The sequence below is a fragment of the Triticum aestivum genome, chromosome 5B, assembly GCF_018294505.1.
Source record: "Triticum aestivum cultivar Chinese Spring chromosome 5B, IWGSC CS RefSeq v2.1, whole genome shotgun sequence".
NCBI lineage: Eukaryota > Viridiplantae > Streptophyta > Magnoliopsida > Poales > Poaceae > Triticum > Triticum aestivum.
In genome coordinates this window covers 483,741,687-483,813,775 of record NC_057807.1, presented here as the reverse complement: position 1 = coordinate 483,813,775, position 72,089 = coordinate 483,741,687, and the positions used below count along the sequence as shown (strand labels likewise).

The window sequence follows — 72,089 nt, the reverse complement described above, 5'->3', positions numbered from 1 at the left end:
TACAAACTCGCACAACACAAATCATTAAGTCGTTCATACATCACAACAACAAATAGCTAAGTTGATTTATTTCACTCTTTGGTAATATTGGCCCCAGCACCTGCTAGTTCCCAGCTAGCAACTTTGCATCAGTTATCATGATGTTCTTTGTCCTCCACCTTCTTGCCAAGCTCCAATGTCATATTGGCAGCTGCAGAGCACCTCGCATCATGTGGGGTTGGACTAGGATCGCTAGTGATGCTCATCTCAAAATCAGGGCATTTCAAACGTACTTCGCCGACATGCATTCCTGAAAAGATAGGAGAGTAACTGGTGGATAAGTGCTCAGAAAATAATGTCACACTAAATCTCACCCTGTACATTTTAAAACTGAACCAAAACTAAACCAAACCGAACCATTAATTTTTTATGGTTTATGATTTCGGTATGGTATGAACTTTTTATATCGTTTTGAATTCTAGATTTTATGGTATATACCAAAAAACCGTATGGTTTACCGAATAAACCGAAGTAAAAAAAATATGTATATTTCTTGGGGAGAACAACCATAGAGTAGTCCTTTTTTGTACATAAACTAGATTTCATGTTAAGCGCATCCAATTTTCTTGTAACGAATCATATTTCTCTTAATAAGAATGCTAAGCATGTCCATAACCATCCAATCCATGCATGCATATACAGTCGCATATAGTTATATACTCTTTGTATAAAAAAGATATGTGTTTTGAGTCATAAATTTACAAACTATTATATGTCATTTTCAAATTCGCGTCAACTTTGGTTTTATGGTATATACCGAAACCATACCAAAATAATTTGGTATATATTGAAACCGAACCGTATCTAAATTTCATACCATATTTACCAAAGTATTAATATCGTACAAACCGAAAAAACGTATAAACCGAACCATGTAAACCGAATGTACAGAGTAAACTAAATCAAACAGCAGTTCTGGTTTTTGCTAGCTGGAAACCTATTCAGTTCTTGACAAGTGGAATGCAATGCAATGAGTAGAGGTGATCTCTAATAGATCCGACAACGGCGCGACACATGTCTTTGGTAACCATGGACCGAACCGTGATGTTTAATAAACCTAACACTTGAATAGAGCACAGACAAGTGGTTTAGAGATATGACCTTTTGAAAACTCTTTAGCCCAAGGGGTGCTACACGGATTGGATTCAACAAACGCTAATCAGAAAGTACGTGGCACAAGACCCATTTCTATGAAATTCTTATTATTGTGCCTATATGGTCCAAGAACTCAATGCTTGTCCATTTGGAAAATTAAAGAGATAAGAGTAAAGGTATTTAGAGACACCATCTGCTAGTGAAGGTAGTACTGTGTATCTAGGGGCCATCCAATCGCAATCACAGCAGATATCATTAAGCTCCTGCATTGACAAGTGTCAAAGGTACAGATGGCATTTAAAATTTTAATGCATCAGTGCAGCGCGAAGTTTCTTACCATGCATTTATCGCGTTGTGCGAGTGCCTCCTTAAATTTCAATTCCATTCTATTAGTGCTCTTGGTTTTCCCATCATCGCCAGAGAAAATTAGATTGGCAACTTTCATTATATTTGAGCTAGGTTCCTTATATTTCTCCATTGTTGACAACACTTCTTTTGTCATCTTCTTTTCTGCATAAGGTTTAAACATGATGAGTAATGGAAATGTGGAACTCATACATAAATTAAAATCATGGGTGACACTGCCGCAATAGCGGCGCTATCACGAATCTGAAACGGCTGCGCTATCTGCATGGCATGGGAAATTGCCGGAGATTGCAGCATTCCTTCCTTACTCATCGTGGCCAAATCCATGCCGCAATTTCTGTTCGCCGGCGATTTTAAACTATGAACTCATATAGAAATAACTTCTTGCCAAAATATGCCACACTTCTAACAGACGATTTGTCCACAGTTTAAAGTGAGGAACACGACAGTTTAACACAGAACTTTGGGAAATATATGGCTCCCAGCAAAACATGCCCACAATGTTTGCCACAAAACAATGACAATTCTAGAAGTGATTATCAATCTAACGATGTTTAGATGTGTAAAATGGTAGAATACCAGTCTTAATTTTCTGAATGTCCATCTTAATTTTATGAATGTCCATATCACATTGAGCACTTCCATCTTGAAGTATGAATTCCTTACGAAGCTGAAACAAAGAGGGGATGAATTTACATAAGATTCTCAACTAGAACAAAATATAAGAAACACAAGCATCATTTTTTTCCTGAAACAAAAGAGAAGACATATAACATACAATAGAATCCCGTATTTTCTTAATCTCTACCACGGAATCACGAATCTGATCATTGCTATTCTCAGTGACGCCACCTTCAATGAAATTAAGAACACATAGGTTAAAAAGTTGGAGGACCAATAACCAATAATAGGGAAAACAAGCTGTCTTGCGATCGCAACCTGACTTAGGCGCTTTCATGATTTGGCGTTCCAATGCACCATCCTTCATTTCAACATCAATACGTGGTTCCTGATACAACCATTTATTCAAATGACCTAGGTCTATATTACTCACAATAATATCAAGTGCATAGGAAAAACAAAAATGAATAGTGCAACAACCTAAAATGGAGAGAGAGAGATAATAAGGCACTACTAGAATAACTCGGGACAAAACCAGATTCTAGTAGCGTAACTGAAGTATCTGTGCATGTGCTTGGCCACTGTTCATCAATCAAGGTGACTGCTAGCTAGCTAGCTTGCACGTATGTATGCTGCTGCTCTCTGGTGAATTTATCAAGCGATCAAAAGCCAACAATATTAGCCAGGACTTCCCACACACAAAAAAACAAGACTTGCCTAACTTATGGTCGCTATTTGGTCACCAAAAAAAATGTTATGATCACTATATCGTAGGTAGATGCAACCAACAGATAATTTTTAACAACTACTCAAGCAGAAAATAGTTAAACATTTCAGTTGTACATTCTTATGGTTGCATCATTTAAGAAATAGTATGACCGAGATGGCCTCTCCCATTTCTGCAAGTATATGAATAAGTATAGTTTTTTTTTGCAGGGAATGAACAAGTACAGTTTGACATAGCAAAATAAAAATTACTGCATATCGTAGTTATTAAAAAGAGAGTTACACGAACTAAGAAGGGAGGGGTTTCTGCTTGTTGTGGTTGCCTATACTGTATCCCTAGGCCCAGTTTTGTACCGTCGCCCTGACGTATGCCTGCGTGCGCCCATGCTTCTGATCGGCTCCGGCCATCCTCCGATGCGATGCGCCTTCTCTACTGCCGCATGGGGGTGAGACTAGGCTTCGCCGCTGCCACCATATCTCCATCGCCTAGCTAACATTTTCTTTATTTTTATTTCGAGGCGGGAGCAATCCCGGTACACACAAGGAAAGAGCATATGTTCTGGGTTGGGCCTCCAATGCGCATCGAGACCGACCACTACACAATTAACACAACACATCATTTTAACGACCCCCTAAACTATCACATTTTGACCCCTCAAAAGACTAGGATCCCGCTACAAATCAGATGTCAGATTTTTTTACCGTGGCAAATCGAACCTTTTATAGCGTTTTAGAAAAACTATCACATCTCATTCCTAAAAAAGGAAAAAATCTATCACATCTGGGACGCATCAATCCTAGAAAGGAAAAAATCTATCACATCTAGCGGTGGGGCGATTAGTACTACACTACTACTACAGAATCAGTTTTGGTCGATTTATTGCTTGGAAGTCGCTTGATCTTGGTGCGAGTACCAGAGGGAAAATTAACCAGATGCAATCTAGCTAGCTAGCGATCCAGCAGAATCTCACCCCGATTCGTCCAGCCATAGCTGCTTGGGTTCACGCCCGATTCGTCCCCAGCGCATGACGGCATGAGCAACGCCACCCACCATCTTCTTCGTCCTGCACCCGACGTGTCCCCACGCTTCCTACCCTCACCGCTCGCCACCCTCAACTCAACGAAGGCGGATACGACCAACTAGGGCGCAGTCAAGAAAAACCGCGGCGGCGAAATCCCCACATCTGTCCCTTCCGATCGACCCCTTACCCGTATGTGCATGCGAGATGCGCCCCCCTATACCACGATCAGATCGGATTCAGATTTACCAGGGGGCGCAACAAATAACAGCAAAGAGCTCCGTCGACGACCTATAGCTAGCAGCCAGGCAAGACGTGCTCCACTCACCTCTGGCACGGCGACGAGCTCCGGGGCCGTGCCGCGCTGCTCCTGCGCCCGCGGCGTCACTCCCTTCAACTTCGTCACCATCTTTAACTCCCTCCTCTTTTTCCGCCCCATACGATTCAGCCTCTCTTGCTAGGGTTTTTGGGGGCCAAGTGCGGCGGCTGGGTGGCTACACCTACCCTGCCGGTGGGTTTTCGGCCTTTGTACGAGGAGAGGGCGAAGCGAAAGACAGAAATGGCAGGGCTTGAATGCCTGTTTCTCTGCGAGCGCGTGATTTCCACTTTGGAAGACTACACTAGTTGTCTACCCGACGGACTAGGAATTTTTGGAAGTTTGTAAATATTGTGCATAGAAAGTTTCCATAAGTATACATTTTTTGCTTTAAAATCTTACAAATATTTATTTATGTATATATCTTTTAGTACTAGCCATTTTCCTAGTGTACAAATAATATATTTCATAGTACTCCCTCTGTCCCAAATTACTTGTCGCAAGAATGGATGTACCTAGACATTTTTTAGCTCTAAATACATACATTTCTACGACAAGTAGTTCGGGACGGAGGGAGTATAATATATATCTTTTAGGACCACCACCTTCTTCCTCCTGCACCCGACGCATCCTTGCTTCCTACTCGTCGGTGCCTCGCCGCCACCACTTGCGGAGGGTATGCTCGGACAGCCGCCACCAACAGGACGCATCAGAAGACCAACTAGGATGCATTCGAGCAAAGCTGCAGCGGCAAAATTCGGACGCCGAGGACCTCCCATAGTCGCACGATCGAGTAATCATCAAATCAAACTAGCCGCGTGAGAGCATTTCTATGTCTGATTCATCTCAGATCTATCGATCCCCTACCACAATCAGATTTAGATTGACTAGTGCAGCCCAACAACAAGAATTAACTCTGTCCGATCTATCCGCTAGAGCAGCCAAAGCCAAGCAATATGAGTGTTTGCGTAAACCACGATCAGATCTACCAACTATCCAACCAAAAAGAACTATGTGTCTGTGTGATCCAGTCACCTCCTGCACGTCGATGAGTTGCTTCTCTGTGGCCATGCCGGGCTGCTCCTGTGCCCACGGAGTCACTCCCTTCATCTCCGTTACCATCTTCGCCATGTCCGGGGGTTAAATGATTATGCCTCGATCACCAATACCTAGCTAGGGTTCTGCGGGCTCGCTGCGGCGGTTGGGTGCCTAGCTAGGTGGGTTAATTAGGATCAAGGGAACGCGCTCACTTGTGAAGGGAATGGAAGAAAGTGGAAAGAGGACAATTGGACAAAGATGGCCAGTGTTGTGCGAGCGCGTGGAAGCGAGGCACAAGCACACACGCGTTCTTTTACCATATACGGTCTATATATCATGAAGATGATTAATTCCTACCAAAATCATGTCTCATTTCTGTTTTTTTATTTTTATTTTTTTCTAATGGCAGGATGATGCACTCTTTTGCTGACCGAGACCTACTTGTTAAACAAGAAAATGAAAACAATTTGAAACTCACAACAAAAAGATAAGAGTGATCAAACAACAACAACACCTAGTAAGCAATTTGCAATACTATCGGACTCAAAGAAGGGAAGAAACAATGAAAGGCTAAACTTTTTCATTTTATTAGTACTCCCTCCGATTCATAATAAGTGTCAGCAGGTTTGAATTAAAGTTACACTTATGTTGGATCAGAGGGAGTAACAAGTAAATGTTCAGTTTGGTGAAAAGAAACATGGACTATTGCGGCAGTATCAAAAATGGATTAAAAAAGTACCCAAGACAATATTTCTTCGATGAAAGGAAGTAAAGTATATAGTAGAATCAAATGGGAAAAGAATAGTACTATAAATGGTTCAATGAAATTACCGAACCAATAAATGGTAGCGTTGAGCTTGTGTGGTTCAAGACCTCATCAGGGGAATGATTTGTAAAGCCAACATCTTGATTGGCATGTGAGATCAGCACTTGATTTGAACCTGGCAAATTATCGTCACAACCTATATCTTCTTCCATTACTACTTCTTGAGCCACTAGTTCAGTTTTCACAGGGGATTCATGTTTGTCCCTGCTAAGGGTAAGTTGGGTCCCTTCAGTAACTATCAACTTGTCATTACAACCTATTTCTTCTTCCATCAAAACTTCTTCCCTCTCTTCATTTTCTACCTGGGCTTTAAATTATGCCCCTCTAGGAACTGGTGGTAACATGTCACCACAACCTATATTGTCTTCCACAGCCATTTCTTCTACCTCTGCATTTTCTGTTGGAGCTTCAAGTTGAGCCTCTCTAGAAACATCCCCAAGTTGTTGTGAATATATTTTAGTGTACGCTGATGGAGTGGAATTTAGATCCACAGACAGATTAAGCCCCTCATCCGACTGCACAGTTATTTCGAAGGTAGGTGTCACACAATGTCCTGGTATTTCATCATATGTGACAAAAGATTAATTTATATGCAATATTTTCATTAGAATTATCTTCATATTTGCAACATGAAAGTAAGAAAGATACCTCTTGGAACTGTAGTGTGATTTGTTTCCAAGGAAGCCATATCATTTATGTTTGACATGCTGCCGCGAGTGATAATTCCAACTTTAGGAGAGACCACAATGTTGTCGGATTTCTTCTAACGAGCAGTCATCGAGGAGGTTTTCTTTCGAGTATTGCGAGAAATCTTGCTCCAGACTACCAAACTACAGTCAGAATATGTGCTTTGAATATGTTGGAACAGTAATGCCTCTTGAATTCATAAGAAATGGCATCACATACTCATTCTTTTGATCAAAGAAATGGTCAAACAGAAAAGGATAAAAAAATCTTGGATCTCGATTATAAAGCCTATAGGAATTCTGCAGTCCAAGTGGGCCTCTTCACAAAACTCTTGCACATAAAAAATGAGATGAAAGTTTTTGTCACATGATGACATCCTTGTTATATAAGGTAAAAAACAGAAGATAGGTAGTTTAACTCGCACAACCACAAATTACTTCTATGTACAGTAAACTCCTTCGAATCGCCTAATGCGCACCCCCGGTATATTGTGGGGAACATGCTAACAAATTTCCCACCACACTTAGAGGAATGTAAATAAGAAGCTTGAAACTTGGAACAATATTCACATGTGCATGCCACTCTAGTTTTTGCTAAACTTATCGTGCCCCAAATGGCCAGCATATGATTTCAAATATAGGCTTTATTGACAATGAACTACCTAAAATTAGAATGTGGATGCATCACAATTTTTTCTCACCATTAAGCGGATACTCGTATGTACTTGCATGTGTTTATACGAAATAATTATCAATAGAAATCATATGGACAATGGCAAAGTATGAAGACACCAAATGGCCATGACATATATGTTGTGTGAAAATGTCTATAAATCTACTGACATGTATTTTGTTTAAGTATTCACAAAAATTATAAGAATGCAGCAATTTTATCATTTACCATTGGAACTCGAGCAAACCAAATACCATATGGAAATAAAAGGTTAGAATAGAGAACCATCAACTTTAGCCACTACGTACATACACAACCAATCTGCTAAATCTAGGAGCACAACTCCGAAGAAACAAGATGGCAATGGCAAGACTTAACAAATGGAACTTTCTTGTGATTATCACATCCTTGAGAGTTCACTACCAAATCGAGAACACGCTGCTATAACTTCAACTCTTGCTATGGTTCCTAGCTACTATAGTTAGGATAGATTGTACGAGAGATTCTAAGACCTCTTACAAGGGATGTAGGAACTGTATATGACTTGTTAGATTTAAGACATGTATGGTTGTGGATCCCCAAATATCTGGAACCTAACATAGTGAGTTGATGGATCAAAGAGTAGAGTTAGATGTTCTTTGACTGGTGGTAGAGGGTTAGATGTGTACTAAGGTGTGGTTGTGGGAAACACTACACATGGTAGTAATGTAATAGTTTTTATTATATTGTTTCATACATACCAATATGAAGGTATTTTCAAAATTATACTAAAATCCATGGACTCACATGAATTTTATTCATTTAACTCACTTTGAAAAATCTTAGATATAGTATATGAATATACATAGAATGATAAAGTAATATATATACTACCACATGCTAGTATATAAGATATGATGGTAACTACCACCCGGTGGTAGTATATGAGACATGAGAGTAACTACCACAGGGAGGGATTATGGAGGAGATCCCAAGAGATACAAATCCCCTGACATTATTTGATAAAAGAACTGACTTGTGGCCATGTGAATCATAATTGAAAATAAAATCTTGAGAAATCAAAGGCTTCAAAACCCTACGGAGAAATAGAATCACATAGGTCCATCTTAAATCCAAACTACCCGGGGCTCAATCAAACTGCTATAAGGTAACACAACAATGAAAGACATATAATGTCCTTACATTTCAAGAGTTGTGGTGAGGCTCCAATGATGGTGGTAGGGATGAATTTGAAAGAAGTATAATATATGATGTAGTTCACTAGTCAGGTAAAAACATGTGGAAAGCCTCATAAGACAAACAAGAATGGAAACATTGAATTAACAAAAATAAATCAACCATCCAAAAAGGTGCAACAATTTGATCGATATTTCTAGTAAAATTAGTACAGATGTTGCAGTGCCAAATCGAGAACGCCGCCATACCTCAAACACTTGGTATGGCTCCAGCCAACTATAATTGGGATCAGCCGCATGGAGAGATGCCAAGTACTGATAGAAGGATTGTCGGGTGTAGAGATGGCCCGGTAGATTGGTGGAGGCTATGGTTATGGATGCCAAGATTCAAATCCTAACACACTAAGTTGAAGGATCAAAGGGTAAGTTTAGAAGTGTTATGCGCAAAGGCAAGGTTGTGGGATGAGCGGGGGTGTTATTGGGATCTCGAGCGCTGGGAGGAGACCGAGCATAGGAGAAGAAATGTCATTGGAGATGGAGAGTTGGTGGAGGATGAGAGGGAAATGACGATGGAGATGAGGAAAGGGACGGGCTAGGGTAAGTTGGGGAAATTTTTATGGGGGCGCGTTTGTTTGTTCCTTTTTAGAGAGGGAAAGCGCGTTTGTTTGTTGGAAGCACAAGAAAGTCATGTTTTAATTCCCTTCTTCTTTCTGTTTTTTCGCTGCCTTGATTAGGAATCTTTTATTGGTGCCAGCTTAGAATATATGCAGAGAGGAATAGTTTAGGGGATCTCATGATATGCACATCCCCTAGTATTATTTGATTAAGAAAACAAAAGTATGTTCACATGAATCACAATTGGAAATATAATCTCTGATCAAATTTAAAGGGAAACCGAAGGCTCGAAAAAGCTACCAGGAGAAACTAGAATCACCTAGCTCCTTAATCCAAACAACTCATTTCTCGACAAAAACTGCTACAAGGTCCCACAATAAGGAAAGGTGATGATGTGCTTCACTTCGAGAACAGCAGTCGCATTGTGGCAGCCTCCCATGAGGGTGCAAGAATAGTTACAATACTCCTTCTATTTCTTTTCTTTTTACACCGTTGTCTAAAGTTGAACTCTTCAAAGTTGGATCAAATTTATATTAATAACATTTGCAATACAAAATTAATATAATCAAATCCATCGTGGAATATATGTTCCTTCTATATGTTCAGATCATATTTATTTGATGTTGTAAATCCTGATATTTTTTAATTTAAATTTGGACGAACTTTACGAATTTAACTTTAGAGAAATCTAATATGCATAGTAAAAAAGAAAAGGAGGAAGTATATGGTGTAGTCAATGATAAGAGCCAGAAAACCTAGTGAGACAAGGAAAAATCCGTCATTAAATTAACAAAACAAACCAAAAAGGTGCTATAAACTTGGGAAAATGGAACCCACCACCCAAACAAGTTCAAATAAATGTGTCTAAAACATAGGGAAACAAAATATAAACTGACAATAATGTGTGAGTACATGACTAAAAACATGTGCAGAGCATGATTCCGCCGTCCCAAATATAAGTCGTATTAGTTGTCTTTAAGTCAATCATAAAAGTTCGGCAAAAAAAAGAGAAATACAAGCACTTACAATACCAAATAAATACACTACAAAAACAGGTGCATCTACTGATACTGATTGGGTATTGTAGGTGTTGATGTAAGTTCAAATTAAGACAAAACTAATATATATTACTCGTATTTTGGAAGGAGGGAATACAGGATGATTACATCGAGCACACATTGGTACAAAAACTAATAATTTGATGATCGTGTACATGCATTAGGTACAGATCACAACAACAGACTCAACTGTAAACAAGGCAAAGTGACTGAAGCAGATTTCAGGATTTTCACACCACCAGTGGCCGTTACTGTAACAATCTGCTCATTGGAGTTTGGTTGTTTATTCTCATTCTGCTAACATGTGAATATCAGGCACTAACATATTCACACAAGACATTGTTGGGCATGCTGTCATTGATTGATTTTTCCCGGTAAAATCAGTACAAATTTTGCTCCGCGCCAAGATCACAGGAAAGGTTTTTCATACACTGCGTCAACCCCTTCGATTGAGTTTACATCATGCTGCTAAAACTATCTTCAGCTGAATTTTCAAATGTCTAAGAAGAAAGAGTGGTCTGGTACCATGACCAGTAGTTTATCTGCAGGGGATCACATTTCTGCAGAATTGAGCAGACAGCTACTGCAATATCAGCATGTCCCGTTTCAGGATCAGAGTTCTCCATTGCTTCAATGGTTCCTTTAAGATCATCTGAAGGCTACAAACCCATGCGAAGAAGATCAAGCAGGAAGCTCAAAGCAAATACACATGTCTAGTCCTTATTCAGGACCTTGAGGCAAGCATCAGAAATGCGATTAGGAGCCACCAGCAAATTGTTATCATCCTTATATAAACCTCTGAGGTATCTCCAGGGGCTTTCATTCTAAGGGTTCACCATAATGGCCTCAACTGTGTAATCTATTTCTGAGTCGCGCATTGCCGCAAGGCCCCCAAGAATTGGTGATCGTGTTACCACAAGGTATCTCTGTTGCAACAACAAAAAAAAACATACTTCAGTATAATTATGAATATTTGGCCTTAATTCCTCATCGGTAGAAAAAGGCACTCGCAAGGAAGAAGTTGGTTACGAGGTAAAACCAAGATCAATAAAAAGTTAATAAATCAAGAACAAGAATGGAGATTGCGAGGCTGTTTTGATGAAATTAAGGCACGATGATCTATGAAACTCTACGATGGTGAAGAATCTGAAGTGAAATGTCATATCATAAACACACAAGAAAGCATCCAAAGAAGGACAAGCAAATGACCTGATTCCAAGCTGAGTTATTGAAGATATCTGTTGGAAATATGCCCTAGAGGCAATAATAAAAGTATTATTATATTTCAATGTTCATGATAAATGTCTTTTATTCATGCTATAACTGTATTATCCGGAAATCGTAATACACGTGTGAATACTTAGACCACAATATGTCCCTGGTGAGCCTCTAGTTGACCAGCTCGTTGTGATCAACAGATAGTCATGGTTTCCTGACTATGGACATTGGATGTCGTTGATAACGGGATCACATCATTAGGAGAATGATGTGATGGACAAGACCCAATCCTAAGCATAGCATAAAAGATCGTGTAGTTCGTTTTGCTAGAGCTTTGCCAGTGTCAAGTATCTCTTCCTTCGACCATGAGATCGTGTAACTCCCGGATACCGTAAGAGTGCCTTGGGTGTATCAAACGTCACAACGTAACTGGGTGACTATAAAGGTGCATTACAGGTATCTCCGAAAGTAGCTGTTGGGTTGACACGGATCGAGACTGGGATTTGTCACTCCGTATGACGGAGAGGTATCTCTGGGCCCACTCGGTAATGCATCATCATAATGAGCTCAATGTGACCAAGGTGTTGGACACGGGATCATGCATTACGGTACGAGTAAAGTGACTTGCCGGTAACGAGACTGAACAAGGTATTGGGATACCGACGATCGAGTCTCGGGCAAGTAACGTACCGATTGACAAAGGGAATTGCATACAGGGTTTGATCGAATCCTCGACATCGTGGTTCATCCGATGACAACATCGAGGAGCATGTGGGAGCCATCATGGGTATCCAGATCCCGCTGTTGGTTATTGACTGAGAGCGTCTCGGTCATGTCTGCATGTCTCCCGAACCCGTAGGGTCTACACACTTAAGGTTCGGTGACGCTAGGGTTATTAGGAAGACTAGTATGTGACTACCGAATGTTGTTCGGAGTCCCGGATGGGATCCTGGACGTCACGAGGAGATCCGGAAGGGTCCGGAGGTAAAGATTTATATATGGGAAGTTGTCAAACAGACACCGGGAAGTTTCGGGGTCATACCGGTATTGTACCGGGGCCACCGGAAGGGTTCCGGGGGTCCACCGGGAGGGGCCACCCCTCCCGGGGGGCCACATGGGCTGCGTGGGGCAGGGAGCCAGCCCCTGGTGGGCTGGCCGCACCCCCTCCCTTGGGCCCATGCGCCTAGGGTTGAGGGGGGAACCCTAGAGGGGGCGCCCCCCTTGGCTTGGGGGGCAAGCCACCCTCTCCCCTCTCCCCTAGGCCGCCGCACCCCCCCCTAGATGGGTTCTAGGGGGCCGGCCCCCTTCTCCCTTCCCCCTATAAATAGAGGGGTGAGGGGAGGGCAGCCGCACCACCCTCCAAGGCGCAGCCCTCCCCTCCCCAACACCTCTCCTCCTCCGTTGTGTGCTTGGCGAAGCCCTGTCGGAGTACTGCCTCTCCACCATCACCACGCCGTCGTGCTGCCGGTGGAGCTGTCTTCCTCAACCTCTCCTTCCCCCTTGCTGGATCAAGAAGGAGGAGACGTCTCCCGTCCCGTACGTGTGTTGAACGCGGAGGTGCTGTCCGTTCAGCACTTGGTCATCGGTGATTCGAATCACGTCGAGTACGACTACATCATCACCTTGCAAGCTTCCGCACGCGATCTACAAGTGGTATGTAGATGCAAACTCTCTCCCTTGACTCGTTGCTTAGATGAACTCATAGATGGATCTTGGTGAAACCGTAGGAAAATTTTTAATTTTCTGCAACGTTCCCCAACAGTGGCATCATGAGCTAGGTCTATGCGTAGTTCTCTTTGCACGAGTAGAACACAATTTTGTTGTGGGCGTGGATTTTGTCATCTTACTTGCCTCTACTAGTCTTTTCTTGCTCAACGGTATTGTGGGATGAAGCGGCCCGGACCAACCTTACACGTACGCTTACGTGAGACCGGTTCCACCGACTGACATGCACTAGTTGCATAAGGTGGCTGGCGGGTGTCTGTCTCTCCCACTTTAGTTGGAGCGGAATCGATGAACAGGGCCCTTATGAAGGGTAAATAGAAGTTGACAAAATCACGTTGTGGTGATTCGTAGGTAAGAAAACGTTCTTGCTAGAACCCAATTGCAGCCACGTAAAAGATGCAACAACAATTAGAGGACGTCTAACTTGTTTTTGCAGCGATTGATCATGTGATGTGATATGGCCAGAAGTTGTGATGAATGATGAATTGTGATGTATGAGATCATGTTCTTTGTAATAGGATTCACGACTTGCATGTCGATGAGTATGACAACCGGCAGGAGCCATAGGAGTTGTCTTTATTTTTTGTATGACCTGCGTGTCATTGAATAACGCCATGTAAACTACTTTACTTTATTGCTAAACGTTAGTCATAGAAGTAGAAGTAGTCGTTGGCGTGACAACTTCATGAAGACACGATGATGGAGATCATGATGATGGAGATCATGGTGTCAAGCCGGTGACAAGATGATCATGGAGCCCCGAAGATGAAGATCAATGGAGCTATATGATATTGGCCATATCATGTCACAACTATATAATTGCATGTGATGTTTATTATGTATTATGCATCTTGTTTACTTAGGACGACGGTAGTAAATAAGATGATCCCTTATAAAATTTCAAGAAGTGTTCTCCCCTAACTGTGCACCGTTGCTACAGTTCGTCGCTTCTAAGCACCACGTGATGATCGGGTGTGATGGATTCTTACGTTCACATACAACGGGTGTAAGACAGTTTTACACAGCGAAAACACTTAGGGTTAACTTGACGAGCCTAGCATGTGCAGACATGGCCTCGGAACACGGAGACCGAAAGGTCGAACACGAATCGTATGGAAGATACGATCAACATGAGAATGTTCACCGACGATGACTAGTCCGTCTCACGTGATGATCGGACACGGGCTAGTCGACTCGGATCGTGTAACACTTAGATGACTAGAGGGATGTCTAATCTAAGTGGGAGTTCATAATTTGATTAGAACTTTATTATCATGAACTTAGTCTAAAACCTTTGCAAATATGTCTTGTAGATCAATGGCCAACGCTAATGTCAACATGAACTTCAACGCGTTCCTAGAGAAAACCAAGCTGAAAGATGATGGCAGCAACTATACGGACTGGGTCCGGAACCTGAGGATCATCCTCATAGCTGCCAGGAAACAATATGTCCTAGAAGGACCGCTAGGTGACGCTCCCGTCCCAGAGAACCAAGACATTATGAATGCTTGGCAGTCTCGTGCTGATGATTACTCCCTCGTTCAGTGCGGCATGCTTTACAGCTTAGAACCGGGGCTCCAAAAGCGTTTTGAGCACCACGGAGCATATGAGATGTTCGAAGAGCTGAAACTAGTTTTTCAAGCTCATGCCCGGGTCGAGAGATATGATGTCTCCGACAAGTTCTACAGTTGTAAGATGGAGGAAAACAGTTCTGTCAGTGAGCACATCCTGAAGATGTCTGGGTTGCACAACCGTATGACCCAGCTGAACATTAACCTCCCAGATGAGGCGGTCATTGACAGAATCCTCCAGTCGCTCCCACCAAGCTACAAGAGCTTTGTGATGAACTACAACATGCAGGGGATGGAAAAGACCATTCCTGAAGTGTTCTCGATGCTGAAGTCAGCAGAGGCTGAAATCAAGAAAGAACATCAAGTGTTGATGGTCAATAAGACCACTAAGTTCAAGAAGGGCAAGGGTAAGAAGAACTTCAAGAAGGACGGCAAAGATGTTGCCGCGCCTGGTAAGCCAGTTACCGGGAAGAAGTCAAAGAATGGACCCAAGCCTGAGACTGAGTGCTTTTATTGCAAGGGGAAGGGTCACTGGAAGCGGAACTGCCCCAAATACTTAGCGGATAAGAAGGCCGGCAACACCAAAGGTATATTTGATATACATGTGATTGATGTGTACCTTACCAGTACTCGTAGTAACTCCTGGGTATTTGATACCGGTGCCGTTGCTCATATTTGTAACTCACAGCAGGAGCTGCGGAATAAACGGAGACTGGCGAAGGACGAGGTGACGATGCGCGTCGGGAATGGTTCCAGAGTCGATGTGATCGCCGTCGGCACGCTGCCTCTACATTTACCTACGGGATTAGTTTTGAACCTTAATAATTGTTATTTAGTGCCAAGTTTGAGCATGAACATTGTATCTGGATCTCGTTTAATACGAGATGGCTACTCATTTAAGTCTGAGAATAATGGTTGTTCGATTTATATGAGAGATATGTTTTATGGTCATGCTCCGATGGTCAATGGTTTATTCTTAATGAATCTCGAGCGTAATATTACACATGTTCATAGTGTAGATGCCAAAAGATTTAAAGTTGATAACGATAGTCCCACATACTTGTGGCACTGCCGCCTTGGTCACATTGGTGTCAAGCGCATGAAGAAGCTCCATGCCGATGGACTTTTAGAGTCTCTTGATTATGAATCGTTTGACACGTGCGAACCATGCCTTTTGGGCAAAATGACCAAGACTCCGTTCTCCGGAACAATGGAGCGAGCAACCAACTTGTTGGAAATCATACATACCGATGTGTGCGGTCCAATGAGCGTTGAGGCTCGCGGAGGATATCGTTATGTTCTCACTCTCACAGATGACTTGAGTAGATATGGGTATGTCTACTTAATGAAACACAAGTCTGAGACCTTTGAAAAGTTCAAGGAATTTCAGAATGAGGTAGAGAATCAACGTGACCGAAAGATAAAATTCTTACGATCAGATCGTGGAGGAGAATACTTAAGTCACGAATTTGGTACACACTTAAGGAAATGTGGAATCGTTTCACAGCTCACGCCGCCTGGAACACCTCAGCGAAACGGTGTGTCCGAACGTCGTAATCGCACCCTATTGGATATGGTGCGGTCTATGATGTCTCTTACCGATTTACCGCTATCATTTTGGGGATACGCTCTAGAGACAGCTACATTCACTTTAAATAGGGCACCGTCTAAATCCGTTGAGACGACACCGTATGAATTATGGTTTGGAAAGAAACCTAAGCTGTCGTTTCTAAAAGTTTGGGGATGCGATGCTTATGTCAAGAAACTTCAACCTGAAAAGCTCGAACCCAAGTCGGAAAAATGCGTATTCATAGGATACCCTAAGGAAACTGTCGGGTATACCTTCTACTTAAGATCCGAAGGCAAGATCTTTGTTGCCAAGAACGGATGCTTTCTGGAAAAAGAGTTTCTCTCGAAAGAAGTAAGTGGGAGGAAAGTAGAACTCGATGAAGTACTACCTCTTGAGCGGGAAAGTGGCGCAGCGCAGGAAACCGTTCCTGTGATGCCCACACCAACTGAAGAGGAAAACAATGATGATGATCAAGGTACTTCGGATCAAGTTACTGCTGAACTTCGTAGGTCCACAAGGACACGTTCCGCACCAGAGTGGTACGGCAACCCTGTCCTGGAAATCATGTTGTTAGACAACAATGAACCTTCGAACTATGAAGAAGCGATGGCGGGCCCGGATTCCAACAAATGGCTTGAAGCCATGAAATCCGAGATAGAATCCATGTATGAAAACAAAGTATGGACTTTGACAGACTTGCCCGATGATCGGCGAGCGATAGAAAACAAATGGATCTTTAAGAAGAAGACGGACGCGGATGGTAATGTTACAATCTATAAGGCTCGACTTGTCGCTAAGGGTTATCGACAAGTTCAAGGGATTGACTACGACGAGACTTTCTCTCCCGTAGCGAAGCTGAAGTCCGTCCGAATCATGTTAGCAATTGCCGCATACTATGATTATGAGATATGGCAAATGGACGTCAAAACGGCATTCCTTAACGGGCATCTTAAGGAAGAACTGTATATGATGCAGCCGGAAGGTTTTGTCGATCCTCGGAACGCTAACAAAGTATGCAAGCTCCAGCGATCCATTTATGGACTGGTGCAAGCATCTCGGAGTTGGAACATTCGCTTTGATGAGATGATCAAAGCGTTTGGGTTTATGCAGACTTATGGAGAAGCCTGCGTTTACAAGAAAGTGAGTGGGAGCTCTGTAGCATTTCTCATATTATATGTAGATGACATACTCTTGATGGGAAATAATATAGAATTTCTGGACAGCATTAAGGCCTACTTGAATAAGTGTTTTTCAATGAAGGACCTTGGAGAAGCTGCTTATATATTAGGCATCAAGATCTATAGAGATAGATCGAGACGCCTCATAGGTCTTTCACAAAGCACATACCTTGATAAGATTTTGAAGAGGTTCAAAATGGATCAGTCCAAGAAGGGGTTCTTGCCTATGTTACAAGGTGTGAGATTGAGCTCGGCTCAGTCACCGACCACGGCAAAAGATAAAGAAGAGATGAGTGTCATCCCCTATGCTTCAGCCATAGGATCTATTATGTATGCCATGCTGTGTACCAGACCCGATGTAAACCTTGCCGTAAGTTTGGTAGCAAGATACCAAAGTAATCCCGGCAAGGAACACTGGACAGCGGTCAAGAATATCCTGAAGTACCTGAAAAGGACGAAGGACATGTTTCTCGTTTATGGAAGAGACGAAGAGCTCGTCGTAAAGGGTTACGTCGACGCTAGCTTCGACTCAGATCTGGATGACTCTAAGTCACAAACCGGATACGTGTATATGTTGAATGGTGGAGCAGTAAGCTGGTGCAGCTGCAAGCAGAGCGTCGTGGCGGGATCTACGTGTGAAGCGGAGTACATGGCAGCCTCGGAGGCAGCGCATGAAGCGATTTGGGTGAAGGAGTTCATCACCGACCTAGGAGTCATACCCAATGCGTCGGGGCCGATCAAACTCTTCTGTGACAACACTGGAGCTATTGCCCTCGCCAAGGAGCCCAGGTTTCACAAGAAGACCAGGCACATCAAGCGTCGTTTCAACTCCATCCGTGAAAATGTTCAAGATGGAGACATAGAGATTTGCAAAGTGCACACGGATCTGAATGTCGCAGATCCGCTGACTAAACCTCTCTCGCGTGCAAAACATGATCAACACCAGAACTCTATGGGTGTTCGATTCATCACAATGTAACTAGATTGGTGACTCTAGTGCAAGTGGGAGACTGTTGGAAATATGCCCTAGAGGCAATAATAAAAGTATTATTATATTTCAATGTTCATGATAAATGTCTTTTATTCATGCTATAACTGTATTATCCGGAAATCGTAATACACGTGTGAATACTTAGACCACAATATGTCCCTGGTGAGCCTCTAGTTGACCAGCTCGTTGTGATCAACAGATAGTCATGGTTTCCTGACTATGGACATTGGATGTCGTTGATAACGGGATCACATCATTAGGAGAATGATGTGATGGACAAGACCCAATCCTAAGCATAGCATAAAAGATCGTGTAGTTCGTTTTGCTAGAGCTTTGCCAGTGTCAAGTATCTCTTCCTTCGACCATGAGATCGTGTAACTCCCGGATACCGTAAGAGTGCCTTGGGTGTATCAAACGTCACAACGTAACTGGGTGACTATAAAGGTGCATTACAGGTATCTCCGAAAGTAGCTGTTGGGTTGACACGGATCGAGACTGGGATTTGTCACTCCGTATGACGGAGAGGTATCTCTGGGCCCACTCGGTAATGCATCATCATAATGAGCTCAATGTGACCAAGGTGTTGGACACGGGATCATGCATTACGGTACGAGTAAAGTGACTTGCCGGTAACGAGACTGAACAAGGTATTGGGATACCGACGATCGAGTCTCGGGCAAGTAACGTACCGATTGACAAAGGGATTGCATACAGGGTTTGATCGAATCCTCGACCTCGTGGTTCGTATCCGATGACAACATCGAGGCGCATGTGGAGCCATCATGGTATCCAGATCCCCCTGTTGGTTATTACTGAGAGGTCTCGGTCATGTCTGCGATGTCTCCCGACCCGTAGGTCTACAACCTTAAGTCCGTGGACGCTAGGTTATTAGGAAAGACTAGTATGTGACTTAGGTCCGAATTTGTTTCGAGTCCCGGAGGGATCTCTACTCTCACATTAGATCCGAAGGATCCGGAGGTTAAAATTTTAGTTCAGGGAAGATGTCCAAACAGACACCGAAAGTTCGGGGGGGTCATTACCGTTATTGGTTACCGGGTCCACCGGAAGGTTCCGGGTGAAGGAAATATGCCCTAGAGGCAATAATAAAGTTATTATTTATTTCCTTATTTCATGATAAATGTTTATTATTCATGCTAGAATTGTATTAACCGGAAACATAATACATGTGTGAATACATAGACAAACAATAGTGTCACTAGTATGCCTCTACTTGACTAGCTCGTTAATCAAAGATGGTTATGTTTCCTAACCATGAACATGAGTTGTTCATTTGATTACGGGTCACATCATTAGTGAATGATCTGATTGACATGACCCATTCCGTTAGCTAGCACCTGATCGTTTAGTATATTGCTATTGCTTTCTTCATGACTTATACATGTTCCTATGACTATGAGATTATGCAACTCCCGTTTACCGGAGGAATACTTTGGGTGCTACCAAACGTCACAACATAACTGGGTGATTATAAAGAGTACTACAGGTGTCTCCAAGGTAGATGTTGGGTTGGCGTATTTCGAGATTATGTTTTGTCACTCCGATTGTCAGAGAGGTTTCTCTGGGCCCTCTCAGTAATACACATCACTTAAGCCTTGCAAGCATTGTAACTAATGAGCTAGTTATGAAATGATGTATTACGGAACGAGTAAAGAGACTTGCCGGTAACGAGATTGAACTAGGTATTGGATACCGACGATCGAATCTCGGGCAAGTAACATACCGATGACAAAGGGAACAAAGTATGTTGTTATGCGGTTTGACCGATAAAGATCTTCGTAGAATATGTAGGAGCCAATATGGGCATCCAGGTTCCTCTATTGGTTATTGACCAAGAATAGTTCTAGGTCATGTCTACATAGTTCTCGAACCCATAGGGTCCGCACGCTTAAGGTTTCGATGACAGTTATATTATGAGTTTATGAGTTTTGATGTACCGAAGGAGTTCGGAGTCCCGGATGAGATCGGGGACATGACGAGGAGTCTCGAAATGGTTGAGACGTAAAGATCAATATATTGGACGACTATATTCGGAGTTCGGAAAGGTTCCGAGTGATTCGGGTATTTTTTTGGAGTACCAGAGAGTTACGGGAATTCGCCGGGGAGTATTTGGGCCTTATTGGGCCATACGGGAATAGAGGAGAGAGGCCAAAAGGAAGGAGGCCTGCGCCCCCCCTTTGGTCCGAATTGGACAAGGGGCGCAGCCCCCCTTTCCTTCTTCCTCTCCCCCTCTTTCCCCTTCTCCTACTCCAACAAGGGAGGTGGAATCCTATTAGGACTAGGGAGTCCTAGTAGACTCCACACTTGGCTCCTCCCCCCCCTTGCTCCTTTATATACGGGGCAGGAGGGCACCCCATGACACACAAGTTATCTACGGATCGTTCCTTAGCCGTGTGCGGTGCCCCTCCACCATATTCCACGTCGGTCATATCGTTGCGGAGTTTAGGCGAAGCCCTGCGCCGGTAGAACATCATCATCGTCACCACGCCGTCGTGCTGACGGAACTCATCCCGAAGCTTTGCTGGATCGGAGCCCGGGGATCGTCATCGAGCTGAACGTGTGCTGAACTTGGAGGTGCCGTACGTTCGGTGCTTGGATCGGTCGGATCGTGAAGACGTACGACTACATCAACCGTGTTGTTCTAACGCTTCCGCTTACGGTCTACAAGGGTATGTAGACAACACTCTCCCCTCTCGTTGCTATGCATCACCATGATCTTGCGTGTGCGTAGGAAAATTTTGAAATTACTACGAAACCCAACAGTGGCATCCGAGCCTAGGTTATTGATGTTGATGTTATATGCACGAGTAGAACACAAGTAAGTTGTGGACGATACAAGTCATACTGCCTACCAGCATGTCATACTTTGGTTCGGCGGTATTGTTGGACGAGACGACCCGGACCAACCTTACGCGTACGCTTACGCGAGACCGGTTCCCTCGACGTGCTTTGCACAGAGATGGCTTGCGGGCGACTGCCTCTCCAACTTTAGTTGAACCGAGTATGGCTACCCCGGTCCTTGAGAAGTTAAAACGGAGTCTATTTGACAAACTATCGTTGTGGTTTTGATGCGTAGGTGAGATTGGTTCTTACTTAAGCCCGTAGCAGCCACGTAAAACATGCAACAACAAAGTAGAGGACGTCTAACTTGTTTTTGCAGGGCATGTTGTGATGTGATATGGTCAAGGCATGATGCTGAATTTTATTGTATGAGATGATCATGTTTTGTAACCGAGTTATCGGCAACTGGCTGAGCCATATGGTTGTCGCTTTATTGTATGCAATGCAATCGCGATGTAATGCTTACTTTATTACTAAACGGTAGTGATAGTCGTGGAAGCATAAGATTGGCGAGACGACAACGATGCTACGATGGAGATCAAGGTGTCGCGCCGGTGACGATGGTGATCATGACGTGCTTCGGAGATGGAGATCACAAGCACAAGATGATGATGGCCATATCATATCACTTATATTGATTGCATGTGATGTTTATCTTTTATGCATCTTATCTTGCTTTGATTGACGGTAGCATTATAAGATGATCTCTCACTAAATTATCAAGAAGTGTTCTCCTGAGTATGCACCGTTGCCAAAGTTCGTCGTGCCCAGACACCACGTGATGATCGGTGTGATAAGCTCTACGTCCATCTACAACGGTGCAAGCCAGTTTTTGCACACGCAGAATACTCAGGTTAAACTTGACGAGCCTAGCATATGCAGATATGGCCTCGGAACACGGAGACCGAAAGGTCGAGCGTGAATCATATAGTAGATATGATCAACATAACGATGTTCACCACTGAAAACTACTCCATCTCACGTGATGATCGGTCATGGTTTAGTTGATTTGGATCACGTGATCACTTAGAGGATTAGAGGGATGTCTATCTAAGTGGGAGTTCTTTAGTAATATGATTAATTGAACTTTAATTTATCATGAACTTAGTCCTGATAGTATTAGCATATCTATGTTGTAGATCAATAGCTCGCGTTGTTGCTTTCATATGTTTATTCTGATATGTTCCTAGAGAAAATTGTGTTGAAAGATGTTAGTAGCAAAGATGCGGATTGGATCCGTGATCTGAGGTTTATCCTCATTGCTGCACTTTGTTAATTATGTTTACTATATGTTGCTTCTCTTTGCTAACTCTTTCTCTTCGAGTTGCTTACGTATATCATGTTGCATATTATCGATGAATTTGGCTGATGACGATGCAACTCTGTTAGGGATATAGATCGATGACCAAGGAGTGCTATGCTGTGTACATAGGGAGGGTTCTGGGAGTGTACGACGAGTGGCTAGAGTGTCAGGTCAAAGTCGACCTCTTCCCAGGCAGCAACCACAAAGGGTTTCAAAGTAGAATCCAAGTGGAAGCTAGTTACTTGAGGTTCATGCTACCCATTTTCCTAATGTACAAATAATATATTTTCATAGTACTCCCTCTGTCACAAATTACTTCTCGCAAGAATGGATGTATCTAGACATATTTTTAGCTCTAGATACATCCATTTCTAGACAAGTAATTCGGGACGGAGGGAGTATAATATATATCTTTTAGGACCACCACCTTCTTCCTCCTGCACCCGACGCATCCTTTCTTCCTACTCGTCAGTGCATCGCCGCCACCACTTGCGGAGGGTATGCCTGGACAGCCGCCACCAATAGGACGCATCAGAAGACCAACTAGGATGCACTCGAGCAAAGTTGCGGCGGCAAAATTCGGACGCCGAGGACCTCCCATAGTCGCACGATCGAGTAATCATCAAATCAAACTAGCCGCGTGAGAGCATTTCTATGTCTGATTCATCTCAGATCTATCGATCCCCTACCACGATCAGATTTAGATTGACTAGTGCAGCCCAACAATAAGAATTAACTCCGTCCGATCTATCCACTAGAGCAGCCAAAACCAAGCAATATGAGTGTCTGCGTAAACCACGATCAGATCTACCAACTATCCAACCAAAAAGAACTACGTGTATGCGTGATCCACTCACCTCCTGCATGACGATGAGTTGCTTCTCTGTGGCCGTGCCGGGCTGCTCCTGTGCCCACGGAGTCACTCCCTTCATCTTTGTTACCATCTTCACCATGTCCGGGGGTTAAATGATTATGCCTCGATCGCCAATACCTAGCTAGGGTTCTGGGGGCTTGCTACGGCGGTTGGGTGCCTAGCTAGGTGGGTTAATTAGGGTCAAGGGAACACGCTCACTTGTGAAGGGAATGGAAGAAAGTGGAAAGAGGACAATTGGACAAAGATGGCCAGTGTTGTGCGAGCGCGTGGAAGCGAGGCACAAGCACACACGCGTTCTTTTACCATATACAGTCTATATATCATGAAAATGATTAATTCCTACCAAAATCATATCTCATTTCTATTTTTTCTTTTTGTTTTTTTCTAATGGTAGGATGATGCACTCTTTTGCTGACCGAGACCTACTTGTTAAACAAGAAAAATGAAAACAATTTGAAACTAACAACAAAAAGATAAGAGTGATCAAACAACAATAACACCTAGTAAGCAATTCACAATACTATCGGACTCAAAGAAGGGAAGAAACAATGAAAGGCTAAACTTTTTCATTTTATTAGTACTCCCTCTGATTCATAATAAGTGTCAGCAGGTTTGAATTAAAGCTACACTTATGTTGGATCAAAGGGAGTAACAAGTAAATATTTAGTTTGGTGAAAAGAAACATGCAGTGTTGCGGCAGTATCAAAAATGGATCAAAAAAAGTACCCAAGACGATATTTCTTCGATGAAAGGAAGTAAAGTATATAGTAGAATCAAATGGAAAAAATAGTACTATAAATGGTTCAATGAAATTACCGAACCAATAGATGGTAGCATTGAGCTTGTGTGGTTCAAGACCTCATTAGGAGAATGATTTGTAAAGCCAGCATCTTGATTGGCATGTGAGATCAGCACTTGATTTCAACCTGGCAAATTATCGTCACAACCTATATCTTCTTCCATTACTACTTCTTGAGCGACTAGTTCAGTTTTCATAGGGGATTCATGTTTGTCCCTGCTAAGGGTAAGTTGGGTCCCTTCAGTAACTATCAACTTGTCAGCACAACCTATTTCTTCTTCCATCGAAACTTCTTTCCTCTCTTCATTTTCTACCTGGGCTTTAAATTCTTCCCCTCTAGGAACTGGTGGTAACATGTCGCCACAACCTATATTGTCTTCCACAGCCATTTCTTCTACCTCTGCATTTTCTGTTGGAGCTTCAAGTTGAGCCTCTCTAGAAACATCCCCAAGTTGTTGTGAATATATTTTAGTGTACTCTGATTGAGTGGAGTTTAGATCCACAGAAAGATTAAGCCCCTCATCCGACTGCACGGTTATTTCGAAGGTAGGTGTCACACAATGTCCTGGTATTTCATCATATGTGACAAAAGATTAATTTATATGCAATATTTTCATTAGAATTATCTTCATAGTTGCAACATGAAAGTAAGAAAGATACCTCTTGGAACTGTAGTGTGATTTGTTTCCAAGGAAGCCATATCATTTACGTTTGACATTCTGCCGCGAGTGATAATTCCAACTTTAGGAGAGACCACAATGTTGTCGGATTTCTTCTGACGAGCAGTCATCGAGGAGGTTTTCTTCCGAATATTGCGAGAAATCTTGCTCCAGACTACCAAACTATAGTCAGAATATGTGCTTTGAATATGTTGGAACAGTAATGCCTCTTGAATTCATAAGAAATGGCATCACATACTCATTCTTTTGATTCAAAGAAATGGTCAAACGGAAAAGGATAAAAAAATCTTGGATCTCGATTATAAAGCCTATAGGAATTCTGCAGTCCAAGTGGGCCTCTTCACAAAACTCTTGCACATAAAAAATGAGATGAAAGTTTTTGTCACATGATGACATCCTTGTTATATAAGGTAAAAACACAAGATAGGTAGTTTAACTCGCACAACCACAAATTACTTCTATGTACAGTAAACTCCTTCGAATCGCCTAATGCGCACCCCCGGTATATTGTGGGGAACATGCTAACAAATTTTCCACCACACTTAGAGGAATGTAAATAAGAAGCTTGAAACTTGGAACAATATTCACATGTGCACGCCACTCTAGTTTTTGCTAAACTTGTCCTGGCCCAAATGGCCAGCATATGTCTTCAAATATAGGATGTATTAACAACGAACTACCTAAAATTAGAATGTGGATGCATCACAATTTTTTCTTACCATTAAGCGGATACTGGTATGTACTTGCATGTGTTTATACGAAATAATTATCAATAGAAATCATATGGACAATGGCAAAGTATGAAGACACCAAATGGCCATGACATATATGTTGTGTGAAAACGTCTATAAATCTACTGACATGTATTTTGTTTAAGTATTCACGAAAATTATAAGAATGCAGCAATTTTATCATTTACCATTGGAACTTGAGCAAACCAAATACCATATGGAAATAAAAGGTTAGAATAGAGAACCATCAACTTTAGCCACTACGTACATACACAACCAATCTGCTAAATCTAGGAGCACAACTCCGAAGAAACAAGATGACAATGGCAAGACTTAACAAATGGAACTTTCTTGTGATTATCACATCCTTGAGAGTTCACTACCAAATCGAGAACACACTGCTATAACTTCAACTCTTGCTATGGTTCCTAGCTACTATAGTCAGGATAGATTGTACGAGACACTCTAAGACCTTTTACAAGGGATGTAGGAACTGTATATGACTTGTTAGATTGAAGACATGTATGGTTGTGGATCCCCAAATATCTAGAACCTAACATAGTGAGTTGATGGATCCAAGAGTAGAGTTAGATGTTCTTTGACTCGTGGTAGAGGGTTAGATGTGTACTAAGGTGTGGTTGCGGGAAACACTACACATGGTAGTAATGAAATAGTTTTTATTAAATTGTTTTATACATACCGATATGAAGGTATTTTCAAAATTATACTAAAATCCATGGACTCACATGCATTTTATTCATTTAACTCACTTTGCAAAATCTTAGATATAGTATAAGAATATACATAGAATGATAAAGTAATATATATACTACGACATGCTAGTATATAAGATATGATGGTAACTACCACCCGGTGGTAGTAATAAGATATGATATGGGGGGCGCGTTTGTTATTTCCTTTTTAGAGGGAAAGCGCGTTTGTTTGTTGGAAGCACAAGAAAGTCATGTTTTACTTCCCTTCTTCGTTCTGTTTTTTCGCTGCCTTGATTAGGAATCTTTTATTGGTGCCAGCTTAGAATATATGTAGAGAGGAATAGTTTAGGGGACCTCATGATATGCACATCCCCTAGTATTATTTGATTAAGAAAACAAAAGTATGTTCACATGAATCACAATTGGATATATAATCTCTGATTAAATTTAAAGGGAAACCGAAGGCTCGAAAAAGCTACCAGGAGAAACTAGAATCACCTAGCTCCTTAATCCAAACAACTCATTTCTCGACAAAAACTGCTACAAGGTCCCACAATAAGGAAAGGTGATGATGTGCTTCACTTCGAGAAGAGCAGTGGCACTGGCAGCCTCCCATGAGGGTGCAAGAACAGTTACAATACTCCCTCTATTTCTTTTCTTTTTACACCGTTGTCTAAAGTTGAACTCTTCAAAGTTGGATCAAATTTATATTAATAACATTTGCAATACAAAATTAATATAATCAAATCCATCATGGAATATATGTTCCTTCCTATATGTTCAGATCATATTTATTTGATGTTGTAAATCCTGATATTTTTTATTTTAAATTTGGAAGAACTTTACGAATTTAACTTTAGAGAAATCTAATATGCATAGTAAAAAAGAAAAGGAGGAAGTATATGGTGTAGTCAATGATAAGAGCCAGAAAACCTAGTGAGACAAGGAAAAATTCGTCATTGAATTAACAAAAAAAACAAAAAGGTGCTATAAACTTGGGAAAATGGAACCCACCACCCAAACAAGTTCCAATAAATGTGTCTAAAACATAGGGAAACAAAATATAAACTGACAATAATGTGTGAGTACATGAGTGAAAACATGTGCAGAGCATGATTCCGCCGTCCCAAATATAAGTCGTATTAGTTGTCTTTAAGTCAATCATAAAAGTTCGGCAAAAAAAGAGGAATACCAGCATTTACAATACCAAATAAATACACCACAAAAACAGGTGCATCTACTGATATTGATTGGGTATTGTAGGTGTTCATGTAAGTTCAAATTAAGACAAAACTAATATATATGACTCGTATTTTGGAAGGAGGGAATACAGGATGATTACATCGAGCACACATTGGTACAAAAACTAATAATTTTATGATCGTGTACATGCATTAGGTACAGATCACAACAACAGACTCAACTGTAAACAAGGCAAAGTGACTGAAGCAGATTTCAGGATTTTCACACCACCAGTGGCCGTTACTGTAACAATCTGCTCATTGGAGTTTGGTTGTTTATTATCATTCTGCTAACATGTGAATATCAGGCAGTAACATATTCACACAAGACATTGTTGGGCATGCTGTCATTGATTGATTTTTCCCGGTAAAATCAGTACAAATTTTGCTCCGCGCCAAGATCACAGGAAAGGTTTTTCATACACTGCGTCAACCCCTTCGATTGAGTTTACATCATGCTGCTAAAACTATCTTCAGCTGAATTTTCAAATGTCTAAGAAGAAAGAGTGGTCTGGTACCATGACCAGTAGTTTATCCGCAGGGGATCACATTTCTGCAGGACTGAGCAGACAACTACTGCAATATCAGCATGTCCCGTTTCAGGATCAGAGTTCTCCATTGCTTCGATGGTTCCTTTAAGATCATTTGAAGGCTGCAAACCCATGCGAAGAAGATCAAGCAGGAAGCTCAAAGCAAATACGGCATGTCCAATCCTTATCAGGACTTTGTGGCAAGCATAGAAATGCGATTATCAGCCACCAGCAATTGTTATCATCCTTATATAAACCTCTGAGGTATCTCCAGGGGCTTTCATTCTGAGGGTTCACCATAATGGCCTCAACTGTGTAATCTACTTCTGAGTCGCGCATTGCCGCAAGGCCCCTAAGAATTGGTGATCGTGTTACCACAAGGTATCTCCGTTGCAACAACAAAAAAACATACTTCAGTATAATTATGAATATTTGGCCTTAATTCCTCATCAGTAGAAAAAGGCACTCGCACGGAAGAAGTTGGTTTACGAGGTAAAACCAAGATCAATAAAAAGTTAATAAATCAAGGACAAGAATGGAGATTGCAATACTGTTTGATGAAATTAATGCACGATGATCCATGAAACTCTACCCGATGGTGAAGAATCTGAAGTGAAATGGCATATCGAAAACACACAAGAAAGCATCCAAAGAAGGACAAGCAAATGACCTGATTCCAAGCTGAGTTATGGAAGACATCTTCCTCAAGAAGCTGGTTGCAGTACTGCAGTTCACTCTCCATCCACCCAATGCTTGAAGAACCCACTGCATCAATTATAGCAAATCAATTACATTATTATACCCAATATTCTCCTGGTACTAAAATTGCTTAGTACAACAGCCAAGCGAGAAGTAACAAGCTTAAAGGATACAAACATCCAACTTGTACTGAACATCAAAAGGAGATACTGCATACCTGCCTATGGGACCAAGCATGGTAGTTTTTAGCATCCATAGCAAGTATCTTCCTTGTAAAGTCATGTTCACTATTTGCAGCATCTGGTCCTATTTTCTCATTAAGCCATCTCTTGTGATGCCTGAGGGGAAAATATACCTGGAGGGTTAGTTGGAATTTTCACCACAGAGAAGGAAAAGAGTCAGTTTGAATTATGAAAGGATAAAAATATAAGCAAGTGGTAACTCATGCAGAACTCCACAACCGCCAAATTGGAGATTAGTTTCTTGTCAAACGCTATGGCTGCCGCTATAGCTGCTGGGAGAGGCCGTCGCGAAATCGTTTCTCCCGCGATTTTAATCTATGATTACAATTAATAATTCACATACTTATATTTTTTCGGATAGTTAACATACTCATATGGTCATCATTGTTAAGGTGGTTTGTCTATAGTGCTCCTGGTCGGCCATTTCACCACTAATATAGTAATATGGTTATACTTTATTAAATAAACAATAGGAAATTTTCTGGCCACCTTAGAGAGCTCCCACAGGCAGTGGGAATAACATATTTGGATAGATATAACAATATTGGTGTACTTCACTGTTAACGAGAAAGGATGCAAAACCTCGGAAGTTCATTTCAGAGCTTGGGCTGTATTGAGCTTGTTTGTCTTTTTATTTGAAAAGATCAAAATTCACAATTTGGACTTCCAATTTTTTCTAAAAATAACTCCACATGTTTATATCGATATATTCTACATGTATGCAAAGTTTAATGGTGATATATGTTAACATGTGAACTACCAAAAAACAAATTCATAACTTCGATAGCTATGAATAGTACATACATTGTTCTTTATTGAAAATTCACAAATTTTCCATTTTGTGTGGCTCAAATGTTAACGTATTTCATCATGAAACGTTTTACACTTGTAGAATGCATTCATATGAATATATGTATAGAAATCTATGACTTTTTCAGACTTTGAACTATGGTTTTTAATATTTAGAAAAATTCAAGCTCCAAAATGCCTCACTCGCAAAACCTAGCAAGTAAACAGGAATACAATTTCTAAATTAGAACAATAAGCAACGTTCCAAAAAGGTGCTATAATTTTGGGAAAATGCAACCCAATCATATGCACATAATTGAAATTCCACCCAAAAGCAAGTTTGAATGAGTTCCCAAAACAAAGAAAAATTCAATAAAATAATGGTAAAAATAATTCGTTTGAGCACATGGTTGGCACACATGTGCCACAATGCAATACAGTACAAACTCGCACAACACAAATCATTAAGTCGTTCATACATCACAACAACAAATAGCTAAGTTGATTTATTTCACTCTTTGGTAATATTGGCCCCAGCACCTGCTAGTTCCCAGCTAGCAACTTTGCATCAGTTATCATGATGTTCTTTGTCCTCCACCTTCTTGCCAAGCTCCAATGTCATATTGGCAGCTGCAGAGCACCTCGCATCATGTGGGGTTGGACTAGGATCGCTAGTGATGCTCATCTCAAAATCAGGGCATTTCAAACGTACTTCGCCGACATGCATTCCTGAAAAGATAGGAGAGTAACTGGTGGATAAGTGCTCAGAAAATAATGTCACACTAAATCTCACCCTGTACATTTTAAAACTGAACCAAAACTAAACCAAACCGAACCATTAATTTTTTATGGTTTATGATTTCGGTATGGTATGAACTTTTTATATCGTTTTGAATTCTAGATTTTATGGTATATACCAAAAAACCGTATGGTTTTACCGAATAAACCGAAGTAAAAAAAAATATGTATATTTCTTGGGGAGAACAACCATAGAGTAGTCCTTTTTTGTACATAAACTAGATTCATGTTAAGCGCATCCAATTTTCTTGTAACGAATCATATTTCTCTTAATAAGAATGCTAAGCATGTCCATAACCATCCAATCCATGCATGCATATACAGTCGCATATAGTTATATACTCTTTGTATAAAAAAGATATGTGTTTTGAGTCATAAATTTACAAACTATTATATGTCATTTTCAAATTCGCGTCAACTTTGGTTTTATGGTATATACCGAAACCATACCAAAATAATTTGGTATATATTGAACCGAACCGTATCTAAATTTCATACCATATTTACCAAAGTATTAATATCGTACAAACCGAAAAAACGTATAAACCGAACCATGTAAACCGAATGTACAGAGTAAACTAAATCAAACAGCAGTTCTGGTTTTTGCTAGCTGGAAACCTATTCAGTTCTTGACAAGTGGAATGCAATGAAATGAGTAGAGGTGATCTCTAATAGATCCGACAACGGCGCGACACATGTCTTTGGTAACCATGGACCGAACCGTGATGTTTAATAAACCTAACACTTGAATAGAGCACAGACAAGTGGTTTAGAGATATGACCTTTTGAAAACTCTTTAGCCCAAGGGGTGCTACACGGATTGGATTCAACAAACGCTAATCAGAAAGTACGTGGCACAAGACCCATTTCTATGAAATTCTTATTATTGTGCCTATATGGTCCAAGAACTCAATGCTTGTCCATTTGGAAAATTAAAGAGATAAGAGTAAAGGTATTTAGAGACACCATCTGCTAGTGAAGGTAGTACTGTGTATCTAGGGGCCATCCAATCGCAATCACAGCAGATATCATTAAGCTCCTGCATTGACAAGTGTCAAAGGTACAGATGGCATTTAAAATTTTAATGCATCAGTGCAGCGCGAAGTTTCTTACCATGCATTTATCGCGTTGTGCGAGTGCCTCCTTAAATTTCAATTCCATTCTATTAGTGCTCTTGGTTTCCCATCATCGCCAGAGAAAATTAGATTGGCAACTTTCATTATATTTGAGCTAGGTTCCTTATATTTCTCCATTGTTGACAACACTTCTTTTGTCATCTTCTTTTCTGCATAAGGTTTAAACATGATGAGTAATGGAAATGTGGAACTCATACATAAATTAAAATCATGGGTGACACTGCCGCAATAGCGGCGCTATCACGAATCTGAAACGGCTGCGCTATCTGCATGGCATGGGAAATTGCCGGAGATTGCAACATTCCTTCCTTACTCATCGTGGCCAAATCCATGCCGCAATTTCTGTTCGCCGGCGATTTTAAACTATGAACTCATATAGAAATAACTTCTTGCCAAAATATGCCACACTTCTAACAGACGATTTGTCCACAGTTTAAAGTGAGGAACACGACAGTTTAACACAGAACTTTGGGAAATATATGGCTCCCAGCAAAACATGCCCACAATGTTTGCCACAAAACAATGACAATTCTAGAAGTGATTATCAATCTAACGATGTTTAGATGTGTAAAATGGTAGAATACCAGTCTTAATTTTCTGAATGTCCATCTTAATTTTATGAATGTCCATATCACATTGAGCACTTCCATCTTGAAGTATGAATTCCTTACGAAGCTGAAACAAAGAGGGGATGAATTTACATAAGATTCTCAACTAGAACAAAATATAAGAAACACAAGCATCATTTTTTTCCTGAAACAAAAGAGAAGACATATAACATACAATAGAATCCCGTATTTTCTTAATCTCTACCACGGAATCACGAATCTGATCATTGCTATTCTCAGTGACGCCACCTTCAATGAAATTAAGAACACATAGGTTAAAAAGTTGGAGGACCAATAACCAATAATAGGGAAAACAAGCTGTCTTGCGATCGCAACCTGACTTAGGCGCTTTCATGATTTGGCGTTCCAATGCACCATCCTTCATTTCAACATCAATACGTGGTTCCTGATACAACCATTTATTCAAATGACCTAGGTCTATATTACTCACAATAATATCAAGTGCATAGGAAAAACAAAAATGAATAGTGCAACAACCTAAAATGGAGAGAGAGAGATAATAAGGCACTACTAGAATAACTCGGGACAAAACCAGATTCTAGTAGCGTAACTGAAGTATCTGTGCATGTGCTTGGCCACTGTTCATCAATCAAGGTGACTGCTAGCTAGCTAGCTTGCACGTATGTATGCTGCTGCTCTCTGGTGAATTTATCAAGCGATCAAAAGCCAACAATATTAGCCAGGACTTCCCACACACAAAAAAACAAGACTTGCCTAACTTATGGTCGCTATTTGGTCACCAAAAAAAATGTTATGATCACTATATCGTAGGTAGATGCAACCAACAGATAATTTTTAACAACTACTCAAGCAGAAAATAGTTAAACATTTCAGTTGTACATTCTTATGGTTGCATCATTTAAGAAATAGTATGACCGAGATGGCCTCTCCCATTTCTGCAAGTATATGAATAAGTATAGTTTTTTTTTGCAGGGAATGAACAAGTACAGTTTGACATAGCAAAATAAAAATTACTGCATATCGTAGTTATTAAAAAGAGAGTTACACGAACTAAGAAGGGAGGGGTTTCTGCTTGTTGTGGTTGCCTATACTGTATCCCTAGGCCCAGTTTTGTACCGTCGCCCTGACGTATGCCTGCGTGCGCCCATGCTTCTGATCGGCTCCGGCCATCCTCCGATGCGATGCGCCTTCTCTACTGCCGCATGGGGGTGAGACTAGGCTTCGCCGCTGCCACCATATCTCCATCGCCTAGCTAACATTTTCTTTATTTTTATTTCGAGGCGGGAGCAATCCCGGTACACACAAGGAAAGAGCATATGTTCTGGGTTGGGCCTCCAATGCGCATCGAGACCGACCACTACACAATTAACACAACACATCATTTTAACGACCCCCTAAACTATCACATTTTGACCCCTCAAAAGACTAGGATCCCGCTACAAATCAGATGTCAGATTTTTTTACCGTGGCAAATCGAACCTTTTATAGCGTTTTAGAAAAAACTATCACATCTCATTCCTAAAAAAGGAAAAAATCTATCACATCTGGGACGCATCAATCCTAGAAAGGAAAAAATCTATCACATCTAGCGGTGGGGCGATTAGTACTACACTACTACTACAGAATCAGTTTTGGTCGATTTATTGCTTGGAAGTCGCTTGATCTTGGTGCGAGTACCAGAGGGAAAATTAACCAGATGCAATCTAGCTAGCTAGCGATCCAGCAGAATCTCACCCCGATTCGTCCAGCCATAGCTGCTTGGGTTCACGCCCGATTCGTCCCAGCGCATGACGGCATGAGCAACGCCACCCACCATCTTCTTCGTCCTGCACCCGACGTGTCCCCACGCTTCCTACCCTCACCGCTCGCCACCCTCAACTCAACGAAGGCGGATACGACCAACTAGGGCGCAGTCAAGAAAAACCGCGGCGGCGAAATCCCCACATCTGTCCCTTCCGATCGACCCCTTACCCGTATGTGCATGCGAGATGCGCCCCCCTATACCACGATCAGATCGGATTCAGATTTACCAGGGGGCGCAACAAATAACAGCAAAGAGCTCCGTCGACGACCTATAGCTAGCAGCCAGGCAAGACGTGCTCCACTCACCTCTGGCACGGCGACGAGCTCCGGGGCCGTGCCGCGCTGCTCCTGCGCCCGCGGCGTCACTCCCTTCAACTTCGTCACCATCTTTAACTCCCTCCTCTTTTTCCGCCCCATACGATTCAGCCTCTCTTGCTAGGGTTTTTGGGGGCCAAGTGCGGCGGCTGGGTGGCTACACCTACCCTGCCGGTGGGTTTTCGGCCTTTGTACGAGGAGAGGGCGAAGCGAAAGACAGAAATGGCAGGGCTTGAATGCCTGTTTCTCTGCGAGCGCGTGATTTCCACTTTGGAAGACTACACTAGTTGTCTACCCGACGGACTAGGAATTTTTGGAAGTTTGTAAATATTGTGCATAGAAAGTTTCCATAAGTATACATTTTTTTGCTTTAAAATCTTACAAATATTTATTTATGTATATATCTTTTAGTACTAGCCATTTTCTAGTGTACAAATAATATATTTCATAGTACTCCCTCTGTCCCAAATTACTTGTCGCAAGAATGGATGTACCTAGACATTTTTTAGCTCTAAATACATACATTTCTACGACAAGTAGTTCGGGACGGAGGGAGTATAATATATATCTTTTAGGACCACCACCTTCTTCCTCCTGCACCCGACGCATCCTTGCTTCCTACTCGTCGGTGCCTCGCCGCCACCACTTGCGGAGGGTATGCTCGGACAGCCGCCACCAACAGGACGCATCAGAAGACCAACTAGGATGCATTCGAGCAAAGCTGCAGCGGCAAAATTCGGACGCCGAGGACCTCCCATAGTCGCACGATCGAGTAATCATCAAATCAAACTAGCCGCGTGAGAGCATTTCTATGTCTGATTCATCTCAGATCTATCGATCCCCTACCACGATCAGATTTAGATTGACTAGTGCAGCCCAACAACAAGAATTAACTCTGTCCGATCTATCCGCTAGAGCAGCCAAAGCCAAGCAATATGAGTGTTTGCGTAAACCACGATCAGATCTACCAACTATCCAACCAAAAAGAACTATGTGTGTGTGTGATCCAGTCACCTCCTGCACGTCGATGAGTTGCTTCTCTGTGGCCATGCCGGGCTGCTCCTGTGCCCACGGAGTCACTCCCTTCATCTCCGTTACCATCTTCGCCATGTCCGGGGGTTAAATGATTATGCCTCGATCACCAATACCTAGCTAGGGTTCTGCGGGCTCGCTGCGGCGGTTGGGTGCCTAGCTAGGTGGGTTAATTAGGATCAAGGGAACGCGCTCACTTGTGAAGGGAATGGAAGAAAGTGGAAAGAGGACAATTGGACAAAGATGGCCAGTGTTGTGCGAGCGCGTGGAAGCGAGGCACAAGCACACACGCGTTCTTTTACCATATACGGTCTATATATCATGAAGATGATTAATTCCTACCAAAATCATGTCTCATTTCTGTTTTTTTATTTTTATTTTTTTCTAATGGCAGGATGATGCACTCTTTTGCTGACCGAGACCTACTTGTTAAACAAGAAAATGAAAACAATTTGAAACTCACAACAAAAAGATAAGAGTGATCAAACAACAACAACACCTAGTAAGCAATTTGCAATACTATCGGACTCAAAGAAGGGAAGAAACAATGAAAGGCTAAACTTTTTCATTTTATTAGTACTCCCTCCGATTCATAATAAGTGTCAGCGGGTTTGAATTAAAGTTACACTTATGTTGGATCAGAGGAGTAACAAGTAAATGTTCAGTTTGGTGAAAAGAAACATGGACTATTGCGGCAGTATCAAAAATGGATTAAAAAAGTACCCAAGACAATATTTCTTCGATGAAAGGAAGTAAAGTATATAGTAGAATCAAATGGGAAAAGAATAGTACTATAAATGGTTCAATGAAATTACCGAACCAATAAATGGTAGCGTTGAGCTTGTGTGGTTCAAGACCTCATCAGGGGAATGATTTGTAAAGCCAACATCTTGATTGGCATGTGAGATCAGCACTTGATTTGAACCTGGCAAATTATCGTCACAACCTATATCTTCTTCCATTACTACTTCTTGAGCCACTAGTTCAGTTTTCACAGGGGATTCATGTTTGTCCCTGCTAAGGGTAAGTTGGGTCCCTTCAGTAACTATCAACTTGTCATTACAACCTATTTCTTCTTCCATCAAAACTTCTTCCCTCTCTTCATTTTCTACCTGGGCTTTAAATTATGCCCCTCTAGGAACTGGTGGTAACATGTCACCACAACCTATATTGTCTTCCACAGCCATTTCTTCTACCTCTGCATTTTCTGTTGGAGCTTCAAGTTGAGCCTCTCTAGAAACATCCCCAAGTTGTTGTGAATATATTTTAGTGTACGCTGATGGAGTGGAATTTAGATCCACAGAAAGATTAAGCCCCTCATCCGACTGCACAGTTATTTCGAAGGTAGGTGTCACACAATGTCCTGGTATTTCATCATATGTGACAAAAGATTAATTTATATGCAATATTTTCATTAGAATTATCTTCATATTTGCAACATGAAAGTAAGAAAGATACCTCTTGGAACTGTAGTGTGATTTGTTTCCAAGGAAGCCATATCATTTATGTTTGACATGCTGCCGCGAGTGATAATTCCAACTTTAGGAGAGACCACAATGTTGTCGGATTTCTTCTAACGAGCAGTCATCGAGGAGGTTTTCTTTCGAGTATTGCGAGAAATCTTGCTCCAGACTACCAAACTACAGTCAGAATATGTGCTTTGAATATGTTGGAACAGTAATGCCTCTTGAATTCATAAGAAATGGCATCACATACTCATTCTTTTGATCAAAGAAATGGTCAAACAGAAAAGGATAAAAAAATCTTGGATCTCGATTATAAAGCCTATAGGAATTCTGCAGTCCAAGTGGGCCTCTTCACAAAACTCTTGCACATAAAAAATGAGATGAAAGTTTTTGTCACATGATGACATCCTTGTTATATAAGGTAAAAAACAGAAGATAGGTAGTTTAACTCGCACAACCACAAATTACTTCTATGTACAGTAAACTCCTTCGAATCGCCTAATGCGCACCCCGGTATATTGTGGGGAACATGCTAACAAATTTCCCACCACACTTAGAGGAATGTAAATAAGAAGCTTGAAACTTGGAACAATATTCACATGTGCATGCCACTCTAGTTTTTGCTAAACTTATCGTGCCCCAAATGGCCAGCATATGATTTCAAATATAGGCTTTATTGACAATGAACTACCTAAAATTAGAATGTGGATGCATCACAATTTTTTCTCACCATTAAGCGGATACTCGTATGTACTTGCATGTGTTTATACGAAATAATTATCAATAGAAATCATATGGACAATGGCAAAGTATGAAGACACCAAATGGCCATGACATATATGTTGTGTGAAAATGTCTATAAATCTACTGACATGTATTTTGTTTAAGTATTCACAAAAATTATAAGAATGCAGCAATTTTATCATTTACCATTGGAACTCGAGCAAACCAAATACCATATGGAAATAAAAGGTTAGAATAGAGAACCATCAACTTTAGCCACTACGTACATACACAACCAATCTGCTAAATCTAGGAGCACAACTCCGAAGAAACAAGATGGCAATGGCAAGACTTAACAAATGGAACTTTCTTGTGATTATCACATCCTTGAGAGTTCACTACCAAATCGAGAACACGCTGCTATAACTTCAACTCTTGCTATGGTTCCTAGCTACTATAGTTAGGATAGATTGTACGAGAGATTCTAAGACCTCTTACAAGGGATGTAGGAACTGTATATGACTTGTTAGATTTAAGACATGTATGGTTGTGGATCCCCAAATATCTGGAACCTAACATAGTGAGTTGATGGATCAAAGAGTAGAGTTAGATGTTCTTTGACTGGTGGTAGAGGGTTAGATGTGTACTAAGGTGTGGTTGTGGGAAACACTACACATGGTAGTAATGTAATAGTTTTTATTATATTGTTTCATACATACCAATATGAAGGTATTTTCAAAATTATACTAAAATCCATGGACTCACATGAATTTTATTCATTTAACTCACTTTGAAAAATCTTAGATATAGTATATGAATATACATAGAATGATAAAGTAATATATATACTACCACATGCTAGTATATAAGATATGATGGTAACTACCACCCGGTGGTAGTATATGAGACATGAGAGTAACTACCACAGGGAGGGATTATGGAGGAGATCCCAAGAGATACAAATCCCCTGACATTATTTGATAAAAGAACTGACTTGTGGCCATGTGAATCATAATTGAAAATAAAATCTTGAGAAATCAAAGGCTTCAAAACCCTACGGAGAAATAGAATCACATAGGTCCATCTTAAATCCAAACTACCCGGGGCTCAATCAAACTGCTATAAGGTAACACAACAATGAAAGACATATAATGTCCTTACATTTCAAGAGTTGTGGTGAGGCTCCAATGATGGTGGTAGGGATGAATTTGAAAGAAGTATAATATATGATGTAGTTCACTAGTCAGGTAAAAACATGTGGAAAGCCTCATAAGACAAACAAGAATGGAAACATTGAATTAACAAAAATAAATCAACCATCCAAAAAGGTGCAACAATTTGATCGATATTTCTAGTAAAATTAGTACAGATGTTGCAGTGCCAAATCGAGAACGCCGCCATACCTCAAACACTTGGTATGGCTCCAGCCAACTATAATTGGGATCAGCCGCATGGAGAGATGCCAAGTACTGATAGAAGGATTGTCGGGTGTAGAGATGGCCCGGTAGATTGGTGGAGGCTATGGTTATGGATGCCAAGATTCAAATCCTAACACACTAAGTTGAAGGATCAAAGGGTAAGTTTAGAAGTGTTATGCGCAAAGGCAAGGTTGTGGGATGAGCGGGGGTGTTATTGGGATCTCGAGCGCTGGGAGGAGACCGAGCATAGGAGAAGAAATGTCATTGGAGATGGAGAGTTGGTGGAGGATGAGAGGGAAATGACGATGGAGATGAGGAAAGGGACGGGCTAGGGTAAGTTGGGGAAATTTTTATGGGGGCGCGTTTGTTTGTTCCTTTTTAGAGAGGGAAAGCGCGTTTGTTTGTTGGAAGCACAAGAAAGTCATGTTTTAATTCCCTTCTTCTTTCTGTTTTTTCGCTGCCTTGATTAGGAATCTTTTATTGGTGCCAGCTTAGAATATATGCAGAGAGGAATAGTTTAGGGGATCTCATGATATGCACATCCCCTAGTATTATTTGATTAAGAAAACAAAAGTATGTTCACATGAATCACAATTGGAAATATAATCTCTGATCAAATTTAAAGGGAAACCGAAGGCTCGAAAAAGCTACCAGGAGAAACTAGAATCACCTAGCTCCTTAATCCAAACAACTCATTTCTCGACAAAAACTGCTACAAGGTCCCACAATAAGGAAAGGTGATGATGTGCTTCACTTCGAGAACAGCAGTCGCATTGTGGCAGCCTCCCATGAGGGTGCAAGAATAGTTACAATACTCCTTCTATTTCTTTTCTTTTTACACCGTTGTCTAAAGTTGAACTCTTCAAAGTTGGATCAAATTTATATTAATAACATTTGCAATACAAAATTAATATAATCAAATCCATCGTGGAATATATGTTCCTTCTATATGTTCAGATCATATTTATTTGATGTTGTAAATCCTGATATTTTTTAATTTAAATTTGGACGAACTTTACGAATTTAACTTTAGAGAAATCTAATATGCATAGTAAAAAAGAAAAGGAGGAAGTATATGGTGTAGTCAATGATAAGAGCCAGAAAACCTAGTGAGACAAGGAAAAATCCGTCATTAAATTAACAAAACAAACCAAAAAGGTGCTATAAACTTGGGAAAATGGAACCCACCACCCAAACAAGTTCAAATAAATGTGTCTAAAACATAGGGAAACAAAATATAAACTGACAATAATGTGTGAGTACATGACTAAAAACATGTGCAGAGCATGATTCCGCCGTCCCAAATATAAGTCGTATTAGTTGTCTTTAAGTCAATCATAAAAGTTCGGCAAAAAAAAGAGAAATACAAGCACTTACAATACCAAATAAATACACTACAAAAACAGGTGCATCTACTGATACTGATTGGGTATTGTAGGTGTTGATGTAAGTTCAAATTAAGACAAAACTAATATATATTACTCGTATTTTGGAAGGAGGGAATACAGGATGATTACATCGAGCACACATTGGTACAAAAACTAATAATTTGATGATCGTGTACATGCATTAGGTACAGATCACAACAACAGACTCAACTGTAAACAAGGCAAAGTGACTGAAGCAGATTTCAGGATTTTCACACCACCAGTGGCCGTTACTGTAACAATCTGCTCATTGGAGTTTGGTTGTTTATTCTCATTCTGCTAACATGTGAATATCAGGCACTAACATATTCACACAAGACATTGTTGGGCATGCTGTCATTGATTGATTTTTCCCGGTAAAATCAGTACAAATTTTGCTCCGCGCCAAGATCACAGGAAAGGTTTTTCATACACTGCGTCAACCCCTTCGATTGAGTTTACATCATGCTGCTAAAACTATCTTCAGCTGAATTTTCAAATGTCTAAGAAGAAAGAGTGGTCTGGTACCATGACCAGTAGTTTATCTGCAGGGGATCACATTTCTGCAGAATTGAGCAGACAGCTACTGCAATATCAGCATGTCCCGTTTCAGGATCAGAGTTCTCCATTGCTTCAATGGTTCCTTTAAGATCATCTGAAGGCTACAAACCCATGCGAAGAAGATCAAGCAGGAAGCTCAAAGCAAATACACATGTCTAGTCCTTATTCAGGACCTTGAGGCAAGCATCAGAAATGCGATTAGGAGCCACCAGCAAATTGTTATCATCCTTATATAAACCTCTGAGGTATCTCCAGGGGCTTTCATTCTAAGGGTTCACCATAATGGCCTCAACTGTGTAATCTATTTCTGAGTCGCGCATTGCCGCAAGGCCCCCAAGAATTGGTGATCGTGTTACCACAAGGTATCTCTGTTGCAACAACAAAAAAAACATACTTCAGTATAATTATGAATATTTGGCCTTAATTCCTCATCGGTAGAAAAAGGCACTCGCAAGGAAGAAGTTGGTTACGAGGTAAAACCAAGATCAATAAAAAGTTAATAAATCAAGAACAAGAATGGAGATTGCGAGGCTGTTTTGATGAAATTAAGGCACGATGATCCATGAAACTCTACGATGGTGAAGAATCTGAAGTGAAATGTCATATCATAAACACACAAGAAAGCATCCAAAGAAGGACAAGCAAATGACCTGATTCCAAGCTGAGTTATTGAAGATATCTGTTGGAAATATGCCCTAGAGGCAATAATAAAAGTATTATTATATTTCAATGTTCATGATAAATGTCTTTTATTCATGCTATAATTGTATTATCCGGAAATCGTAATACACGTGTGAATACTTAGACCACAATATGTCCCTGGTGAGCCTCTAGTTGACCAGCTCGTTGTGATCAACAGATAGTCATGGTTTCCTGACTATGGACATTGGATGTCATTGATAACGGGATCACATCATTAGGAGAATGATGTGATGGACAAGACCCAATCCTAAGCATAGCATAAAAGATCGTGTAGTTCGTTTTGCTAGAGCTTTGCCAGTGTCAAGTATCTCTTCCTTCGACCATGAGATCGTGTAACTCCCGGATACCGTAAGAGTGCCTTGGGTGTATCAAACGTCACAACGTAACTGGGTGACTATAAAGGTGCATTACAGGTATCTCCGAAAGTAGTTGTTGGGTTGACACGGATCGAGACTGGGATTTGTCACTCCGTATGACGGAGAGGTATCTCTGGGCCCACTCGGTAATGCATCATCATAATGAGCTCAATGTGACCAAGGTGTTGGACACGGGATCATGCATTACGGTACGAGTAAAGTGACTTGCCGATAACGAGACTGAACAAGGTATTGGGATACCGACGATCGAGTCTCCGGCAAGTAACGTACCGATTGACAAAGGGGATTGCATACAGGGTTTGATCGAATCCTCGACATCGTGGTTCATCCGATGACAACATCGAGGAGCATGTGGGAGCCATCATGGGTATCCAGATCCCGCTGTTGGTTATTGACTGAGAGCGTCTCGGTCATGTCTGCATGTCTCCCGAACCCGTAGGGTCTACACACTTAAGGTTCGGTGACGCTAGGGTTATTAGGAAGACTAGTATGTGACTACCGAATGTTGTTCGGAGTCCCGGATGGGATCCTGGACGTCACGAGGAGATCCGGAAGGATCCGGAGGTAAAGATTTATATATGGGAAGTTGTCAAACAGACACCGGGAAGTTTCGGGGTCATACCGGTATTGTACCGGGGCCACCGGAAGGGTTCCGGGGGTCCACCGGGAGGGGCCACCCCTCCCGGGGGGGGCCACATGGGCTGCGTGGGGCAGGGAGCCAGCCCCTGGTGGGCTGGCCGCACCCCCTCCCTTGGGCCCATGCGCCTAGGGTTGAGGGGGGGAACCCTAGAGGGGGCGCCCCCTTGGCTTGGGGGGCAAGCCACCCTCTCCCCTCTCCCCTAGGCCGCCGCACCCCCCCTAGATGGGTTCTAGGGGGCCGGCCCCCTCTCCCTTCCCCCTATAAATAGAGGGGTGAGGGGAGGGCAGCCGTACCACCCTCCAAGGCGCAGCCCTCCCCTCCCCAATACCTCTCCTCCTCCGTTGTGTGCTTGGCGAAGCCCTGTCGGAGTACTGCCTCTCCACCATCACCACGTCGTCGTGCTGCCGGTGGAGCTGTCTTCATCAACCTCTCCTTCCCCCTTGCTGGATCAAGAAGGAGGAGACGTCTCCCGTCCCGTACGTGTGTTGAACGCGGAGGTGCTGTCTGTTCAGCACTTGGTCATCGGTGATTCGAATCACGTCGAGTACGACTACATCATCACCTTGCAAGCTTCCGCACGCGATCTACAAGTGGTATGTAGATGCAAACTCTCTCCCTTGACTCGTTGATTAGATGAACTCATAGATGGATCTTGGTGAAACCGTAGGAAAATTTTTAGTTTTCTACAACGTTCCCCAACAGTGGCATCATGAGCTAGGTCTATGCGTAGTTCTCTTTGCACGAGTAGAACACAATTTTGTTGTGGGCGTGGATTTTGTCATCTTACTTGCCTCTACTAGTCTTTTCTTGCTCAACGGTATTGTGGGATGAAGCGGCCCGGACCAACCTTACACGTACGCTTACGTGAGACCGGTTCCACCGACTAACATGCACTAGTTGCATAAGGTGGCTGGCGGGTGTCTGTCTCTCCCACTTTAGTTGGAGCGGAATCGATGAACAGGGCCCTTATGAAGGGTAAATAGAAGTTGACAAAATCACGTTGTGGTGATTCGTAGGTAAGAAAACGTTCTTGCTAGAACCCAATTGCAGCCACGTAAAAGATGCAACAACAATTAGAGGACGTCTAACTTGTTTTTGCAGCGATTGATCATGTGATGTGATATGGCCAGAAGTTGTGATGAATGATGAATTGTGATGTATGAGATCATGTTCTTTGTAATAGGATTCACGACTTGCATGTCGAGGAGTATGACAACCGGCAGGAGCCATAGGAGTTGTCTTTATTTTTTGTATGACCTGCGTGTCATTGAATAACGCCATGTAAACTACTTTACTTTATTGCTAAACGTTAGTCATAGAAGTAGAAGTAGTCGTTGGCGTGACAACTTCATGAAGACACGATGATGGAGATCATGATGATGGAGATCATGGTGTCAAGCCGGTGACAAGATGATCATGGAGCCCCGAAGATGAAGATCAATGGAGCTATATGATATTGGCCATATCATGTCACAACTATATAATTGCATGTGATGTTTATTGTGTATTATGCATCTTGTTTACTTAGGACGACGGTAGTAAATAAGATGATCCCTTATAAAATTTCAAGAAGTGTTCTCCCCTAACTGTGCACCATTGCTACAGTTCGTCGCTTCTAAGCACCACGTGATGATCGGGTGTGATGGATTCTTACGTTCACATACAACGGGTGTAAGACAGTTTTACACAGCAAAAACACTTAGGGTTCACTTGACGAGCCTAGCATGTGCAGACATGGCCTCGGAACACGGAGACCGAAAGGTCGAACACGAATCGTATGGAAGATACGATCAACATGAGAATGTTCACCGACGATGACTAGTCCGTCTCACGTGATGATCGGACACGGGCTAGTCGACTCGGATCGTGTAACACTTAGATGACTAGAGGGATGTCTAATCTAAGTGGGAGTTCATAATTTGATTAGAACTTTATTATCATGAACTTAGTCTAAAACCTTTGCAAATATGTCTTGTAGATCAATGGCCAACGCTAATGTCAACATGAACTTCAACGCGTTCCTAGAGAAAACCAAGCTGAAAGATGATGGCAGCAACTATACGGACTGGGTCCGGAACCTGAGGATCATCCTCATAGCTTCCAGGAAACAATATGTCCTAGAAGGACCGCTAGGTGACGCTCCCGTCCCAGAGAACCAAGACATTATGAATGCTTGGCAGTCTCGTGCTGATGATTACTCCCTCGTTCAGTGCGGCATGCTTTACAGCTTAGAACCGGGGTTCCAAAAGCGTTTTGAACACCACGGAGCATATGAGATGTTCGAAGAGCTGAAACTAGTTTTTCAAGCTCATGCCCGGGTCGAGAGATATGACGTCTCCGACAAGTTCTACAGTTGTAAGATGGAGGAAAACAGTTCTGTCAGTGAGCACATCCTGAAGATGTCTGGGTTGCACAGCCGTATGACCCAGCTGAACATTAACCTCCCAGATGAGGCGGTCATTGACAGAATCCTCCAGTCGCTCCCACCAAGCTACAAGAGCTTTGTGATGAACTACAACATGCAGGGGATGGAAAAGACCATTCCTGAAGTGTTCTCGATGCTGAAGTCAGCAGAGGTTGAAATCAAGAAAGAACATCAAGTGTTGATGGTCAATAAGACCACTAAGTTCAAGAAGGGCAAGGGTAAGAAGAACTTCAAGAAGGACGGCAAAGATGTTGCCGCGCCTGGTAAGCCAGTTACCGGGAAGAAGTCAAAGAATGGACCCAAGCCTGAGACTGAGTGCTTTTATTGCAAGGGGAAGGGTCACTAGAAGCGGAACTGCCCCAAATACTTAGCGGATAAGAAGGCCGGCAACACCAAAGGTATATTTGATATACATGTGATTGATGTGTACATTACCAGTACTCGTAGTAACTCCTGGGTATTTGATACCGGTGTCGTTGCTCATATTTGTAACTCACAACAGGAGCTGCGGAATAAACGGAGACTGGCGAAGGACGAGGTGACGATGCGCGTCGGGAATGGTTCCAGAGTCGATGTGATCGCCGTCGGCACGCTGCCTCTACATTTACCTACGGGATTAGTTTTGAACCTTAATAATTGTTATTTAGTGCCAAGTTTGAGCATGAACATTGTATCTGGATCTCGTTTAATACGAGATGGCTACTCATTTAAGTCTGAGAATAATGGTTGTTCGATTTATATGAGAGATATGTTTTATGGTCATGCTCCGATGGTCAATGGTTTATTCTTAATGAATCTCGAGCGTAATATTACACATGTTCATAGTGTAGATGCCAAAAGATTTAAAGTTGATAACGATAGTCCCACATACTTGTGGCACTGCCGCCTTGGTCACATTGGTGTCAAGCGCATGAAGAAGCTCCATGCCGATGGACTTTTAGAGTCTCTTGATTATGAATCGTTTGACACGTGCGAACCATGCCTTTTGGGCAAAATGACCAAGACTCTGTTCTCCGGAACAATCGAGCGAGCAACCAACTTGTTGGAAATTATACATACCGATGTGTGCGGTCCAATGAGCGTTGAGGCTCGCGGAGGATATCGTTATGTTCTCACTCTCACAGATGACTTGAGTAGATATGGGTATGTCTACTTAATGAAACACAAGTCTGAGACCTTTGAAAAGTTCAAGGATTTCAGAATGAGGTAGAGAATCAACGTGACCGAAAGATAAAATTCTTATGATCAGATCGTGGAGGAGAATACTTAAGTCACGAATTTGGTACACACTTAAGGAAATGTGGAATCGTTTCACAGCTCACGCCGCCTGGAACACCTCAGCGAAACGGTGTGTCCGAACGTCGTAATCGCACCCTATTGGATATGGTGCGGTCTATGATGTCTCATACCGATTTACCGCTATCATTTTGGGGATACGCTCTAGAGACAGCTACATTCACTTTAAATAGGGCACCGTCTAAATCCGTTGAGACGACACCGTATGAATTATGGTTTGGAAAGAAACCTAAGCTGTCGTTTCTAAAAGTTTTGGGGATGCGATGCTTATGTCAAGAAACTTCAACCTGAAAAGCTCGAACCCAAGTCGAAAAAATGCGTATTCATAGGATACCCTAAGGAAACTGTCGGGTATACCTTCTACTTAAGATCCGAAGGCAAGATCTTTGTTGCCAAGAACGGATGCTTTCTGGAAAAAGAGTTTCTCTCGAAAGAAGTAAGTGGGAGGAAAGTAGAACTCGATGAAGTACTACCTCTTGAGCGGGAAAGTGGCGCAGCGCAGGAAACCGTTCCTGTGATGCCCACACCGACTGAAGAGGAAAACAATGATGATGATCAAGGTACTTCGGATCAAGTTACTGCTGAACTTCGTAGGTCCACAAGGACACGTTCCGCACCAGAGTGGTACGGCAACCCTGTCCTGGAAATCATGTTGTTAGACAACAATGAACCTTTGAACTATGAAGAAGCGATGGCGGGCCCGGATTCCAACAAATGGCTTGAAGCCATGAAATCCGAGATAGAATCCATGTATGAAAACAAAGTATGGACTTTGACAAACTTGCCCGATGATCGGCGAGCGATAGAAAACAAATGGATCTTTAAGAAGAAGACGGACGCGGATGGTAATGTTACAATCTATAAGGCTCGACTTGTCGCTCAGGGTTATCGACAAGTTCAAGGGATTGACTACGACGAGACTTTCTCTCCCGTAGCGAAGCTGAAGTCCGTCCGAATCATGTTAGCAATTGCCGCATACTATGATTATGAGATATGGCAAATGGACGTCAAAACGGCATTCCTTAATGGGAATCTTAAGGAAGAACTGTATATGATGCAGCTGGAAGGTTTTGTCGATCCTCGGAACGCTAACAAAGTATGCAAGCTCCAGCGATCCATTTATGGACTGGTGCAAGCATCTCGGAGTTGGAACATTCGCTTTGATGAGATGATCAAAGCGTTTGGGTTTATGCAGACTTATGGAGAAGCCTGCGTTTACAAGAAAGTGAGTGGGAGCTCTGTAGCATTTCTCATATTATATGTAGATGACATACTCTTGATGGGAAATAATATAGAATTTCTGGACAGCATTAAGGCCTACTTGAATAAGTGTTTTTCAATGAAGGACCTTGGAGAAGCTGCTTATATATTAGGCATCAAGATCTATAGAGATAGATCGAGACGCCTCATAGGTCTTTCACAAAGCACATACCTTGATAAGATTTTGAAGAGGTTCAAAATGGATCAATCCAAGAAGGGGTTCTTGCCTATGTTACAAGGTGTGAGATTGAGCTCGGCTCAGTCACCGACCACGGCAAAAGATAAAGAAGAGATGAGTGTCATCCCCTATGCTTCAGCCATAGGATCTATTATGTATGCCATGCTGTGTACCAGACCCGATGTAAACCTTGCCGTAAGTTTGGTAGCAAGATACCAAAGTAATCCCGGCAAGGAACACTGGACAGCGGTCAAGAATATCCTGAAGTACCTGAAAAGGACGAAGGACATGTTTCTCGTTTACGGAAGAGACGAAGAGCTCATCGTAAAGGGTTACGTCGACGCTAGCTTCGACTCAGATCTGGATGACTCTAAGTCACAAACCGGATACGTGTATATGTTGAATGGTGGAGCAGTAAGCTGGTGCAGCTGCAAGCAGAGCGTCGTGGCGGGATCTACGTGTGAAGCGGAGTACATGGCAGCCTCGGAGGCAGCGCATGAAGCGATCTGGGTGAAGGAGTTCATCACCGACCTAGGAGTCATACCCAATGCGTCGGGGCCGATCAAACTCTTCTGTGACAACACTGGAGCTATTGCCCTCGCCAAGGAGCCCAGGTTTCACAAGAAGACCAGGCACATCAAGCGTCGTTTCAACTCTATCCGTGAAAATGTTCAAGATGGAGATATAGAGATTTGCAAAGTGCACACGGATCTGAATGTCGCAGATCCGCTGACTAAACCTCTCTCGCGTGCAAAACATGATCAACACCAGAACTCTATGGGTGTTCGATTCATCACAATGTAACTAGATTGGTGACTCTAGTGCAAGTGGGAGACTGTTGGAAATATGCCCTAGAGGCAATAATAAAAGTATTATTATATTTCAATGTTCATGATAAATGTCTTTTATTCATGCTATAACTGTATTATCCGGAAATCGTAATACACGTGTGAATACTTAGACCACAATATGTCCCTGGTGAGCCTCTAGTTGACCAGCTCGTTGTGATCAACAGATAGTCATGGTTTCCTGACTATGGACATTGGATGTCATTGATAACGGGATCACATCATTAGGAGAATGATGTGATGGACAAGACCCAATCCTAAGCATAGCATAAAAGATCGTGTAGTTCATTTTGCTAGAGCTTTGCTAGTGTCAAGTATCTCTTCCTTCGACCATGAGATCGTGTAACTCCCGGATACCGTAAGAGTGCCTTGGGTGTATCAAACGTCACAACGTAACTGGGTGACTATAAAGGTGCATTACAGGTATCTCCGAAAGTAGCTGTTGGGTTGACACGGATCGAGACTGGGATTTGTCACTCCGTATGACGGAGAGGTATCTCTGGGCCCACTCGGTAATGCATCATCATAATGAGCTCAATGTGACCAAGGTGTTGGACACGGGATCATGCATTACGGTACGAGTAAAGTGACTTGCCGGTAACGAGACTGAACAAGGTATTGGGATACCGACGATCGAGTCTCGGGCAAGTAACGTACCGATTGACAAAGGGGATTGCATACAGGGTTTGATCGAATCCTCGACATCGTGGTTCATCCGATGACAACATCGAGGAGCATGTGGGAGCCATCATGGGTATCCAGATCCCGCTATTGGTTATTGACTGAGAGCGTCTCGGTCATGTCTGCATGTCTCCCGAACCCGTAGGGTCTACACACTTAAGGTTCGGTGACGCTAGGGTTATTAGGAAGACTAGTATGTGACTACCGAATGTTGTTCGGAGTCCCGGATGGGATCCTGGACGTCACGAGGAGATCCGGAAGGATCCGGAGGTAAAGATTTATATATGGGAAGTTGTCAAACAGACACCGGGAAGTTTCGGGGTCATACCGGTATTGTACCGGGGCCACCGGAAGGGTTCCGGGGTGAAGGAAATATGCCCTAGAGGCAATAATAAAGTTATTATTTATTTCCTTATTTCATGATAAATGTTTATTATTCATGCTAGAATTGTATTAACCGGAAACATAATACATGTGTGAATACATAGACAAACAAAGTGTCACTAGTATGCCTCTACTTGACTAGCTCGTTAATCAAAGATGGTTATGTTTCCTAACCATGAACAATGAGTTGTTATTTGATTAACGAGGTCACATCATTAGTTGAATGATCTGATTGACATGACCCATTCCATTAGCTTAGCACCTGATCGTTTAGTATGTTGCTATTGCTTTCTTCATGACTTATACATGTTCCTATGACTATGAGATTATGCAACTCCCGTTTACCGGAGGAATACTTTGGGTACTACCAAACGTCACAACGTAACTGGGTGATTATAAAGGAGTACTACAGGTGTCTCCAATGGTCGATGTTGGGTTGGCGTATTTCGAGATTAGGATTTGTCACTCCAATTGTTGGAGAGGTATCTCTGGGCCCTCTCGGTAATACACATCACATAAGCCTTGCAAGCATTACAACTAATATGTTAGTTGTGAGATGATGTATTACGGAACGAGTAAAGAGACTTGCCGGTAACGAGATTGAACTAGGTATTGGATACCGACGATCGAATCTCGGGCAAGTAACATACCGATGACAAAGGGAACAACGTATGTTGTTATGCGGTCTGACCGATAAAGATCTTCGTAGAATATGTAGGAGCCAATATGGGCATCCAGGTCCCGCTATTGGTTATTGACCAGAGACGTGTCTCGGTCATGTCTACATTGTTCTCGAACCCGTAGGGTCCGCACGCTTAAGGTTACGATGACAGTTATATTATGAGTTTATGCATTTTGATGTACCGAAGGTTGTTCGGAGTCCCGGATGTGATCACGGACATGACGAGGAGTCTCGAAATGGTCGAGACGTAAAGATTGATATATTGGAAGCCTATGTTTGGACATCGGAAGTGTTCCGGGTGAAATCGGGATTTTACCGGGTTACCGGGAGGTTACCGGAACCCCCCGGGAGCCATATGGGCCTTCATGGGCCTTAGTGGAAAGGAGAAAGGGGCAGCCCAAGGGGGCTGCGCGCCTCCCCCCTTCCCCTAGTCCTATTAGGACTAGGAGAGGTGGCCGGCCACCCTTCTCCTCTTTCCCCCTTTGGGGATTCCTAGTTGGAATAGGATTGGAGGGGAGTCCTACTCCCGGTAGGAGTAGGACTCCTCCTGCGCCACCTCCTCCTGGCCGGCGCCTCCTCCCCCCCTTGGCTCCTTTATATACTGAGGCAGGGGCACCTCTAAACACACAAGTTGACACAAGTTGATCCACGTGATCGATTCCTTAGCCGTGTGCGGTGCCCCCTGCCACCATATTCCTCGATAATACTGTAGCGGAGTTTAGGCGAAGCCCTGCTGCTGTAGTTCATCAAGATCGTCACCACGCCGTCGTGCTGACGGAACTCTTCCCCGACACTTTGCTGGATCGGAGTCCGGGGATCGTCATCGAGCTGAACGTGTGCTCGAACTCGGAGGTGCCGTAGTTTCGGTGCTTGATCGGTTGGATCGTGAAGACGTACGACTACTTCCTCTACGTCGTGTCATCGCTTCCGCAGTCGGTCTGCGTAGGGTACGTAGGCAATACTCTTCCCCTCGTTGCTATGCATCACATGATCTTGCGTGTGCGTAGGAAAATTTTTGAAATTACTACGAAACCCAACAGTGGCATCCGAGCCTAGGTTATTGATGTTGATGTTATATGCACGAGTAGAACACAAGTAAGTTGTGGACGATACAAGTCATACTGCCTACCAGCATGTCATACTTTGGTTCGGCGGTATTGTTGGATGAGACGACCCGGACCAACCTTACGCGTACGCTTACGCGAGACCGGTTCCCTCGACGTGCTTTGCACAGAGATGGCTTGCGGGCGACTGCCTCTCCAACTTTAGTTGAACCGAGTATGGCTACGCCCGGTCCTTGAGAAGGTTAAAACGGAGTCTATTTGACAAACTATCGTTGTGGTTTTGATGCGTAGGTGAGATTGGTTCTTACTTAAGCCCGTAGCAGCCACGTAAAACATGCAACAACAAAGTAGAGGACGTCTAACTTGTTTTTGCAGGGCATGTTGTGATGTGATATGGTCAAGGCATGATGCTGAATTTTATTGTATGAGATGATCATGTTTTGTAACCGAGTTATCGGCAACTGGCTGGAGCCATATGGTTGTCGCTTTATTGTATGCAATGCAATCGCGATGTAATGCTTTACTTTATTACTAAACGGTAGTGATAGTCGTGGAAGCATAAGATTGGCGAGACGACAACGATGCTACGATGGAGATCAAGGTGTCGCGCCGGTGACGATGGTGATCATGACGGTGCTTCGGAGATGGAGATCACAAGCACAAGATGATGATGGCCATATCATATCACTTATATTGATTGCATGTGATGTTTATCTTTTTATGCATCTTATCTTGCTTTGATTGACGGTAGCATTATAAGATGATCTCTCACTAAATTATCAAGAAGTGTTCTCCCTGAGTATGCACCGTTGCCAAAGTTCGTCGTGCCCAGACACCACGTGATGATCGGGTGTGATAAGCTCTACGTCCATCTACAACGGGTGCAAGCCAGTTTTTGCACACGCAGAATACTCAGGTTAAACTTGACGAGCCTAGCATATGCAGATATGGCCTCGGAACACGGAGACCGAAAGGTCGAGCGTGAATCATATAGTAGATATGATCAACATAACGATGTTCACCACTGAAAACTACTCCATCTCACGTGATGATCGGTCATGGTTTAGTTGATTTGGATCACGTGATCACTTAGAGGATTAGAGGGATGTCTATCTAAGTGGGAGTTCTTTAGTAATATGATTAATTGAACTTTAATTTATCATGAACTTAGTCCTGATAGTATTAGCATATCTATGTTGTAGATCAATAGCTCGCGTTGTTGCTTTCATATGTTTATTCTGATATGTTCCTAGAGAAAATTGTGTTGAAAGATGTTAGTAGCAAAGATGCGGATTGGATCCGTGATCTGAGGTTTATCCTCATTGCTGCACAGAAGAATTATGTCCTTGATGCACCGCTAGGTGACGGACCTATTGCAGGAGCAAATGCAAACGTTATGAACGTTTGGCTAGCTCAATATGATGACTACTGGATAGTTATGTGCACCATGCTTTATGGCTTAGAATCGGGACTTCAAAGATGTTTTGAACATCATGGACCATATGAGATGTTCCAGTATTTGAAGTTAGTATTTCAAGCAAATACCCGAGTTGAGAGATATGAAATCTCCAACAAGTTCTATAGCTAAAAGATAGCGGAGAATCGCTCAACTAGTGAGCATGTGCTCAGATTGTCTGAGTACTTCAATCGCTTGAATCAAGTGGGAGTTAATCTTCCAGATAAGATAGTGATTGACAGAATTCTCAAGTCACCATCACTATGTTACTGAACTTCGTGATGAACTATAGTATGCAAGGGATGACGAAAATGATTCCTGAGCTCTTCGTGATATTGAAATCAACGAAGGTAAAAATCAAGAAAGAGCATCAAGTGTTGATGATTGAAAAGACCACTAGTTTCAAGAAAAGGGCAGAGGGAAGAAGGGGAACTTCAAGAAGAACAGCAAGCAAGTTGCTGCTCAAAGTGAAGAAGCCCAAGTCTGGTCCTAAGCCTGAGACTAAGTGTTTCTACTGCAAAGGGACTGGTCACTGGAAGCGGAACTACCCCAAGTGATTGGCAGATAATAAGGATGGCAAAATGAACATAAGTATATTTGATATACATGTTATTGATGTGTACTTTACTAGTGTTTATAGCAACCCCTCAGTATTTGATACTAGTTCAGTTGCTAAGATTAGTAAACTCGAAACGGGAGTTGCAGAATAAACAAAGACTAGTTGAAGGGGAAGTGACGATGAGTGTTGGAAGTAGTTCCAAGATTGATATGATCATCGCGCACTCCCTATACTTTCGGGATTAGTGTTGAAACTAAATAAGTGTTATTTGGTGTTGGCGTTGAACATGAATATGATTTGATCATGTTTATTGCAATACGGTAATTCATTTAAGTAAGAGAATAAAATGTTGTTCTGTTTACATGAATAAAACCTTATATGGTTACACACACAATGAAAAAGGTTCATTGGATCTCGATCGTAGTGATACACATATTCATAATATTGAAACCAAAAGATGCAAAGTTAATAATGATAGTGCAACTTATTTGTGGCACAGCCGTTTGGGTCATATCGGTGTAAAGCGCATGAAGATACTCCATAAAGATGGATTTTCGGAATCACTTGATTATGAATCACTTGATGCTTGCGAACCATGCCTCATGGGCAAGATGACTAAGACTCCGTTCTCCGGAGCGAGCAACTGACTTATTGGAAATAATACATACTGATGTATGCGGTCCGATGAGTGTTAAGGCTCACGGCAAGTATCGTTATTTTCTGAACTTCATAGATGATTTGAGCAGATATGGGTATATCTACTTGATGAAACATAAGTCTGAAACATTTGAAAAGTTCAAAGAATTTCAGAGTGAAGTGGAAAATCATCGTGACAAGAAAATAAAGTTTCTACGATCTGATCGCGGAGACAAATATTTGAGTTACGAGTTTGGTCTTCAATTAAAACAATGTGGAATAGTTTCACAAACTCACGCCACCTGGAACACCACAATGTAATGGTGTGTCCGAACGTCATAACCGTACTTTATTAGATATGGTGCGATCTATGATGTCTCTTACCGATCTACCACTATCATTTTGGGGTTATGCATTAAAGACAGATGCATTCACGTTAAAAGGGCACCATCTAAATCCGTTGAGACGACACTATATGAACTATGGTTTAGCAAGAAACCCAAGTTGTCGTTTCTTAAAGATTGGGGCTGCGATGCTTATGTGGAAAAGTTTCATCCTGATAAGCTCGAACCCAAATCGGAGAAGTGCGTCTTCATAGAATACCCAAAGGAAATTGTTGGGTACACCTTCTATCACAGATCTGGAGGCAAGATATTCGTTGCTAAAATGGATCCTTTCCAGAGAAGGAGTTTCTCTCGAAAGAAGTGAGTGGGAGGAGAGTAGAACTTGATGAGGTAATTATACCTTCTCCCTTATTGGAAAGTAGTTCATCACAGAAATCAGTTCCAGTGATTCCTACACCAATAAGTTAGGAAGTTAATGATGATGATCATCAAACTTCAGATCAAGTTACTACCAAACCTCGTAGGTCTTCCAGAGTAAGATCCGCACCAGAGTGGTACGGTAATCATGTTCTGGAAGTCATGTTACTAGACCATGATGAACCTACGAACTATGAGGAAGCAATGATGAGCCCAGATTCCACGAAATGGCTTGAGGCCATGAAATCTGAGATATGATCCATGTATGAGAACAAAGTGTTGACTTTGATTGACTTGCCCGATGATCGGTGAGTCATTAAGAATAAATGGATCTTTAAGAAGAAGACTGACGCTGATGGTAATGTTACTGTCTACAAAGCTCGACTTGTCGCAAAAGGTTTTTGACAAGTTCAAGGGATTGACTACGATGAGACATTCTCACCCGTAGCGATGCTTAAGTCCGTCCGAATCATGTTAGCAATTGCCGCATTTTATGATTATGAAATTTGGTAGATGGATGTCAAAACTGCATTCCTGAATAGATTTCTGGAAGAAGAGTTGTATATGATGCAACTAGAAGGTTTTGTCAATCCTAAAGGTGCTAACAAAATGTGCAAGCTCCAGCGATCCATCTATGGACTGGTGCAAGCATCTCGGAGTTGGAATATACGCTTTGATAAGTTGATCAAAGCATATAGTTTTATATGGACTTACGGTGAAGCCTGTATTTACAAGAAAGTGAGTGGGAGCACTACAACATTTCTGATAAGTATATGTGAATGACATATTGTTGATCGGAAATAATGTAGAATTATTCTGCAAAGCATGAAAGGATACTTGAATAAAAGTTTTTCAAAGAAAGACCTTGGTGAAGCTGCTTACACATTGAGCATCAAGATCTATATAGATAGATGAAGACGCTTGATAAGATTTTTTCAATGAATACATACCTTGATAAATTTTTGAAATAGTTCAAAATGGAACAGTCAAAGAAGGAGTTCTTGCCTGTGTTGCAAGGTGTTAAGTTGAGTAAGACTCAAAGCCCGACCACGGCAGAAAATAGAAAGAGAATGAAAGTCATTCCCTATGCCTCAGTCATAGGTTCTATAAAGTATGCCATGCTGTATACCAGATCTATTGTATGCCATACCACTGAGTTTGGCAAGGGAGTACAATAGTGATCTAGGAGAAGATCACTGGAGAGCGGTCAAAATTGTCCTTAGTGGAATAAGGATATGTTTCTCGATTATGGAAAAAGGTTCGTCGTAAAGGGTTACGCCGATGCAAGTTTGACACTGATCCAGATGACTCTAAGTCTCAATCTGGATACATATTGAAAGTAGGAGCAATTAGCTAGAGTAGCTCCGCACAGAGCATTATAGACATAGAATATTTGCAAAATACATACGGCTCTGAATGTGACAGACCCGTTGACTAAGCTTCTCTCACGAGCAAAACATGATCACACCTTAGTACTCTTTGGATGTTAATCACATAGCGATGTGAACTAGATTATTGACTCTAGTAAACCCTTTGGGTGTTGGTCACATGATGATGTGAACTATGGGTGTTAATCATATACAGATATGAATATTGGTGTTAAATCACATGACAATGTGAACTAGATTATTGACTCTAGTGCAAGTGGGAGACTGAAGGAAATATGCCCTAGAGGCAATAATAAAGTTATTATTTATTTCCTTATTTCATGATAAATGTTTATTATTCATGCTAGAATTGTATTAACCGGAAACATAATACATGTGTGAATACATAGACAAACAAAGTGTCACTAGTATGCCTCTACTTGACTAGCTCGTTAATCAAAGATGGTTATGTTTCCTAACCATGAACAATGAGTTGTTATTTGATTAACGAGGTCACATCATTAGTTGAATGATCTGATTGACATGACCCATTCCATTAGCTTAGCACCTGATCGTTTAGTATGTTGCTATTGCTTTCTTCATGACTTATACATGTTCCTATGACTATGAGATTATGCAACTCCCGTTTACCGGAGGAACACTTTGGGTACTACCAAACGTCACAACGTAACTGGGTGATTATAAAGGAGCATTACAGGTGTCTCCAAAGGTAGATGTTGGGTTGGCGTATTTCGAGATTAGGATTTGTCACTCCGATTGTCGGAGAGGTATCTCAGGGCCCTCTCGGTAATGCACATCACATAAGCCTTGCAAGCACTGCAACTAATATGTTAGTTGTGAGATGATGTATTACGGAACGAGTAAAGAGACTTGCCGGTAACGAGATTGAACTAGGTATTGGATACCGACGATCGAATCTCGGGCAAGTAACATACCGATGACAAAGGGAACAATGTATGTTGTTATGCGGTCTGACCGATAAAGATCTTCGTAGAATATGTAGGAGCCAATATGGGCATCCAGGTCCCGCTATTGGTTATTGACCAGAGACGTGTCTCGGTCATGTCTACATTGTTCTCGAACCCGTAGGGTCCGCACGCTTAAGGTTACGATGACAGTTATATTATGAGTTTATGCATTTTGATGTACCGAAGGTTGTTCGGAGTCCCGGATGTGATCACGGACATGACGAGGAGTCTCGAAATGGTCGAGACGTAAAGATTGATATATTGGAAGCCTATGTTTGGACATCGGAAGTGTTCCGGGTGAAATCGGGATTTTACCGGGTTACCGGGAGGTTACCGGAACCCCCCGGGAGCCATATGGGCCTTCATGGGCCTTAGTGGAAAGGAGAAAGGGGCAGCCCAAGGGGGCTGCGCGCCTCCCCCCTTCCCCTAGTCCTATTAGGACTAGGAGAGGTGGCCGGCCACCCTTCTCCTCTTTCCCCCTTTGGGGATTCCTAGTTGGAATAGGATTGGAGGGGAGTCCTACTCCCGGTAGGAGTAGGACTCCTCCTGCGCCACCTCCTCCTGGCCGGCGCCTCCTCCCCCCCTTGGCTCCTTTATATACTGAGGCAGGGGCACCTCTAAACACACAAGTTGACACAAGTTGATCCACATGATCGATTCCTTAGCCGTGTGCGGTGCCCCCTGCCACCATATTCCTCGATAATACTGTAGCGGAGTTTAGGCGAAGCCCTGCTGCTGTAGTTCATCAAGATCGTCACCACGCCGTCGTGCTGACGGAACTCTTCCCCGACACTTTGCTGGATCGGAGTCCGGGGATCGTCATCGAGCTGAACGTGTGCTCGAACTCGGAGGTGCCGTAGTTTCGGTGCTTGATCGGTTGGATCGTGAAGACGTACGACTACTTCCTCTACGTCGTGTCATCGCTTCCGCAGTCGGTCTGCGTAGGGTACGTAGGCAATACTCTTCCCCTCGTTGCTATGCATCACATGATCTTGCGTGTGCGTAGGAAAATTTTTGAAATTACTACGAAACCCAACACGGGGGTCCACCGGGAGGGGCCACCCCTCCCGGGGGGGCCACATGGGCTGCGTGGGGCAGGGAGCCAGCCCCTGGTGGGCTGGCCGCACCCCCTCCCTTGGGCCCATGCGCCTAGGGTTGAGGGGGGGAACCCTAGAGGGGGCGCCCCCTTGGCTTGGGGGGCAAGCCACCCTCTCCCCTCTCCCCTAGGCCGCCGCACCCCCCCTAGATGGGTTCTAGGGGGCCGGCCCCCTTCTCCCTTCCCCCTATAAATAGAGGGGTGAGGGGAGGGCAGCCGTACCACCCTCCAAGGCGCAGCCCTCCCCTCCCCAACACCTCTCCTCCTCCGTTGTGTGCTTGGCGAAGCCCTGTCGGAGTACTGCCTCTCCACCATCACCACGCCGTCGTGCTGCCGGTGGAGCTGTCTTCCTCAACCTCTCCTTCCCCCTTGCTGGATCAAGAAGGAGGAGACGTCTCCCGTCCCGTACGTGTGTTGAACGCGGAGGTGCTGTCCGTTCAGCACTTGGTCATCGGTGATTCGAATCACGTCGAGTACGACTACATCATCACCTTGCAAGCTTCCGCACGCGATCTACAAGTGGTATGTAGATGCAAACTCTCTCCCTTGACTCGTTGCTTAGATGAACTCATAGATGGATCTTGGTGAAACCGTAGGAAAATTTTTAATTTTCTGCAACGTTCCCCAACAATATCTTCCTCAAGAAGCTGGTTGCAGTACTGCAGTTCACTCTCCCATCCACCCAATGCTTGAAGAACCCACTGCAGCAATTATAGCAAATCAATTACATTATTATAACCAATATTCTCTTGGTACTACAATTTCCTAGTACAACAGCCAAGCGAGAAGTAATAAGCTTAAAGGATACAAACATCCAACTTGTACTGAACATCAAAAGGAGATACTGCATACCTGCCTATGGGACCAAGCATGGTAGTTTTTAGCATCCATAGCAAGTATCTTCCTTGTAAAGTCATGTTCACTATTTGCAGCATCTGGTCCTATTTTCTCAGCAAGCCATCTCTTGTGATGCCTGAGGGGAAAATATACCTGGAGGGTTAGTTGGAATTTCACCACAGAGAAGGAAAAGAGTCAGTTTGAATTATGAAAGGATAAAAATATAAGCAAGTGGTAACTCATGCAGAACTCCACAACCGCCAAATTGGAGATTAGTTTCTTGTCAAACGCTATGGCTGCCACTATAGCTGCTGGGAGAGGCCGTCGCGAAATCGTTTCTCCCGCGATTTTAATCTATGATTACAATTAATAATTCACATACTTATATTTTTTTAGGATAGTTCACATACTCATATGGTCATCATCGTTAAGGTGGTTTGTCTATAGTGCTCCTGCTCGGCCATTTCACCACTAATATAGTAATATGGTTATACTCTATTAAATAAACAATAGGAAATTTTCTGGCCCACCTTAGAGAGCTCCCACAGCCAGTGGGAATAACATATTTGGATAGATATAACAAATATTGGTGTACTTCACTGTTAACGAGAAAGGATGCAAAACCTCGGAAGTTCATTTCAGAGCTGGGGCTGTATTGAGCTTGTTTGTCTTTTTATTTGAAAAGATCAAAATTCACAATTTGGACTTCCAATTTTTTTAAAATAACTCCACATGTTTATATTGGTATAGTCTACGTGTATGCAAAGTTTAATGGTGATATATGTTAACATGTGAACTACCAAAAACCAAATTCATAACTTTGATAGCTATGAACAGTACATACATTGTTCATTATTGAAAATTCACAAATTTTCCATTTTGTGTGGCTCAAATGTTAACGTATTTCATCATGAAACGTTTTACACTTGTAGAATGCATTCATATGAATATATGTATAAAAATCTATGACTTTTTCAGACTTTGAACTATGGTTTTTAATATTTAGAAAAATTCAAGCTCCAAAATGCCTCACTCGCAAAACCTAGCAAGTAAACAGGAATACAATTTCTAAATTAGAACAATAAGCAACCTTCCAAAAAGGTGCTATAATTTTGGGAAAATGCAACCCAATCATATGCACATAATTGAATTTCCGCCCAAAAGCAAGTTTGAATGAGTTCCCAAAACAAAGAAAAATTCAATAAAATAATGGTAAAAATAATTCGTTTGAGCACATGGTTGGCACACATGTGCCACAATGCAATACAGTACAAACTCGCACAACACAAATCATTAAGTCGTTCATACATCACAACAACAAATAGCTAAGTTGATTTATTTCACTCTTTGGTAATATTGGCCCCAGCCTGCTAGTTCCCAGCTAGCAACTTTGCATCAGTTAGCATGATGTTCTTTGTCCTCCACCTTCTTGCCAAGCTCCAATATCATATTGGCAGCTGCAGAGCACCTCGCATCATGTGGGGTTGGACAAGGATCGCTAGTGATGCTCAACTCAAAATCAGGGCATTTCAAACGCACTTCGCCGACGTGCATTCCTGAAAAGATAGGAGAGTAACTGGTGGATAAGTGCTCAGAAAACAATGTGACACTAAATCTCACCCTGTGCATTTTAAAACCGAACCGAAAGTAAACCAAACCGAACCATTTTTTATGGTTTATGATTTCGGTATGGTATGAACTTTTTATATCGTTTTGAATTCTGGTTTTTATGGTATATACCAAAAAACCGTATGGTTTACCGAATAAACCGAAGTAAAAAAAATATGTATATTTCTTGGGGAGAACAACCATAGAGTAGTCCTTTTTTGTACATAAACTAGATTTCATGTTAAGCGCATCCAATTTTCTTGTAACGAATCATATTTCTCTTAATAAGAATGCTATGCATGTCCATAACCATCCAAACCATGCATGCATATACAGTCGCATATAGTTATATACTCTTTGTATAAAAAAGATATGTGTTTTGAGTCACAAATTTGCAAACTATTATATGTCATTTTCAAATTCGCGTCAACTTTGGTTTTATGGTATATACCGAAACCATACCAAAATAATTTGGTATATATTGAAACCGAACCGTATCTAAATTTCATACCATATTTACCAAAGTATTAATAATGTACAAACCGAAAAAAACGTATAAACCGAACCCTGTAAACCGAACGTACAGAGTGAACTAAATCAAACAGCAGTTCTAGTTTTTGCTAGCTGGAAACCTATTCAGTTCTTGACAAGTGGAATGCAATGAAATGAGTAGAGGTGATCTCTAATAGATCCGACAACGGCGCGACACATGTCTTTGGTAACCATGGACCGAACTGTGATGTTTAATAAACCTAACACTTGAATAGAGCATAGACAAGTGGTTTATAGATATGACCTTTTGAAAACTCTTTAGCCCAAGGGGTGCTATACGGATTGGATTCAACAAACGCTAATCAGAAAGTACGTGGCACAAGACCAATTTCAATGAAATTCTTATTATTGTGCCTATATGGTCCAAGAACTCAATGCGTGTCCATTTGGAAAATTAAAGAGATAAGAGTAAAGGTATTTAGAGATACCATCTGCTAGTGAAGGTAGTACTGTGTATCTAGGGGCCATCCAATCGCAATCACAGCAGATATCATTAAGCTCCTGCATTGACAAGTGTCAAAGGTACAGATGGCATTTAAAATTTTAATGCATCAGTTCAGCGCGAAGTTTCTTACCATGCATTTATCGCGTTGTGCGAGTGCCTCCTTAAATTTCAATTCCATTCTCTTAGTGCTCTTGGTTTTCCCATCATCGCCAGAGAAAGTTAGATTGGCAACTTTCATTATATTTGAGCTAGGTTCCTTATATTTCTCCATTGTTGACAACACTTCTTTTGTCATCTTCTTTTCTGCATAAGGTTTAAACATGGTGAGTAATGGAAATGTTGAACTCATACATAGATTAAAATCATGGACGACGCTGCCGCAATAGCGGCGCTATCACGAATCTGAAACGGCTGCGCGATCTGCATGGCATGGGAAATTGCCGGAGAATGCGGCATTCCTTCCTTACTCATCGTGGCCAAATACCTGCCGCAATTTCTGCTCGCCGACGATTTTAAACTATGAACTCATATAGAAATAACTTCTTGCCAAAATATGCCACACTTCTAACAGACGATTTGTCCACAGTTTAAAGTGAGGAATATGACAGTTTAACACAGAACTTTGGGAAATATATGGCTCCCAGCAAAACATGCCCACAATGTTTGCCACAAAACAGTGACAATTCTAGAAGTGATTATCAATCTAACGATGTTTAGATGTGTAAAATGGTAGAATACCAGTCTTAATTTTCTGAATGTCCATCTTAATTTTATGAATGTCCATATCACATTGAGCACTTCCATCTTGAAGTATGAATTCCTTACGAAGCTGAAACAAAGAGGGGATGAATTTACATAAGATTCTCAACTAGAACAAAATATAAGAAAAACAAGCATCATTTTTTTTCCTGAAACAAAAGAGAAGACATATAACATACAATAGAATCCCGTATTTTCTTAATCTCTACCACGGAATCACGAATCTGATCATTGCTATTCTCAGCCACGCCACCTTCAATGAAATTAAGAACACATATGTTAGAAAGTTGGAGGACCAATAACCAATAATAGGGAAAACAAGCTGTCTTGCAATCGCAACCTGACTTAGGCGCTCCCATGATTTGGCGTTCCAATGCACCATCCTTCATTTCAACATCAACACGTGGTGCCTGATACAACAACCATTTATTCAAATGACCTAGGTCTATGTTACTCACAATAATATCAAGTGCATAGGAAAAACAAAAATGAATAGTGCAACAACCTAAAATGGAGAGAGAGAGAGATAATAAGGCACTACTAGAATAACTCGGGACAAAACCAGATTCTAGTAGCGTAACTGAAGTATCTGTGCATGTGCTTGGCCACTGTTCATCAATCTAGGTGACTGCTAGCTAGCTAGCTTGCACGTATGTATGTTGCTGCTCTCTGGTGAATTGATCAAGCCATCAAAAGCCAACAATATTAGCCAGGACTTCCCACACTCAAAAAAACAAGACTTGCCTAACTTATGGTCGCTATTTGGTCACCAAAAAAAATGCTATGATCGCTATATCGTAGGTAGATGCAACCAACAGATAATTTTTAACAACTACTCAAGCAGAAAATAGTTAAACATTTCAGTTGTACATTCTTATGCTTGCATCATTTAAGAAATAGTATGGCCGAGATGGCCTCTCCTATTTCTGCAAGTATATGAATAAGTATAGTTTTTTTTTCAGGGAATGAACAAGTACAGTTTGACATAGCAAAATAAAAATTACTGCATATCGTAGTTATTAAAAAGACAGTTACACGAACTAAGAAGGGAGGGGTTTGTGCTTGTTGTGGTTGCCTATACTGTATCCCTAGGCCCTGTTTTGTACCGTCGCCCTGACGTATGCCTGCGTGCGCCCATGCTTCTCATCGGCTCCGGCCATCCTCCGATGCGATGCGCCTTCTCTACTGCCGCATGGGGGTGAGACTAGGCTTCGCCGCTGCCACCATCTCCATCGCCTAGCTAACATTTTTTTTATTTTCATTTTGAAGCGGGAGCAATCCCCATGCACACAAGAAAAGAGCATATGTTCTGGGTTGGGCCTTCAATGCGCATCAAGACCGACCACTACACAATTAACACAACACATCATTTTAACGACCCCCTAAACTATCACATTTTGACCCCTCAAAAGACTAGGATCCCACTACAAATCAGATGTCAGATTTTTTACCGTGGCAAATCGAACCTTTTATAGCGTTTTGGAAAAACTATCACATCTCATTCCTAAAAAAGGAAAAAATCTATCACATCTGGGACGCATCAATCCTAGAAAGGAAAAAATCTATCACATCTAGCGGTGGGGCGATTAGTACTACACTACTACTACAGAATCAGTTTTGGTCGATTTGTTGCTTGGAAGTCGCTTGATCTTGGTGCGAGTACCAGAGGGAAAATTAACCAGATGCAAGCTAGCTAGCTAGCGATCGAGCAGAATCTTACCCCGATTCGTCCAGCCATAGCTGCTTGGGTTCACGCCCGATTCGTCCCCAGCGCATGACGGCATGAGCAACGCCACCCACCATCTTCTTCGTCCTGCACCCGACGTGTCCCCACGCTTCCTACACTTACCGCTCGCCACCCTCAACTCAACGAAGGCGGATACGACCAACTAGGGCGCAGTCAAGAAAAACCGCGGCGGCGAAATCCCCACATCTGTCCCTTCCGATCGATCCCTTACCCGTATGTGCATGCGAGATGCGCCTCCCTATACCACGATCAGATCGGATTCAGATTTACCAGGGGGCGCAACAAATAACAGCAAAGAGCTCCGTCGACGACCTATAGCTAGCAGCCAGGCAAGACGTGCTCCACTCACCTCCGGCACGGCGACGAGCTCCGGGGCCGTGCCGCGCTGCTCCTGCGCCCGCGGCGTCACTCCCTTCAACTTCGTCACCATCTTTAACTCCCTCCTCTTTTTCCGCCCCATACGATTCAGCCTCTCTTGCTAAGGTTTTTGGGGGCCAAGTGCGGCGGCTGGGTGGCTACACCTACCCTGCCGGTGGGTTTTCGGCCTTTGTACGAGGAGAGGGGGAAGCGAAAGACAGAAATGGCAGGGCTTGAATGCCTGTTTCTCTGCGAGCGCGTGATTTCCACTTTGGAAGACTACACTAGTTGTCTACCCGACGGACTAGGAATTTTTGGAAGTTTGTAAATATTGTGCATAGAAAGTTTTTATAAGTATATATGTTTTGCTTTAAAATCTTATATATATATATATATATATATATATATATATATATATATCTTTTAGTACTACCCATTTTCCTAGTGTACAAATAATATATTTTCATAGTACTCCCTCTGTCCCAAATTACTTGTCACAAGAATGGATGTATCTAGACATATTTTTAGCTCTAGATACATCCATTTCTACGACAAGTAATTCGGGACGGAGGAAGTATATTATACTCCCTCCGTCCGAAAATACTTGTCATCAAAATGGATAAAAAGAGATGTATCTAGAACTAAAATATGTCTAGATACATTATTCATTTTGATGACAAGTATTTCCGGACGGAGGGAGTATATCTTTTAGGCCCACCACCTTCTTCCTCCTGCACCCGGCCCATCCTTGCTTTCTACTCGTCGGTGCCTCGCCGCCACCACTTGCGGAGGGTATGCCCGGACAGCCGCCACCAACAGGACGCGTCAGAAGACCAACTAGGATGCACTCGAGCTAAGCTGCGGCACCAAAATTCGGACGCCGAGGACCTCCCATAGTTGCACAATCAAGTAATAATCAAATCAAACTAGTCGTGTGTGAGCATTTCTATGTCTGATTCATCTCAGATCTATCGATCCCCTACCACGATCAGATTTAGATTGACTAGTGCAGCCCAACAACAAGAATTAACTCTGTCCGATCTATCCGCTAGAGCAGCCAAAGCCAAGCAATATGAGTGTCTGCGTAAACCACCATCAGATCTACCAACTATCCAACCAGAAAGAACTACGTGTATGCGTGATCCACTCACCTCCTGCACGACGATGAGTTGCTCTTCTGTGGCCGTGTCGGGCTGCTCCTGTGCCCACGGAGTCACCCCCTTCATCTCCGATACCATCTTCGTCATGTCCGGGGGTTAAATGATTATGCCTCGATCGCCAATACCTAGCTAGGGTTCTGCGGGCTCGCTATGGTGGTTGGGTGCCTAGCTAGGTGGGTTAATTAGGGTCAAGGGAACGCGCTCACTTGTGAAGGGAATGGAAGAAAGTGGAAAGAGGACAATTTGACAAAGATGGCCAGTGTTGTGCGAGCGTGTGGAAGCGAGGCACAAGCACATGCGCATTCTTTTACCATATACGGTCTATATATCATGAAGATGATTAATTCCTACCAAAATCATGTCTCATTTCTGTTTTTCTTTTTCTTTTCTTCTAATGGCAGGATGATGCACTCTTTTGCTGACCGAGACCTACTTGTTAAACAAGAAAAATGAAAACAATTTGAAACTCACAACAAAAAGATAAGAGTGATCAACTGACAACAACACCTAGTAAGCAAATCGCAATACTATCGGACTCAAAGAAGGGAAAAACAATGAAAGGCTGAACTTTTTCATTTTATTAGTACTCCCTCCGATTCATAATAAGTGTCAGCGGGTTTGAATTAAAGTTACACTTATGTTGGATAAGAGGGAGTAACAAGTAAATGTTTAGTTTGGTGAAAAGAAACATGCACTGTTGCGGCAGTATCAAAAATGGATTAAAAAAAGTACCCAAGACGATATTTCTTTGATGAAAGGAAGTAAAGTATATAGTAGAATCAAATGGAAAAAATAGTATTATAAATGGTTCAATGAAATTACCGAACCAATAGATGGTAGCGTTGAGCTTGTGTGGTTCAAGACCTCGTCAAGGGAATGATTTGTAAAGCCAGCATCTTGATTGGCATGTGAGATCAGCACTTGGTTTGAACCTGGCAAATTATCATCGCAACCTATATCTTCTTGCATTACTACTTCTTGAGCCACTAGTTCAGTTTTCACAGGTGATTCATGTTTGTCCCTGCTAAGTGTAAGTTGGGTCCCTTCAGTAACTATCAACTTGTCAGCACAACCTATTTCTTCTTCCATCAAAACTTCTTCCCTCTCTTCATTTTCTACCTGGGCTTTAAATTCTGCCCCTCTAGAAACTGGTGGTAACATGTCACCACAACCTATATTGTCTTCCACAGCCATATCTTCTACCTCTGCATTTTCTGTTGGAGCTTCAAGTTGAGCCTCTCTAGAAACATCCCCAAGTTGTTGTGAATATATTTTAGTGTACTCTGATGGAGTGGAATTTAGATCCACAGAAAGATTAAGCCCCTCGTCCGACTGCACGGTTATTTCGAAGGTAGGTGTCACACAATGTCCTGATATTTCATCATATGTGACAAAAGATTAATTTATATGCAATATTTTCATTAGAATTATCTTCATAGTTGCAACATGATAGTAAGCAAGATACCTCTTGGAACCGTAGTGTGATTTGTTTCCAAGGAAGCCATATCATTTACGTTTGACATTCTGCCGCGAGTGATAATTCCAACTTTAGGAGAAACCACAATGTTGTCAGATTTCTTCTGACGAGCAGTCATCGAGGAGGTTTTCTTCCGAATATTGCGAGAAATCCTGCTCCAGACTACCAAACTACAGTCAGAATATGTGCTTTGAATATGTTGGAACAGTAATGCCTCTTGAATTCATAAGAAATGGGATCACATACTCACTCTTTTTATTCAAAGAAATGGTCAAACAGAAAAGGATAAAAAAAGCTTGGATCTTGATTATAAAGCCTATAGGAATTCTACAGTCCAAGTGGGCCTCTTCAGAAAACTCTTGAACATAAAAAATGAGATGAAAGTTTTTGTCACATGATGACATCCTTATTATATAAGGTAAAAAACACAAGATAGGTAGTTTAACTCACACAACCACAAATTACTTCTATGTACAGTAAACTCCTTCGAATCTCCTAATGCTCACCCCCGGTATATTGTGGGGAACATGCTAACAAATTTCCCACCACACTTAGAGGAATGTAAATAAGAAGCTTGAAACTTGGAACAATATTCACATGTGCATGCCACTCTAGTTTTTGCTAAACTTATTGTGCCCCAAATGGCCAGCATATGATTTCAAATATAGGCTTTATTGACAATGAACTACCTAAAATTAGAATGTGGATGCATCACATTTTTTTCTTACCATTAAGCGGATACTGGTATGTACTTGCATGTGTTTATACGAAATAATTATCAATAGAAATCATATGGACAACGGCAAAGTATGAAGACACCAAATGGCCATGACATATATGTTGTGTGAAAACGTCTATAAATCTACTGACATGTATTTTGTTTAAGTATTCACAAAAATTATAAGAATGCAGCAATTTTATCATTTACCATTGGAACTCGAGCAAACAAGAATAACAAATACCATATGGAAATAAAAGGTCAGAATAGAGAACCATCAACTTTAGCCACTACATACACAACCAATCTGCTAAATCTAGGAGCACAACTCCGAAGAAACAAGATGGCAATGGCAAGACTTAACAAATGGAACTTTCTTGTGATTATCACATCCTTGAGAGTTCACTACCAAATCGAGAACACGCCGCTATAACTTCAACTCTTGCTATGGTTCCTAGCTACTATAGTCAGGATAGATTGTACGAGAGATTCTAAGACCTTTTGCAAGGGATGTAGGAATTATATATGACTTGTTAGATTGAGGACATGTATGGTTGTGGATCCCCAAATATCTAGAACCTAACATAGTGAGTTGACGGATCCAAGAGTAGAGTTAGATGTTTTTTGACTGGTGGTAGAGGGTTAGATGTGTACTAAGGTGTGGTTGTGGAAAACACTACACATGGTAGTAATGTAATAGTTTTTATTATATTGTTTTATACATACCAATATGAAGGTATTTTCAAAATTATACTAAAATCCATGGACTCACATGCATTTTATTCATTTAACTCACTTTGAAAAATCTTAGATATATTATATGAATATACATAGAATGATAAAGTAATATATATATATACTACCACATGCTAGTATATAAGATATGATGCTAACTACCACCCGGTGGTAGTATATGAGACATGAGAGTAACTACCACATGGAGGGATTGTGGAGGAGATCCCAAGAGATACACATCCCCTGACATTATTTAATAAAAGAACTGACTTATGGCCATGTGAATCATAATTGAAAATAGAATCTCGAGAAATCAAAGGCTTCAAAACCCTACAGAGAAATAGAATCACATAGCTCCATCTTAATCCAAATTACCCGGGGCTCAATCAAACTGCTATAAGGTAACACAACAATGAAAGACATATAATGTCCTTACACTTCAAGAGTTGTGGTGAGGCTCCAATGATGGTGGTAGGGATGAATTTGAAAGAAGTACAATATATATATATATATATATATATATATATATATATATATATATATATGATGTAGTTCACTAGCCACGTAAAAACATGTGGAAAGCCTCATAAGACAAAGAAGAATGGAAACATTGAATTAACAAAAATAAATCAACCATCCAAAAAGGCACTACAATTTGATCAATATTTCTAGTAAAATTAGTACAGATGTTGCCGTGCCAAATCGAGAACGCCGCCATACCTCAAACTCTTGGTATGGCTCCAGCCAACTGTAATTGGGATCGGTCGCATGGAGAGACGCCAAGTACTGATAGAAGGATTGTCGGGTGCAGAGATGGCCCGGTAGATTGGTGGCGGCTATGGTTATGGATGCCAAGATTCAAACCCTAACACACTAAGTTGAAAGATCAAAGGGTAGGTTTAGAAGTGTTATGCGCAAAGGCAAGGTTGTGGGATGAGCGGGGGTGTTACTAGGATCTCGAGCGTTGGGAGGAGACCGAGCATAGGAGAAGAAATGTCATTGGAGATTGAGAGTTGGTGGAGGATGAGAGGGAAATGGCGATGGAGATGAGGAAAGGGACGGGCTAGGGTAAGTTGGGGCAATTTTTATTAGGGGGGGGGGGGGGGAACGCGTTTGTTTGTTTCTTTTTAGAAAGGGAAAGCGTGTTTGTTTGTTGGAAGCACAAGAAAGTCATGTTTTAATTCCCTTCTTCTTTCTGTTTTTCCACTGCCTTGATTAGGAATCTTTTATTGGTGCCAGCTTAGAATATATGCAGAGAGGAATGGTTTAGGGGATCTCATGATATGCACATCCCCTAGTATTATTTGATTAAGAAAACAAAAGTATGTTCACATGAATCACAATTGGGAATATAATCTCTGATCAAATTTAAAGGGAAACCGAATGCTCGAAAAAGAAACTAAAATCACCTAGCTCCTTAATCCAAACAACTCATTTCTCGACGAAAACTGCTACAAGGTCCCACAATAAGGAAAGGTGATGATGTGCTTCACTTCGAGAAGAGCAGTGGCACTGTGGCAGCCTCCCATGAGGGTGCAAGAACAGCTCTGGAGAGAGCACCATTACAATACTCCCTCTATTTCTTTTCTTTTTACACCGCTGTCTAAAGTTGAACTCTTCAAAGTTGGATCAAATTTATTTTAAAAATATAACATTTGCAATACAAAATTAATATAATCAAATCCATCATGGAATATATGTTCCTTCCTATATGTTCAGATTATATTTATTTGAGGTGGTAAATCCTGATATTTTTTAATTTAAATTTGGACGAACTTTACGAATTTGACTTTAGAGAAATCTAATATGCATAGTAAAAAGAAAAGGAGGAAGTATATGGTGTAGTCAATGATAAGAGCCAGAAAACCTAGTGAGACAAGGAAAAATCCGTCATTAAATTAACAAAAAAAACAAAAAGGTGCTATAAACTTGGGAAGATGGAACCCACCACCCAAACAAGTTCAAATAAATGTGTCTAAAACATAGGGAAACAAAATATAAACTGATAATAATGTGTGAGTACATGACTGAAAACATGTGCAGAGCATGATTCCGCCGTCCCAAATATAAGTCGTATTAGTTGTCTTTAAGTCAAACATAAAAGTTCAGCAAAAAAAAAGAGAAATACCAGCACTTGCAATACCAAATAAATACACTACAGAAACAGGTGCATCTACTGATACTGATTGGGTATTGTAGGTGTTGATGTAAGTTCAAATTAAGACAAAACTAATATATATGACTCGTATTTTGGAAGGAGGGAATACATGATGATTACATCGAGCACACATTGGTAAAAAAACTAATAATTTGATGATTGTGTACATGCATTGGGTACAGATCACAACAACAGACTCAACTGTAAACAAGGCAAAGTGACTGAAGCAGATTTCAGGATTTTCACACCACCAGTGGCTGTTACTTTAACAATCTGCTCATTGGAGTTTGGTTGGTTATTCTCATTCTGCTAACATGTGAATATCAGGCAGTAACATATTCACACAAGACATTGTTGGGCATGCTGTCATTGATTGATTTTTCCCGGTAAAATCAGTACAAATTTTGCTCCGCGCCAAGATCACAGGAAAGGTTTTTCATACACTGCGTCAACCCCTTCGATTGAGTTTACATCATGCTGCTAAAACTATCTTCAGCTGAATTTTCAGATGTCTATGAAGAAAGAGTGGTCTGGTACCATGACCAGTAGTTTATCCGCAGGGGATCACATTTCTGCAGGATTGAGCAGACAGCTACTGCAATATCAGCATGTCCCGTTTCAGGATCAGAGTTCTCCATTGCTTCGATGGTTCCTTTAAGATCATCCGAAGGCTGCAAACCCATGCGAAGAAGATCAAGCAGGAAGCTCAAAGCAAATACGCATGTCCAATCCTTATTCAGGACCTTGAGGCAAGCATCCGAAATGCGATTATCAGCCACCAGCAAATTGTTATCATCCTTATATAAACCTCTGAGGTATCTCCAGGGGCTTTCATTCTGAGGGTTCACCATAATGGCCTCAACTGTGTAATCTACTTCTGAGTCGCGCATTGCCGCAAGGCCCCCAAGAATTGGTGATCGT

General features: G+C 41.8%; 3 protein-coding genes, 2 long non-coding RNA genes and 2 pseudogenes across 5 annotated transcripts in view; all 7 read right to left on the bottom strand.

Moving 5' to 3' along the window:
* Nucleotides 1-287, bottom strand: part of LOC123114911 (protein farnesyltransferase/geranylgeranyltransferase type-1 subunit alpha-like) — a 2,659-nt gene extending 2,372 nt beyond the window's left edge. Inside the window, exon 1 of the mRNA XM_044536279.1 lies at nt 273-287. Within this exon, the coding sequence (XP_044392214.1) occupies nt 273-287 (15 nt within the window). The remainder of the gene's footprint in view (nt 1-272) is intronic.
* A 1,207-nt stretch (nt 288-1,494) lies between these two features.
* LOC123116550 (uncharacterized) lies at nt 1,495-2,354 on the bottom strand. Its single transcript, XR_006457112.1, has 3 exons — nt 2,279-2,354; nt 2,080-2,170; nt 1,495-1,644 (listed from the first exon to the last, which is right to left on the bottom strand). It is a non-coding gene; the product is annotated as an uncharacterized lncRNA (long non-coding RNA).
* A 25,684-nt stretch (nt 2,355-28,038) lies between these two features.
* LOC123114910 (protein farnesyltransferase/geranylgeranyltransferase type-1 subunit alpha-like) lies at nt 28,039-30,693 on the bottom strand (annotated as a pseudogene).
* A 1,272-nt stretch (nt 30,694-31,965) lies between these two features.
* LOC123116549 (uncharacterized) lies at nt 31,966-32,759 on the bottom strand. Its single transcript, XR_006457111.1, has 3 exons — nt 32,684-32,759; nt 32,485-32,575; nt 31,966-32,049 (listed from the first exon to the last, which is right to left on the bottom strand). It is a non-coding gene; the product is annotated as an uncharacterized lncRNA (long non-coding RNA).
* Nucleotides 32,760-40,995: 8,236 nt separating this feature from the next.
* On the bottom strand, nt 40,996-60,305 carry LOC123114909 (protein farnesyltransferase/geranylgeranyltransferase type-1 subunit alpha-like; annotated as a pseudogene).
* Nucleotides 60,306-60,626: 321 nt separating this feature from the next.
* Nucleotides 60,627-65,058, bottom strand: LOC123116547 (uncharacterized). The gene is made up of 7 exons (XM_044537492.1): nt 64,913-65,058; nt 63,157-63,226; nt 62,996-63,069; nt 62,796-62,886; nt 62,188-62,360; nt 62,041-62,113; nt 60,627-61,008 (listed from the first exon to the last, which is right to left on the bottom strand). Exons 1-7 carry the CDS (start codon nt 65,021-65,023, stop codon nt 60,848-60,850), a joined length of 753 nt encoding a protein of 250 aa, XP_044393427.1. The 5' UTR covers nt 65,024-65,058; the 3' UTR covers nt 60,627-60,847.
* A 6,160-nt stretch (nt 65,059-71,218) lies between these two features.
* Nucleotides 71,219-72,089, bottom strand: part of LOC123112677 (protein farnesyltransferase/geranylgeranyltransferase type-1 subunit alpha) — a 6,555-nt gene continuing 5,684 nt past the window's right edge. Inside the window, exon 5 of the mRNA XM_044533735.1 lies at nt 71,219-72,089. This exon is cut by the window's right edge and continues 17 nt beyond it. Coding sequence (XP_044389670.1) covers nt 71,681-72,089 — 409 coding nt within the window. The 3' untranslated portion in view covers nt 71,219-71,680.

Excerpts from the sequence above, each read along its gene's own strand:
- LOC123116547 (XM_044537492.1), bottom strand. The coding sequence starts at position 65,023 with ATGGGGCGGAAAAAGAGGAGGGAGTTAAAGATGGTGACGAAGTTGAAG. Across the intron at positions 62,887-62,995 it reads AGAAAATACGGGATTCTATT|CTTCGTAAGGAATTCATACT; the intron begins GTATGTTATATG and ends TCTTTGTTTCAG. Across the intron at positions 62,361-62,795 it reads CATTCAGAAAATTAAGACTG|AAAAGAAGATGACAAAAGAA; the intron begins GTATTCTACCAT and ends AACCTTATGCAG.